Below are 72089 nucleotides of genomic sequence, written 5' to 3'. Positions count from 1 at the left end.
TCTTAATGGACAGGTAAAAATCATTGTCGACGATATCTATCACTAACATTTGTTGTGGGAAGTCTTAATGGACAGGTACAAGTCATTGTCGACGATATCGACCACAAGCATTTGTTGTTAGAGGTCTTATGGACAGATACAAGTCATTATCGATCATTTGTTTTTGGAAGTCTTAATACACAGGTACAAGTCATTGTCGACGATATCGACCACAAACATTTGTTGTGGGAAGTCTTAATGGACAGGTGCAAGTCATTGTCGACGATATCGATCACAAACATTTGTTGAGGGAGGTCTTAATGGACAGGTAAAACTCATTGTCGACGATATCGATCACTAACATTTGTTGTGGGAAGTCTTAATGGACAGGTACAAGTCATTGTCGACGATATCAATCACAAACATTTGTTGTGGGAGATCTTAATGGACAGGTACAAATCATTGTCGGAGATATCGATCACAAACATTTGTTGTAGGAAGACTTAATCGACAGGTACAAGTCATTGTCGTCGATATCGATCACAAACATTTGTTATGGGAGGTGTAAATGGACAGGTACATGTCATTGTCGATGATATCGATCACAAACATTTGTTTTGAGAGTTCTTAATGGACAGGTACAAGTCATTGTCGACGATATCGACCACAAACATTTGTTGTTGGAGGTCTTATGGACAGCTACAATTCATTATCGATAATATCGATCACACTCATTTGTTGTGAGAAGTCTTAATAGACAGGTTCAAGTCATTGTCGACGAATTCGAGCACAAACATTTGTTGTTGGAGTTCTTAATGGATAGGTACAAGTCATTGTCGACGATATCGACCACAAACATTTGTTGTTGGAGGTCTTAATGGATAGATACAAGTCATTGTCGACGATATCGGTTACAAACATTTGTTGTGGGAGGTCTTATGGACAGATACAAGTCATTATCGATGATATCGATCACATTCATTTGTTGTGGGAAGTCTTAATAGACAGGTACAAGTCATTGTCGACGAATTCGACCACAAACATTTGTTGTGGGAGGTCTTAATGGATAGGTACAAGTCATTGTCGACGATATCGACCACAAACATTTGTTGTTGGAGGTCTTAATGGATAGATACAAGTCATTGTCGACGATATCGGTTACAAACATTTGTTGTGGGAGGTCTTATGGACAGATACAAGTCATTATCGATGATATCGATCACACTCATTTGTTGTGGGAAGTCTTAATAGACAGGTACAAGTCATTGTCGACGAATTCGACCACAAACATTTGTTGTTGGAGTTCTTAATGGATAGGTACAAGTCATTGTCGACGATATCGACCACAAACATTTGTTGTGGGAGGTCTTAATGGACAGGTACAAGTCATTGTCGACGATATCAATCACATACATTTATTGTGGGAGGTCATATGGACAGATACAAGTCATTGTCGACGATATCAATCACAAGCATTTGGTGTGGGAGGTCTTAATAGACAGGTACAAGTCATTGTCGACGATATCGATAACATACATTTGTATTGGGAAGTCTTACGGACAGATACAAGTCATTGTCGACGATATCGATCACAAACATTGTTGTGGGAGGTCTTATGGACAAGTACAAGTCATTGTCGACGATATCAATCACAAACATTAATTGTGGGAGGTCTTATGGACAGATGCAAGTCATTGTCGACGATATCGATCACAAACATTGGTTAAGGGAGGTCTTATGGACAGGTACAAGTCATTGTCGTCGTGTCGATCACAAACATTTGTTGTGGGAGGTCTTATGGACAGGTACAAGTCATTGTCGACGATATCGATCACAAACAAATATTGTGGGAGGTCTTATGGACAGATACAAGTCATTGTCGACGATATCGATCACAAACATTGGTTTAGGGAGGTCTTATGGACATGTACAAGTCATTGTCGACGATATCGACCACAAACATTTGTTGTTGGAGGTCTTATGGACTGCTACAATTCATTATCGATAATATCGATCACACTCATTTGTTGTGAGAAGTCTTAATAGACAGGTACAAGTCATTGTCGACGAATTCGACCACAAACATTTATTTAGTGAGGTCTTATGGACAGATACAAGTCATTATCGATGATATCGATCCCATACAATTGTTGTGGGAGGTCTTGATTGACAAATACAAGTCATTGTCGACGATATCGATCACAAACATTTGTTGTGGGAGGTCTTTATGGACAGGTACAAGTCATTGTCGACGATATCAATCACAAACATTTGTTATGGGTGATCTTAATGGACAGGTCAAATCATTGTCGACGATATCGATCACAAACATTTGTTGTAGGAAGACTTAATCGACAGGTACAAGTCATTGTCGTCGATATCGATCACAAACATTTGTTATGGGAGGTGTAAATGGACAGGTACATGTCATTGTCGATGATATCGATCACAAACATTTGTTTTGAGAGTTCTTAATGGACAGGTACAAGTCATTGTCGACAATATCGACCACAAACATTTGTTGTGGGAAGTCTTAATGGACAGGTGCAAGTCATTGTCGACGATATCGATCACAAACATTTGTTGAGGGAGGTCTTAATGGACAGGTAAAAATCATTGTCGACGATATCTATCACTAACATTTGTTGTGGGAAGTCTTAATGGACAGGTACAAGTCATTGTCGACGATATCGACCACAAACATTTGTTGTTAGAGGTCTTATGGACAGATACAAGTCATTATCGATCATTTGTTTTGGGAAGTCTTAATACACAGGTACAAGTCATTGTCGACGATATCGACCACAAACATTTGTTGTGGGAAGTCTTAATGGACAGGTGCAAGTCATTGTCGACGATATCGATCACAAACATTTGTTGAGGGAGGTCTTAATGGACAGGTAAAAATCATTGTCGACGATATCGATCACTAACATTTGTTGTGGGAAGTCTTAATGGACAGGTACAAGTCATTGTCGACGATATCAATCACAAACATTTGTTGTGGGAGATCTTAATGGACAGGTACAAATCATTGTCGGAGATATCGATCACAAACATTTGTTTTAGGAAGTCTAAATAGACAGGTACAAGTCATTATCGACGATATTGATCACAAACATTTGTTGTGGGAGGTCTTAATGGACAAGTACAAGTCATTGTCGTCGATATCGATCCCAAACTTTTGTTTAGTGAGGTCTTATGGACAGATACAAGTCATTATCGATGATATCGATCCCATACAATTGTTGTGGGAGGTCTTGATTGACAAATATAAGTCGTTGTCGACGATATCGATCACAAACATTTGTTGTGGGAGGTCTTTATGGACAGGTACAAGTCATTGTCGACGATATCAATCACAAACATTTGTTATGGGTGATCTTAATGGACAGGTCAAATCATTGTCGACGATATCGATCACAAACATTTGTTGTAGGAAGACTTAATCGACAGGTACAAGTCATTGTCGTCGATATCGATCACAAACATTTGTTATGGGTGGTGTAAATGGACAGGTACATGTCATTGTCGATGATATCGATCACAAACATTTGTTTTGAGAGTTCTTAATGGACAGGTACAAGTCATTGTCGACGATATCGACCACAAACATTTCTTGTTGGAGGTCTTATGGACAGCTACAATTCATTATCGATAATATCGATCACACTCATTTGTTGTGAAAAGTCTTAATAGACAGGTTCAAGTCATTGTCGACGAATTCGAGCACAAACATTTGTTGTTGGAGTTCTTAATGGATAGGTACAAGTCATTGTCGACGATATCGACCACAAACATTTGTTGTTGGAGGTCTTAATGGATAGATACAAGTCATTGTCGACGATATCGGTTACAAACATTTGTTGTGGGAGGTCTTATGGACAGATACAAGTCATTATCGATGATATCGATCACACTCATTTGTTGTGGGAAGTCTTAATAGACAGGTACAAGTCATTGTCGTCGATATCGATCCCAAACTTTTGTTTATTGAGGTCTTATGGACAGATACAAGTCATTGTCGATGATATCGATCCCATACAATTGTTGTGGGAGGTCTTGATTGACAAATACAAGTCATTGTCGACGATATCGATCACAAACATTTGTTGTGGGAGGTCTTTATGGACAGGTACAAGTCATTGTCGACGATATCAATCACAAACATTTGTTATGGGTGATCTTAATGGACAGGTCAAATCATTGTCGACGATATCGATCACAAACATTTGTTGTAGGAAGACTTAATCGACAGGTACAAGTCATTGTCGTCGATATCGATCACAAACATTTGTTATGGGAGGTGTAAATGGACAGGTACATGTCATTGTCGATGATATCGATCACAAACATTTGTTTTGAGAGTTCTTAATGGACAGGTACAAGTCATTGTCGACGATATCGACCACAAACATTTGTTGTGGGAAGTCTTAATGGACAGGTGCAAGTCATTGTTGACGATATCGATCACAAACATTTGTTGAGGGAGGTCTTAATGGACAGGTAAAAATCATTGTCGACGATATCTATCACTAACATTTGTTGTGGGAAGTCTTAATGGACAGGTACAAGTCATTGTCGACGATATCGACCACAAACATTTGTTGTTAGAGGTCTTATGGACAGATACAAGTCATTATCGATCATTTGTTTTGGGAAGTCTTAATACACAGGTACAAGTCATTGTCGACGATATCGACCACAAACATTTGTTGTGGGAAGTCTTAATGGACAGGTGCAAGTCATTGTCGACGATATCGATCACAAACATTTGTTGAGGGAGGTCTTAATGGACAGGTAAAAATCATTGTCGACGATATCGATCACTAACATTTGTTGTGGGAAGTCTTAATGGACAGGTACAAGTCATTGTCGACGATATCAATCACAAACATTTGTTGTGGGAGATCTTAATGGACAGGTACAAATCATTGTCGATGATATCGATCACAAACATTTGTTTTAGGAAGTCTAAATAGACAGGTACAAGTCATTATCGACGATATTGATCACAAACATTTGTTGTGGGAGGTCTTAATGGACAAGTACAAGTCATTGTCGTCGATATCGATCCCAAACTTTTGTTTAGTGAGGTCTTATGGACAGATACAAGTCATTATCGATGATATCGATCCCATACAATTGTTGTGGGAGGTCTTGATTGACAAATACAAGTCATTGTCGACGATATCGATCACAAACATTTGTTGTGGGAGGTCTTTATGGACAGGTACAAGTCATTGTCGACGATATCAATCACAAACATTTGTTAAGGGTGATCTTAATGGACAGGTCAAATCATTGTCGACGATATCGATCACAAACATTTGTTGTAGGAAGACTTAATCGACAGGTACAAGTCATTGTCGTCGATATCGATCACAAACATTTGTTATGGGTGGTGTAAATGGACAGGTACATGTCATTGTCGATGATATCGATCACAAACATTTGTTTTGAGAGTTCTTAATGGACAGGTACAAGTCATTGTCGACGATATCGACCACAAACATTTCTTGTTGGAGGTCTTATGGACAGCTACAATTCATTATCGATAATATCGATCACACTCATTTGTTGTGAAAAGTCTTAATAGACAGGTTCAAGTCATTGTCGACGAATTCGAGCACAAACATTTGTTGTTGGAGTTCTTAATGGATAGGTACAAGTCATTGTCGACGATATCGACCACAAACATTTGTTGTTGGAGGTCTTAATGGATAGATACAAGTCATTGTCGACGATACCGGTTACAAACATTTGTTGTGGGAGGTCTTATGGACAGATACAAGTCATTATCGATGATATCGATCACACTCATTTGTTGTGGGAAGTCTTAATAGACAGGTACAAGTCATTGTCGTCGATATCGATCCCAAACTTTTGTTTAGTGAGGTCTTATGGACAGATACAAGTCATTATCGATGATATCGATCCCATACAATTGTTGTGGGAGGTCTTGATTGACAAATACAAGTCATTGTCGACGATATCGATCACAAACATTTGTTGTGGGAGGTCTTTATGGACAGGTACAAATCATTGTCGACGATATCAATCACAAACATTTGTTATGGGTGATCTTAATGGACAGGTCAAATCATTGTCGACGATATCGATCACAAACATTTGTTGTAGGAAGACTTAATCGACAGGTACAAGTCATTGTCGTCGATATCGATCACAAACATTTGTTATGGGAGGTGTAAATGGACAGGTACATGTCATTGTCGATGATATCGATCACAAACATTTGTTTTGAGAGTTCTTAATGGACAGGTACAAGTCATTGTCGACGATATCGACCACAAACATTTGTTGTTGGAGGTCTTAATAGACAGGTACAAGTCATTGTCGACGAATTCGACCACAAACATTTGTTTAGTGAGGTCTTATGGACAGATACAAGTCATTATCGATGATATCGATCCCATACAATTGTTGTGGGAGGTCTTGATTGACAAATACAAGTCATTGTCGACGATATCGATCACAAACATTTGTTGTTGGAGGTCTTAATGGATAGATACAAGTCATTGTCGACGATATCGGTTACAAACATTTGTTGTGAGAGGTCTTATGGACAGATACAAGTCATTATCGATGATATCGATCACACTCATTTGTTGTGGGAAGTCTTAATAGACAGGTACAAGTCATTGTCGACGAATTCGACCACAAACATTTGTTGTGGGAGGTCTTAATGGATAGGTACAAGTCATTGTCGACGATATCGATCACATACATTTGTTGTGGGAGGTCTTAATGGACAGGTACAAGTCATTGTCGACGATATCAATCACATACATTTATTGTGGGAGGTCATATGGACAGATACAAGTCATTGTCGACGAAATCAATCACAAGCATTTGGTGTGGGAGGTCTTAATAGACAGGTACAAGTCATTGTCGACGATATCGATAACATACATTTGTATTGGGAAGTCTTACGGACAGATACAAGTCATTGTAGACGATATCGATCACAAACATTTGTTGTGGGAGGTCTTAATGGACAGGTACAAGTCATTGTCGACGATATCAATCACATACATTTATTGTGGGAGGTCATATGGACAGATACAAGTCATTGTCGACGATATCAATCACAAGCATTTGGTGTGGGAGGTCTTAATAGACAGGTACAAGTCATTGTCGACGATATCGATAACATACATTTGTATTGGGAAGTCTTACGGACAGATACAAGTCATTATCGACGATATCGATCACAAACATTGTTGTGGGAGGTCTTATGGACAGGTACAAGTCATTGTCGACGATATCAATCACAAACATTAATTGTGGTAGGTCTTATGGACAGATACAAGTCATTGTCGACGATATCGATCACAAACATTGGTTAAGGGAGGTCTTATGGACAGGTACAAGTCATTGTCGTCGATATCGATCACAAACATTTGTTGTGGGAGGTCTTATGGACAGGTACAAGTCATTGTCGACGATATCGATCACAAACAAATATTGTGGGAGGTCTTATGGACAGATACAAGTCATTGTCGACGATATCGATCACAAACATTGATTTAGGGAGGTCTTATGGACATGTACAAGTCATTGTCGACGATATCGACCACAAACATTTGTTGTTGGAGGTCTTATGGACTGCTACAATTCATTATCGATAATATCGATCACACTCATTTGTTGTGAGAAGTCTTAATAGACAGGTACAAGTCATTGTCGACGAATTCGACCACAAACATTTGTTGTTGGAGTTCTTAATGGATAGGTACAAGTCATTGTCGACGATATCGACCACAAACATTTGTTGTTGGAGGTCTTAATGGATAGATACAAGTCATTGGCGACGATATCGGTTACAAACATTTGTTGTGGGAGTTTTTATGGACAGATACAAGTCATTATCGATGATATCGATCACACTCATTTGTTGTGGGAAGTCTTAATAGACAGGTACAAGTCATTGTCGACGAATTCGACCACAAACATTTGTTGTTGGAGGTCTTAATGGATAGGTACAAGTCATTTTCGACGATATCGATCACATACATTTGTTGTGGGAGGTCTTAATGGACAGGTACAAGTCATTGTCGACGATATCAATCACATACATTTATTGTGGGAGGTCATATGGACAGATACAAGTCATTGTCGACGATATCGATCACAAACATTTGTTGTGGGAGGTCTTATGGACAGGTACAAGTCATTGTCGACGATATCGATCACAAACAAATATTGTGGGAGGTCTTATGGACAGATACAAGTCATTGTCGACGATATCGATCACACACATTGGTTTAGGGAGGTCTTATGGACATGTACAAGTCATTGTCGTCGATATCGATCACAAACGATTCAACATAAGTTGCACTGAAACATCTTCACCTTTTCTGCATGTGTATACAATCTCCTTTTATAGGTTTTTTGCGAAAATGAAGCAAGCAAAACAGGTGGTCATCCTTCGGGTGACATGCTTTGAGATTATCATCCCTCAAGACGAGTTCGATTCGGTGCAATTCGTTTCTGGTTACTTTGAGGTAAATTGGTTTTTCATATACGATATCCGCGATATCGTTAAAAACCCCTGCCGATTGATGTATCGGCAGAGACATTTCCCGAGCGTACGTGTCGATCACAAAGGCTGAGCAAAAGAAGACCCGTATCGTTGGTATTGGAAAGTTCGGTACGAACGATAACTCTAGCAGTGCACATTCCCATTCTCCGTCCAATATGTAGCTTTTGTGAAGTTGAATCCTAAATGCGCCACTGTTATTATTTTAAAAAAAGCGAAAGAGAATCCTCGCTCGATACGTAAGGGTAAAATTCATCAATCGTTTAGTAACAAGTTTTGCTTCAGGCATTTTTTTAGACGTTTGATAGGTTGATCAATGTTATGCAGTGATTTTTTTTTTCAATTTTCAAAAAAAAAAAAAATATTTTATTTTAATTTTTTTTTTTATTATTTATTTTTCAATTTTGGAATTTATCATGTCTATGGATTTTTGAATTTTTTGAATTTTCTATAATATGAATTTTCCAATTAGGGAGCCATGCGCTTGTATAATGAACGTACCAGCAATGTCGACTTTGTGACTCATGTGATACTAAGACGTGACGTCAAATAAGGGCTTGACGCTATTCAATCAGGTATGGCTCATACTGTTATATTCATATCCAAATATGGTCAACATGCATTCGTCGTGAATCATCTTCCTTACTTCCGGTGACGTAATTAGGGCGGGGAAAAGGGGCCGGTATATGCCCATATATAATATAGGGGCGGAGCCATGTCCATATTTGACATAATGGGGACGGGGCATGTCCATATATAGCATTAAGGGTGCGGGGCATGTCCGATGTCATGGCATTATGGAGGCGGACATGTCCATATATGTCATGAAGGGGGCGGGGCATGCCCATATATGATTGTGCCTTAGCGCCTTCGGATTTGATGGGGGGGATAAAAAAAACATCCGCTCCTACAACTCGTACCCTACAGGATAATGACCATGTGACAAACTGGCAAGATAGGAAAATGTTTTCATACACGTTTCAATAAGGAAATAGGTATATGCTTTATTGTTAATAAATAATGTAGCACAGACATAGAACAGATCTATCCAAGGTACAAGGGCACAAGGGCAATAACTACAAAAAGCACTTTTATTTTTCTTTAAATTTGTTTATTAATATCTTAAGAGAAATGAAGGCTTCAGAGCAAATGCAATATGATTTCCATTATTATAAATATTTCCAAGGGGCATAACTCGTTAAAATATTTGATCAGATTTATTTTCGAAAGTGTCAAAAGGTTTTGCTGATATTAACATATAATATAAATATCATAAAAAAATCCGGCAAGAATTGAACAAATCAGAGCGGTCATAAGGCAATTTTTCATAAAATTAATATTTCTAAGAATTTCAAAAATTATTGATCGGCACTAATTTTCGATCTCGTCCAAGACATTGCTGATAAAAACCTATGATTTTAGTTTCATAAATTTCTGGCAAGAATTGAGCATATGACATGAGCGCTAACGATGCATGTCAATATAATTAATGCTTCCAAGGGGCATAACTCTTTTTTTTTTTTAAATTGATCGGCACTGATTTTCGAACTCGTTCAAGACATTGCTAGTATAAACTTATTGAAGGCCTCACTGTGACTTTGAGATGAAGAACAGCAATAAAAGGGCTGTTCCTTTGCTTTTTGTGTGTGTGTGTTTTTTTTTTTTTTTTTGCTGCGCATGTACTGATTTTGCACCATAGATGGATACCTATATCCTTTGTTTTTCTATTATGATATAAGTTTCATAAAAATCTGGCAAGAATTGTACAAATGAGAGCGCTAACGGTGCAATTTTCCTTATAATTAATGTTTCCGAGGGGCATAACTCTTTAAAAAAAAATTGATCGGCACTAATTTTCGAAATCGTCCAAGACATTGATGATATAAACTATCATATAAGTTTCATACAAATCTGGCAATATTTGTACACGTGAGAGCGCTAACAAGACCGGACGGAAGGACGCACAGACGGACGGACGGACGCCCATTATTTCTATGTCCCCCGCAACGCGTTGCGCGGGGGACAATAAGATAATATAGCACAAACATAGTTCTTAAACTCCTATCAATCTCTAACTCTACCAATCTAACTAAGATGATGCAGCACAGATATAGTTCTTAAAACTGCTACCAATCTAACTAAGATGACGTAGCACAGACATAGTTCTTAAAACTCATACCAATCTACTAGTAGCTAAGATAATGTATCACAGACATAGTTCTTAAAACTCATACCAATCTACTGGTAGCTAAGATAATGTATCACAGACATAGTTCTTAAAACTCATACCAATTCACCTAAGATGATGTATCACAGACATAGTTCTTAAAAAATCCTACAAATCCATCTAAGATGATATAGCACAGACATAGTTCTTAAAACTCCTACCAATCTCTAACTCTACCAATCTAACTAAGATGATGTAGCACACACATAGGTCTTAAAACTCCTACCAATCTCTAACTTTACCAATCTAACTAAGATGAGGTAGCACAGATATAGTTCTTAAAACTGCTACCAATCTAACTAAGATGACGTAGCACAGACATAGTTCTTAAAACTCATACCAATCTACTAGTCACTAAGATAATGTATCACTGACATAGTTCTTAAAACTCATACCAATTCACCTAAGATGATGTAGCACAGACATAGTTTTTAAAACTCCTACAAATCCAACTAAGATGATATAGCACAGACATAGTTCTTAAAACTCTTACCAATCTCTAACACAACCAATCTAACTAATAAGATGATGTAGCACACACATAGTTTCTAAAACCCCTACCAATCTTACTAAGATAATGTAGCACAAACAAAGTTCTTAAAACTCCTACCTAATCTAACTAAGATGATGTAGCACAGACATAGTTCTTAAAACTCCTACCAATCTCTAACTCAACCAATCTAACTACGACAATGTAGCACAGACATAGTTGTTAAAATTCATACCAATCTACTAGATACTAAGATAATGTATCACATATATAGTTCTTAAAACTCATACCAATTCAGCTAAGATGATGTAGCACAGACATAGTTCTTAAATCTCCTACCAATCTAACTAAGAGGATGTAGCACAGACATAGTTGTTAAAACTCCTACCAATCTCTAACTTTACCATTCTAACTAAGATGATGTAGCACAGACATAGTACTTAAAACTGCTACCAATCTAACTAAGATGATGTAGCACTAACATAGTTCTTAAAACTCCTACCAATCTAACTTAGATGATGTAGCACAGACATAGTTCTTAAAATTGCTACCAATCTAACTAAGATGATGTAGCACAGACATAGGTCTTAAAACTCCTACCAATCTCTAACTTTACCAATCTAACTAAGATGAGGTAGCACAGATATAGTTCTTAAAACTGCTACCAATCTAACTAAGATGACGTAGCACAGACATAGTTCTTAAAACTCATACCAATCTACTAGTCACTAAGATAAGGTATCACTGACATAGTTCTTAAAACTCATACCAATTCACCTAAGATGATGTAGCACAGACATAGTTTTTAAAACTCCTACAAATCCAACTAAGATGATATAGCACAGACATAGTTCTTAAAACTCTTACCAATCTCTAACTTAACCAATCTAACAAAGATGATGTAGCACACACATAGTTTCTAAAACCCCTACCAATCTTACTAAGATAATGTAGCACAAACAAAGTTCTTAAAACTCCTACCTAATCTAACTAAGATGATGTAGCACAGACATAGTTCTTAAAACTCCTACCAATCTCTAACTCAACCAATCTAACTACGACAATGTAGCACAGACATAGTTGTTAAAATTCATACCAATCTACTAGATACTAAGATAATGTATCACATATATAGTTCTTAAAACTCATACCAATTCAGCTAAGATGATGTAGCACAGACATAGTTCTTAAATCTCCTACCAATCTAACTAAGAGGATGTAGCACAGACATAGTTGTTAAAACTCCTACCAATCTCTAACTTTACCATTCTAACTAAGATGATGTAGCACAGACATAGTACTTAAAACTGCTACCAATCTAACTAAGATGATGTAGCACTAACATAGTTCTTAAAACTCCTACCAATCTAACTTAGATGATGTAGCACAGACATAGTTCTTAAAATTGCTACCAATCTAACTAAGATGATGTAGCACAGACATAGGTCTTAAAACTCCTACCAATCTCTAACTTTACCAATCTAACTAAGATGAGGTAGCACAGATATAGTTCTTAAAACTGCTACCAATCTAACTAAGATGACGTAGCACAGACATAGTTCTTAAAACTCATACCAATCTACTAGTCACTAAGATAAGGTATCACTGACATAGTTCTTAAAACTCATACCAATTCACCTAAGATGATGTAGCACAGACATAGTTTTTAAAACTCCTACAAATCCAACTAAGATGATATAGCACAGACATAGTTCTTAAAACTCTTACCAATCTCTAACTTAACCAATCTAACAAAGATGATGTAGCACACACATAGTTTCTAAAACCCCTACCAATCTTACTAAGATAATGTAGCACAAACAAAGTTCTTAAAACTCCTACCTAATCTAACTAAGATGATGTAGCACAGACATAGTTCTTAAAACTCCTACCAATCTCTAACTCAACCAATCTAACTACGACAATGTAGCACAGACATAGTTGTTAAAATTCATACCAATCTACTAGATACTAAGATAATGTATCACATATATAGTTCTTAAAACTCATACCAATTCAGCTAAGATGATGTAGCACAGACATAGTTCTTAAATCTCCTACCAATCTAACTAAGATGATGTAGCACAGACATAGTTGTTAAAACTCCTACCAATCTCTAACTTTACCATTCTAACTAAGATGATGTAGCACAGACATAGTACTTAAAACTGCTACCAATCTAACTAAGATGATGTAGCACTAACATAGTTCTTAAAACTCCTACCAATCTAACTTAGATGATGTAGCACAGACATAGTTCTTAAAATTGCTACCAATCTAACTAAGATGATGTAGCACAGACATAGTTCTTAAATCTCCTACCAATCTAACTAAGATGATGTAGCACAGACATAGTTGTTTAAACTCCTACCAATCTCTAACTTTACCAATCTAACTAAGATGATGTAGCACAGACATAGTACTTAAAACTGCTACCAATCTAACTAAGATGATGTAGCACTAACATAGTTCTTAAAACTCCTACCAATCTAACTTAGATGATGTAGCACAGACATAGTTCTTAAAACTCCTACCAATCTAACTAAGATGATGTAGCACAGACATAGTTCTTAAATCTCCTACCAATCTAACTAAGATGATGTAGCACAGACATAGTTCTTAAAACTCTTACCAATCTCTAACTATACCAATCTAAATAAAATAATGTAGCACAAACAAAGTTCTTTAAACTCCTACCAATCTAACTAAGATGATGTGGCACTAACATAGTTCTTAGAACTCCTACCAATCTAACTTAGATGATGTAGCATAGACATAGTTCTTAAAACTCCTACCAATCTAACTAAGATGATGTAGCACAGGCATAGTTCTTAAATCTCCTACCAATCTAACTAAGATGATATAGCACAGACATAGTTCTTAAAACTCCTACCAATCTCTATCTCTACCTATCTAACAAAGATGATATAGCACACACATAGTTCTTAAATCTCCTACCAATCTAACTAAGATGATGTAGCACAGACATAGTTCTTAAAACTCCTACCAATCTCTAACTCTACCAATCTAACTAAGATGATGTAGCATAGACATAGTTCTTAAACCCCTTACCAATCTTAATAAGATGATGTAGCACAGACAGAGTTCTTAAAACTCCTACCAATCTCTAACTCTACCAATCTAACTAAGATGATGTAGCATAGACATAGTTCTTAAAACTCCTACCAATCTAACTAAGATGATGTAGCACAGACAGAGTTCTTAAAACTCCTACCAATCTCTAACTTTACCAATCTAACTTAGATGATGTAGCACAAATATGGTTCTAAAAACTGCTACCAATCTAAAAAAGATAATGTAACACAGTCAGAATTCTTTAAACTCATACCAATCTAACTAAGATGATGTAGCACAGACAGAGATCTTAAAATTCCTACTAATCTCTAACTCTACCAATCTAACAAAGATAATGTAGCACTAACATAGTTCTTAAAACTGCTACCAATCTAACTAAGATGATGTAGCACAGACATAGTTCTTTAAACTGCTACCAATCTAACTAATATGATGTAGCACACACATAGGTCTTAAAAGTTCTACCAATCTAACTAAGATGATGTAGCACAGACAGAGTTCTGATAACTCATACCAATCTAACTATGATGATATAGCACAGACATAGTTCTTCAAACTCCTACCAATCTGTAACTCTACCAATCTAACTAAGATGCAAAATCAGGAAATGATGTTGACATAATTTATCATTGCTCCCCAAATTATAAGAATTAATCTTATGGAATGTTAAACCAAAGCTGCATTAATATCTGTGTTCGAAACATGGCTAGACGATTCTGTGACCGAAGCTGTAATTTAGATTGGCAATTATAGCATTGTGAGGAGCGATATATTCAGAAATGGTAGAGGAGTCTGTACCGTTATAACGGAGATGACATTTCATTCACTTTGCCTGAAAAACGATATTTCAGTTTATGAGTTAGAATCTATTTGGATAGAACTTTTATTACCACAATCCAAACTTATAATCATAGGTTCTTGATTTAAGCCACCGACTCAAAACAATTATTGGTAACTTTAATATTTTCATAAAAAACGAAATTCTGCATTGTATAAGAGTTACTCAAATATCTTTAACATGTTTCCCTAAAATGAATATAAACCAACCAACGAGAATAACATAGTCTTCTTGTTCAAAAATAGACCATACATTTACAGAAAGTAATATTCGTGATACAGCTAGCAAAGTCGGTGATATTGAAGTTGGAATCAGTGGTCATTCTATACCATATAGTACGAGAAAACAACGAAAGAACATACAGGTAAGATTATTGAAGCCCTGGTCATAAGAACATACAGGTAAGATTATTGAAGCCCTGGTCATATGAACATACCGATAGATTATTGAAGCCCTGGTCATATGAACATACAGGTAAGATTATTGAAGCCCTGGTCATATGATCATACAGGTAAGATTATTGAAGCCCTGGTCATATGAACATACAGGTAAGATTATTGAAGCCCTGGTCATATAAACATACAGATAGATTATTGAAGCCCTGGTCATATGAACATACAGATAGATTATTGAAGCCCTGGTCATATGAACATACAGGTAAGATTATTGAAGCCCTGGTCATATGAACATACAGGTAAGATTATTGAAGCCCTGGTCATATGATCATACAGGTAAGATTATTAAAGCCCTGGTCATATGAACATACAGGTAAGATTATTGAAGCCCTGGTCATATGAACATACAGATAGATTATTGAAGCCCTGGTCATATGAACATACAGATAGATTATTGAAGCCCTAGTCATATGAACATACAGGTAAGATTATTGAAGCCCTGGTCATAAGAACATACAGGTAAGATAAGCCCTGGTCATATGAACATACAGGTAAGATTATTGAAGCCCTTGTCATATGAACATACAGATAGATTATTGAAGCCCTGGTCATATGAACATACAGATAGATTATTGAAGCCCTAGTCATATGAACATACAGGTAAGATTATTGAAGCCCTGGTCATAAGAACATACAGGTAAGATAAGCCCTGGTCATATGAACATACAGGTAAGATTATTGAAGCCCTGGTCATATGAACATACAGGTAAGATTATTGAAGCCCTGGTCATAAGAACATACCGGTAAGATTATTGAAGCCCTGATCATAAGAACATACAGGTAAGATAAGCCCTGGTCATATGAACATACAGGTAAGATTATAGAAGCCCTGGTCAAATAAACATACATGTGGGATTACTGAAGCCCTGGTCATAAGAACATACAGGTAAGATTATTGAAGCCCTGGTCATAAGAACATACAGGTAAGATAAGCCCTGGTCATATGAACATACAGGTAAGATTATTGAAGCCCTGGTCATATGAACATACAGGTAAGATTATTGTTGCCCTGGTCATATGAACATACAGGTAAGATTATTGAAGCCCTGTTTATATGCAGAAATGCAGAAACAAGCACTGGGAACTTTTAGAAAAACTATTTAATTTGACTGTAATTTTTTAAAGCCCGTATAGAGAGATGTAAATAAAACACAATTTAAACCCGTGGATGAAATCATACATTGTAGATGATTTAAGAAAATGAGACACTAGCTATTATACACAAAAAAATCTAGAAATATTTTTGGACTACTGCAAAATTAGAAATTTGGTACATAGAACTGTAAAAAAGGCAAAAGAATGATATATATCTAACAAAATTGAAGAAAACAAAAATGCCTCGAGAAAATAATGAAACAACTTAGACACTGGTCTTTTTCTTTTATTGGGGGGATCTGGGATAAATTTTCGCAAATTTTCTTATAATTTAAAGTACCTCTTCTAAAGGCATAAAAATTCGCCTGCCTCATTTCTAAATACCTATATTATTATGTGTTGACAGAACATACATCGATGCAATATCTCATTATTGCTTCGCACCACGAATAGGATGAATAATCAATTATGTAAAATATTTGACAGATCTGAGGCCTGCGGTCACAGAACTGTTCAATGTTTTACAGGACGAACTGAAGGAGGCTTATAACTTACTTAAAACTTTGTTTAACTTGTCAAAGAAGATGAACAAAGCAAATCCCCCTCCCCACCGAGTTGAAGGCCATACTGTGACTTTGAGATGAGAAACAGCAATAAAAGCACTGTTCCTTTGCTTTTTGTGTTGTTTTTGTTTTGCTGTGCTTGTACTGATTTTGTGTTACGGATGAATACCCAATATCCTTTGTTTTTCTACTAAACTAAACAAATACAAGTGTTTTTTAAGATTTATTTTCATCAGGTGTGGAAATTGTTTTTGATAAACTTTATTAATAGTATCCTACATGTCGGCCCCTTTAAACAGTAGCTCAATCTAAAAATAGAATGAAATTAAGAAGTCTAGTTGAAGGTAAACTACATGTATAGCTACATGCAGACACAGTGCATGTATATAGTGCTTTCTTGCGTGCACTAAGACTACAGGTATTTTTTGTGAATACCTTCACATCTATATGGTTTCTCAAAATGGATAAAGACAACGATGAAAGTTTATTCTTAACGCAAAATTCTTTCCGACAAGAAGATATCATTGGAAAGAAACAAGTTAGTCGTATTTTGACGTTATATAGTAAAAATTCATTTAAAATTACCCCCCCCCCCTTTTTTTTAATCAATTCAATGTAGGAGCGGGTATTATGTTCGAATTTAAATACTAGTAACACATTTACAAACTGTCAAAAAACTTATTTAACATACTTATGCTTAAATATATCACTTACGTTTATTTATATTTCAAGAGACTTTGTCTGTTTATAAAAAACGATCACTACGAACAAAGTACGAATCGGACACACGATTGATTCCTTTAACCTGCGGTAATGGGTTCCTCCTTTCTATTTCTTACTTTCATCGTCGTTGACAAGCAAAGTTTTTCATTATAGTCCTAAAAACCATAACAGTAGTTTGGGAGGATGGGGACGGTGACGTCATGAAACTTCTCAGGGTATGCCTGCTAGGGTCTAACTAACATTTACCTAACATCACCTTCATTTATTATTTGTATATTTTACAAGTATGTATTATGTTTACTTATATGACAATAAAGACTAAATTATTTATTAACGAAAGAATGCTATGAAAAAGATTTTTTTTGCTTAACGTCCAGTGGCAAATAGTTTATGCATGTTCAGGACGAGAACAAATTAACAATACAAACAGTAGATTGAGCCTTTAGTAGGAGTCGATCGGAATGAAGTGCGGTAAATTTTGGGTTGCCACTGAAAAATTATAGTATATTAGATAGTGCCAAAAAACTTAGCCTTGAAACAGACTAACTTTTGGCCTAAGAAAAGAGTTGCTGCATATTTTTTAACATGCAGAGAGCTTGGTACGCTTTGTACACGAAGCATCAGATTAAACATCCACTTTCTGCCCTGACATGGTAGCCAAACGAACGCCCCATTTCGGCAAGAGTTTAACTGCCGGTCGGAAAAAAATAATGTATCTCTAATAAATTTGTATAAATAATTACTTTTAATAATATTTTGTGGATTTAAAAGTTAAGAAACTGAAAAATAATTATTGTGTGAATCTTTTAAATCTAAACTATAAGATAGGAAAAAAGTTTGCCTTATATCTTTATATTGATCACAAGATATAAAAAAAATGTTCTTCTGTAAAATTGAGAATGGAAATGAAGAATGTGTCAAAGAGACAACAACCTGACCAAAGAGCAGTCGAAGGCCACCAAATGTGTCTTCAACACAGCAAAAAAATCCCGCACCCGGAGGCGGGCTTCAGCTGGCTTCTAAACAAAATGTGTACTAGTTCAATGAAAATTGACGTCACACTGAACTCCATAACATATAAATGAACTAAAATTGAAAAACATACAAGACTAACAATGGTCAGAGGCTCCTGACTTGGGACAGGCGCAAAACTGCGGCGGGGTTAAACATGTATTGTGAGATCTCAACCCTCCCCCTATACCTCTAGCAAATGTAGAATAAACAAACACACAGAAATACGCAAAGTAAAACTCAGTTTAAAAGAAGTCAGAGTCCGTGTCAGAATAGGTAACTAAAGAAACTAAGCAAAATGACAATAATACATGAATCAACGAGGGACTATTAGCAATTACTCCCGTGCCAGCTCCAGACCTCAATTAAACTGATTGAAAGATTATGTCTTCATCATATGAAAGTCAAGCACAACCTCAGTGTAGCCTAAGCATCCTGGATATTGTTTCTCTGACAAATTTGTACAATACTGTAGATACTTTTCTTTTTATTCAACCAAATGAATCTCAGCCTTGTTTCTGAGCCTAAGAATCATGTGTCCTCAGCAGCTAAAATCAGATTTCTTTGTAACAATTTAGCGTTTACTAAAAGGATGACAATAATATTGCGGGGTTTTTTTTTGGAATAAGGAAGAGGGAGGTCACGGTGAAAGTTGTTAAGCTTGGAATAGTTTTGAAGTTCTACAATTGTTGATAAAAATAATTTGATTCAGATGATCAAGAACGATTTTATTACTGCAAATGATAATTTTACCATAAAAACAAGAGGGGAAGGGGGTTTCCCGTAAGATTTACAAGTTGTACTTTAAAGAAAAATGTAACTATTAGCTATTAAGCATCATTTGATGTACCTTTAACCTTTTGTCAACATAAAATTATTGTCTGATCGGTTGTCAGGGGGAATTTTCGAAAGTTCAATAAAACACTAAAAAAATATAAAATATTTCACGAAAGGGCAGACTAGAATTGTTCAGAGAATGAAGACTAGATAACCTAGATAACACACACACAAATAAGTTTTTTTAAGTAATAAAATTGAGAATGGAAATGGGGAATATGTCAAAGAGACAACAGCCCGACCAAAGAGCAGAAAACAGCCGAAGGCCACCAATGGGTCTTTAATGCAGCGAGAAAATCCTGCACCCGGAGGTGGTCCTCAGCTGGCCCCTAAATAAAATTGTGTGCTAGTTCAATGAAAATGGACGTCACAACAAACTCCAAAACATATAAATGAACTAAAATTAAAAAACATACTAGACTAACAAAGGCCAGAGGCTCCTGACTTGGGACAGGCGCAAAAATGCGGCGGGGTTAAACATGTTTTGTGAGATCTCAACCCTCCCCCTATACCTCTAGCCAATGTAGAATACAGAAACACATAGCAATACGCACAGTAAAACTCAGTTTAAAAGAATTCCAAGTCCGATGTCAGAATAGGTAACAAAAGAAACTAAGCAAAATGACAATGATACATAAATGAACAAAGGACTACTAGCAGTTACTGACATGCCAGCTCCAGACCTCAATTAAACTGATTAAAAAATTATGTCTTCATCATATGAAAATCAAATACAATCCCTCCCGTTAGGCGTTTCGTATCATACCATCATAAAATATACGAGAAGAACATAACCCGTATCATGCCAACAACTGGTTTTAGAATAAATGTGTTTATTTCCCCGATGCAAAGACCCTATGAGTGAATCAATATCAATACCAAAATATGCAATCCTTAATGACTTGACAACAGTATCGTAACTATATCCTTTCCGAATAAGTCTGTTTAAAGGTTTGGTTAGCTTTTGAGGTGAATGCCGACATTTTTGTGCCTTGTAAAGAATATTTCCATAAAATATGTATGTGAAATACCTGAACAACGTATAAGATGTCTGCATGTTGATTTATATTTACGAATGATGTCCTTGTACCGATGATAAAATTTAGTAAATGTTTTGACTAGTTTCTGATATCGAAAACCCTGGTGTAATAATTTTTCAGTAATACAGAGATTTCTTTCGTTGAAATCAAATACGTTGTTACATACACGAGCGAATCGATTTTAATTTTAACGATCCAAAAGTACGGTGGCAGAATAAGGCCATGCAAGAAATATTTTTTAACTTGTTCCCACAACATAATATTTGTTCCCACAAGATAATATCTTGTGCCCACAAGAAACTTTTCTTGTTCCCACAAGATAATATATTGTTCCCACAAGATAATATCTTGTACCCACAACATGATATATTGTTCCCACAAGTTAATATCTTGTACCCACAAGAAACTTTTCTTGTTCCTACAAGATAATATCTTGTACCCACAACATGATATATTGTTCCCACAACATAATATCTTGTGTCAACAAGATAATATATTGTTCCCACAAATTTTTATCTTGTATCCACAACATAATATATTGTTCCCACAATATAAAATCTTGTACCCACAAGAAAGTTTTATTGTTCCCACAAAATAATTTATTGTTCCCACAACATAATATCTTGTACCCACAACATAATATATTGTTCCAACAAGATAATATCTTGTATCCACAACATAATATATTGTTCCCACAAGATAATATATTGTTCCCACAAGAAGTGTTTCGTTCATATTATTGTGTAACAGATTATATATAGACACGCCAAGAGCTTAACTGGCACGGATACGAATGGAATAAAGTAGGCATGCATATTTTGTTATACTAAGGCGTTACAAATATATAAAGCAGTGATTATATAGCAACTTACACAAAGGTGTGCATAATTAACTCGAACAGATATGCAAGATTTATAAAAAAAAGCTACATGTAACGAGAAGTAAAGCCGCTAAATTTGACAATTTTTCAAGTTTGTATGCATCCTCAATTTGTAGTATATACGTCCTCATTATGATGATGACCTATGTAGTGAGTTTGCATTGATACAGTTTTGTTATTCAACATTCTTAATACTTCTTGAACAGAAAATTGAAACACACCTCCTTTTTACATAATTGCTTTGATTGATAGATTGTTTGACAGCAACTAAGGACAACCACAGAATTGCAGTCTCCCTACTTGGGACCGGAACATAGAGAGAGAGGTGCAGTTTTAAACATGCTTTCGATAGCTCTATTCTCCCTTAAACTGGGTATGTGGGGTAACAACACAACTTTTAAAAGAACAAACTGTTAAAACCAGTTGAAAAGTGCTTGACTTAGCATATCGACATGGAGCACAACAAAACTTATAAAAAGACAGTTTCAATGATTCAAAGAATTTCCGACAATACATTCTAAAAATTTGTTAACCACAAGACAGTATTCGCATCATTACACAGTTGTATCGTGCTCGACATCAATAGCAGTTTTCAGCTTAAATTGTTCTAGGGGTTTTCTTTAACTTGCAGTGAGAGGAGTGTTTATACTCCCTTTTGAAAGATTAAATGCAACTTTGAGATGGTTAGTTTTTTTCAACTTTTAATCGATTTGGCCATTCAATTATAGAAGATCGCATTTGATTCGTCTTGAATACAAAATTGTAAGTATTTTTTCATTGAGTATATTTTAGTAGCCTATTTTCTTGCCCTGGCCTTTTATTACAATTACGCACTATCTTTTTTATAGCATCTACACTAAGATGCAAATTCGAAGTCCCATTTCATTTCTATATACAAGTTTCTCGTCGACATTATCTTCATCTCTCTTTCAGGAACCTCTAATGAATGCCTATGTGTATATCATCTCCATTTCATAGAACATAAACCATAATTGTACTCTGGCATTTATTGTTTGAGTTTGGTATATAATTACTCGGTTTTTATTCGCAGGAATAATAAAGTGGAAAAATGGGTGATCAGTGTGCACAATTCTTACATAGGCTTTTCAGAAAAGGATACTCGTACAAAGAAATGAAACTTTTATTTGAGGACAATCTTAATATCTATATCAGTGTTCGCCATTTACGGCGTCTTGCCAATTCAATGGGACTTTATAAGCGTAAGCAGTCCAACTTGGAAATGTGCTATACTTTCATCTAAGGGATCCTGTCAAAGTCTAGTGGTTCGCATGGGTATCGTCTGGTTCATCAGATGTGCATAAAAACAACTTGGTAATAAGTATAGAGACAGTTCGGTTGATATCACAAATATTAGACCCAGAAGGGGTTTCAGGCAGAAGAAGACGAAGACTTAAACGCAGACAATATATATCTCGTGGCCCAAATTACATGTGGCATAGGGGTGGTTATGATAAATTAAAACCTTACGGAATAGCAATACATGGCTGTATAGATGGATACTCTAGGAATATTATATGATTGAAAGCAGGCGTGACGAATAATGATCCGAAAATCGTAGCTGGGTATTATATCCAAGCTGTCACAAAGAAGAACGGGTGCCCGAGATCAATGAGAAGTGACTTTAGAACAGAAAAAAGTACGTTGAACAAATGCAGCGTTTCTTCCAACGTAATGGGATAGATTCTGCTCAATGTTACATTTATGGATCGAGTAACCAAAACCAAAGGATAGAATGCCTGTGGGCCATTTAGCGAAAACAGTGTGCTCAGTTTTGGAGAGATTTGTTTACTTTTTTAAAACAACATAATAAATTTGATGGCTCATATCTGGACCAAAGTCTGGTCCGGTTCTGCTTCATGGGGTTGATTCAGTTACGTCTGACCTCAAATATATTTGAAACATGTGTTCTATGACATCATGCTTTAGTTTATTATTGCTGATCCTTACGACAAAGTAAGATTTAAGGGGAAATGCTTTATTTACATACTATAATAGTTACTTACATGTATATTGAGAATGTTATATTATAAGTAACCTGTCCAATGGTCCGTGTATTGACCAGTTGTTTTCTATTGTTCGAGCCGAAGGGAGTGGTTCACATTCTATCGGCTAGAGCTCGAAATGTTAATAATGTTCGAGCCGAAGGGAGTGGTTCACATTCTATCGGCTAGAGCTCGAAATGTTAATAATGTTCGAGCCGAAGGGAGTGGTTCATATTCTATCGGCTAGAGCTCGAAATGTTAATAATATTTACATTTTATTAACATTGAAATTGTTATAAATATGAAGACACGGAGATGTGGTATGATTGCTAATGAGACAACTGTCCATCCAAGTTCAAATGAAATGGATGTAAGCAATTTAATACATTTACTTCCATATGATTGGTTCGTGAGTTTTCTATAGTCGTAACGTTAGTTTCATCTTTTTATATCTTTTTACTTATCTACCATAATTTTCATTCATTTTCAAATGTTGTTGATTGGTGTTCCTGTACATTGCATTTCTTCATTTGTAACGAATCTAAAAAACAATCAGATCTACTTTGACTTGGTAACTCCTTTGTATGGCAAATACTATGTTCTGATTTGTAATAGCAAACTTCTAAGAGAACAAAAGATACTAACATTCATTTTGCCTTTGAATCAAATAAAGCATATAAAGATATTTTATATAATAAGGTATGCAAGCAAAAACAACACTAGCATCCATGGTACGAACGTAATTATGATTATCATTGTTATTCGTATCTTATCTCTAATTTATGTATTATTTCAGGAGGATATTCGAGTGTTTGCTGCTAATTGGAATCAACATAAAATAAGACCAATAAAAACATCACATACACCACCAGGAAGGCCGCATATTATGTACAATATGCCTGAATTGTATGACTGTGATGATTTTCTTTGTGATATTGATGCTGATCAGGTCGATGTTTGCCTAGATGAATGCTCTTTTGACCATCTTCCATGTGATGAGGATGTATACAATCTCGCTAACATTTTGATGTCGGAAGTTAATTGGATTAGAGATGTAGATCCGTTCAATAATGTAAACTTGTACATATTCCTACGAAATGCCATTTCCTAAGAATTGTAGACCTAAACGCTGCATTTAATTCAAGGGTGACTTTCCTTTATAAATTATCTTAAATGTTTCCCTTGAAACTTGTTAATTCATTCCTTTTGCATTTTGGTAAAATGAAATAAGACTTGAACGGAAATTTGCAATTTTTCATGGACCTAGTCCGGCTTCTGTCTAAACCTTCTAACCTGTTAACCGAATTATTCAATTACGTTTGTATATTTGTTATTGGTATCATTGGCACTCATACCACATCTTCTTATATCTATTGTGACTTGGATGGAGAGTTGTCTCATTGGCACTCATACCACATCTTCTTATAACTATTGTGACTTGGATGGAGAGTTGTCTCATTGGCACTCATACCACATCTTCCTATAACTGTTGTGACTTGGATGGAGAGTTGTCTCATTGGCACTCATACCACATCTTCTTATATCCATTGTGACTTGGATGGAGAGTTGTCTCACTCATACCACATCTTCTTATATCTATTGTGACTTGGATGGAGAGTTGTCTCATTGGCACTCATACCACATCTTCTTATATCTATTGTGACTTGGATGGAGAGTTGTCTCATTGGCACTCATACAACATCTTCTTATAACTATTGTGACTCATTGGCACTCATACCACATCTTCTTATATCTATTGTGACTTGGATGGAGAGTTGTCTCATTGGCACTCATACCACATCTTCTTATATCTATTGTGACTTGGATGGAAAGTTGTCTCATTGGCACTCATACCACATCTTCTTATATCTATTGTGACTGGGAAGGAGAGTTGTCTCATTGCCACTCATACCACATCTTCTAATAACTATTGTGACTTGGATGGAGAGTTGTCTCATTGGCACTCATACCACATCTTCTTATATCTATTGTGACTTGGAAGGAGAGTTGTCTCATTGGCACTCATACCACATCTTCTTATATCTATTGTGACTTGGATGGAGAGTTGTCTCATTGGCACTCATATCACATCTTCTTATATCTATTGTGACTTGGATGGAGAGTTGTCTCATTGGCACTCATACCACATCTTCTTATATCTATTGTGACTTGGATGGAGAGTTGTCTCATTGGCACTCATACCACATCTTCTTATATCTATTGTGACTTGGAAGGAGAGTTGTCTCATTGGCACTCATACCACATCTTCTTATAACTATTGTGACTTGGATGGAGAGTTGTCTCATTGGCACTCATACCACATCTTCTTATATATATTGTGACTTGGAAGGAGAGTTGTCTCATTGGCACTCATACCACATCTTCTTATATCTATTGTGACTTGGATGGAGAGTTGTCTCATTGGCACTCATACCACATCTTCTTATATCTATTGTGACTTGGATGGAGAGTTGTCTCATTGGCACTCATACCACATCCTCTTATAACTATTGCGACTTGGATGGAGAGTTGTCTCATTGGCACTCATATAACATCTTCTTATATGTATTGTGACTTGGATGGAGAGTTGTCTCATTGGCACTCATATCACATCTTCTTATATCTATTGTGACTTGGATGGAGAGTTGTCTCATTGGCACTCATACCACATCTTCTTATATCTATTGTGACTTGGATGGAGAGTTGTCTCATTGGCACTCATACCACATCTTCTTATATCTATTGTGACTTGGAAGGAGAGTTGTCTCATTGGCACTCATACCACATCTTCTTATAACTATTGTGACTTGGATGGAGAGTTGTCTCATTGGCACTCATACCACATCTTCTTATATATATTGTGACTTGGAAGGAGAGTTGTCTCATTGGCACTCATACCACATCTTCTTATATCTATTGTGACTTGGATGGAGAGTTGTCTCATTGGCACTCATACCACATCTTCTTATATCTATTGTGACTTGGATGGAGAGTTGTCTCATTGGCACTCATACCACATCCTCTTATAACTATTGTGACTTGGATGGAGAGTTGTCTCATTGGCACTCATACCACATCTTCTTATATCTATTGTGACTTGGATGGAGAGTTGTCTCATTGGCACTCATACCACATCTTCTTATATCTATTGTGACCTGGATGGAGAGTTGTCTCATTGGCACTCATACCACATCTTCTTATATCTATTGTGACTTGGATGGAGAGTTGTCTCATTGGCACTCATACCACATCTTCTTATAACTCTTTTGACTTGGATGGAGAGTTGTCTCATTGGCACTCATACCACATCTTCTTATATCTATTGTGACTTGGATGGAGAGTTGTCTCATTGGCACTCATTCCACATCCTCTTATAACTATTGTGACTTGGATGGAGAGTTGTCTCATTGGCACTCATACCACATCTTCTTATATCTATTGTGACTTGGATGGAGAGTTGTCTCATTGGCACTCATACCACATCTTCTTATATCTATTGTGACTTGGATGGAGAGTTGTCTCATTGGCACTCATATCACATCTTCTTTTATCTATTGTGACTTGGAAGGAGAGTTGTCTCATTGGCACTCATACCACATCTTCTTATAACTATTGTGACTTGGATGGAGAGTTGTCTCATTGGCACTCATACCACATCTTCTTATATCTATTGTGACTTGGATGGAGAGTTGTCTCATTGGCACTCATACCACATCTTCTTATATCTATTGTGACTTGGATGGAGAGTTGTCTCATTGGCACTCATACCACATCCTCTTATAACTATTGTGACTTGGATGGAGAGTTGTCTCATTGGCACTCATACCACATCCTCTTATAACTATTGTGACTTGGATGGAGAGTTGTCTCATTGGCACTCATATCACATCTTCTTATATCTATTGTGACTTGGATGGAGAGTTGTCTCATTGGCATTCATACCACATCTTCTTATAACTATTTTGACTTGGATGGAGAGTTGTTTCATTGGCACTCATACCACATCTTCTTATAACTATTGTGACTTGGATTGAGAGTTGTCTCATTGGCACTCATACCACATCTTCTTATATCTATTGTGACTTGGATGGAGAGTTGTCTCATTGGCACTCATACCACATCTTCTTATATCTATTGTGACCTGGATGGAGAGTTGTCTCATTGGCACTCATACCACATCTTCTTATATCTATTGTGACTTGGATGGAGAGTTGTCTCATTGGCACTCATACCACATCTTCTTATAACTATTGTGACTTGGATGGAGAGTTGTATCATTGGCACTCATACCACATCTTCTTATAGTTGTCTCATTGGCACTCATACCTCATCTTCTTATATCTATTGTGACTTGGATGGAGAGTTGTGTCATTGGCACTCATACCACATCTTCTTATATCTATTGTGACTTGGAAGGAGAGTTGTCTCATTGGCACTCATACCACATCTTCTTATAACAATTGTGACTTGGATGGAGAGTTGTCTCATTGGCACTCATACCACATCTTCTTATATCTATTGTGACTTGGATGGAGAGTTGTCTCATTGGCACTCATACAATATCTTCTTATAACTATTGTGACTTGGATGAAGAGTTGTCTCATTGGCACTCATACCACATCTTCTTATAACTATATATTTGCTTATAGTTGTGTTAGCATAATCAGATCTTAATTTGTTTAATTGTTAAAGGCTGTAACTACAGAAGATTTCCTGTCCATGTCCTTCTACGGGGATTTAAAATTTGTTTTTTTAAATCTATTCAAAACGTGAAAAAAGACAAATATGTATCCATCAGTTCATAATTAAATATGCACGAAATAAGAACAACACCGACACATAGCAGTTCAAAGTATAATATACATTTAAAACAAAACCTAACGTGAGTGACGCAGCCTTTGTACAAACCGGAGCAAACTTCTGACAAAAATATACGGAAAACAAATATGTTTTGTCGGAAATCTCAATTTTTCATTTTATATCAAAACTGTAAAAAAGACCAAATGTCGTTGATGAAGGCTACTATGGGTTACCGTACGGCCTTCAACACGGAGCAAGTCCACACCGCATAGCAATGTATAAAAGGCCCACAAAATAACCAGCGTAAAACAATTCAAACGAGTAAAACCACTGGCTTGTAATATGTATTATATACATGAAAATGAAGAGAAGACACGTCTGCGTTTTTCTATACTAGGCAACTCTCATTCTTCTTCTGGGAAGAGGGCATAGTTTTTTTAAGCAGTTGGAATTCAAAAAATATGACCAGAAAAACCTTAAATGATCGTCGAACCACCCAAAAGTTTTGAAGTTGCACATAGGAAGTAGTGCTCAATAGAAATCCTTATGTAGTTTATTATCCCCTGTGCTTTTGGCCAAGATGTCAAAGAACAATTGCATGAATTATTTCATCGCCGAAAATCTCTAATTACAAGTCGTTTACAGTTGCCAAATGGCACAAAGCGCAGGAATATTGTATAACGGCTGTGACTAATATGACACGGAGTTGAAGTCTCAGTTGGCGGTAATTTTAACTTCGTCGACAAAACGTAAATCAAGGACGTTTTAAATTTGGTGATTTCTGATAATAATCATTTTGTTCAACCGCTGGCTTTATACCGAAAATCGCCAACATGTTATTTGTAAATCCGAGTAAAACGTATCTGACTGACAAAAACAACATTGAAAAACAATGGATGCCATAAACCGGAAATGAAGACAATTATAATACCGGATCTTATTCCGGGGGCGGATAAGGGTAATTCCGGGTTTGCCGATCAAATACAATAAAAATATAATAATTCCAGGCATGAGACAAAATACATCTATCATGATGAAGTATAAACTCTAGAATTGAAAACCAAAGATATATTGAAAAGAAAGAAAAAGCAGGAAATATTTTATACAGAAACTCAAAATTACTTTTAGTTCACAAATTTTCATGTCAAAAACCAATAAAATGTGACAGTATTTTCCTTATCATTAATATATATTGATATTACATGTAGATGTTTTTATTGTTTAAACATATTACTACAATTCCATGAGGTAATTTCTTCTGAATTTTGAAGGGCCTATAAAATCTGGAAGTTTCTTACTTTATTTTCACAGAGGAACTAGCTAATATAATATATAGTGCAACTAGATATGATACACTTAAACAGTTTTGAATTTGAACTGTTTAATATAATGGTATAATTAGTAATAAATAATCAATTGTTGAGACAACACACCACCCACAGTGATACCCTCAGCCTCCCTCAGCCTTCCTAATACAAAAAAAAAAGATTATTTGAATTCATAAATTAATATACAAGACAATTACATTTATTATTAAACATGTTAAACGACAGTGACACTGACAATGAAACAAGCTAACTTAACACCAAAAGCACATTAAAGTATCTTACTATGTTATGAACTATTTCAAGTAAAAGCAGGACCTGGAATTTAGGTTGTGGACCTTTCAGTTTGGAGTGTCAAAGGTCCTGGACTGTCCAGTACCAAATGTTAATTTTAACCCCTGCATTCACAGTAAAGCGATTTTGACGTGTATTGCAATTCCAAGTAGAATTTACTTTTGGACATTAAACGTTTCGAATGCGTATTAAACTAATTCAAATCAGTTAATAATGTGAATCGAATTCGAATTATGTGTAAACGCAGCATTGATATATCTAAGAAATGAAGAATATTAAAAAAAGATGGACAAAATATTTGTATTAAATTTGTAGCAATTTTTGTCTTGCCTTGACAGAGTCAAAAAGTGAGACATATATATATATATATAGGCATGCTGTTTTGGCGGAATCAACAATGTATTAGTTTGTGATTTTGTGATAAGGTCTGGTTTCTGGTAGGTCAATGACATTTTGTAAGTAGTTGTGTTAGCATAGGCACATCTCATTACCATAGAGAATATTTGGCCCCACCCCCTTAGTCATGGTCTATTGACTTTGAAACTTTGCATAGTTTACATGTATATGTTTGTGATTAGGTCAGTTTAGGGGGAACCACTAGTGGTAGGTCAATGATATTTGGTGTGCAGTTGTATAAACTTTTTCATTTCTAATTTCCATTGAGATTATTTGGCCCCGCCCCCTCAATCATGCTCTTTTTACTTGGAAACTTATGTTACTTTGAAATTTCATTTATTAGTTTTTGATTAGGTTAGTATTAGGGAAACCAATAGTGGTAGGTCAATGATAATTGGCATGTAGGTGTAGAAGCATTAGTACGTCTCATTTCCATAGAGGATATTTGGTCCTCACCCCTCAGTCATATGCATGATCTATTGACTTTGAAACTTTTACTTAGTTTACATGAATGAGTTTGTGATTATTATGATTATGTCAGTTTAAAATTACCAGTATTCTTAAGTCAAAATTGGTATGCGAACGTATTGGTATTCAAAAGTTTCATTTCCATGGATATTATATAACCCCACCCCCTCATTATGGTTCATTGACTTAGAAATTGAATTTGTGTTAAGGTTTGTTTAAAGGGAACGACTTATGAAAAGTCAATGGTATTTGGTTTGCAGTTGTACAAGCATTGGCACCTTTCATTTCCATAGAGATTGTTTAGCCCTGTACCTTCAGTCATGGTTCATTTACTTTGAATATCACTTACATGTTAAAGTATTACTATTTTAAGTGTAACATTTGCATTATCAAAATAACAAATAGGCAAAACATATCGTTGTGTTAATAGCTTATTATAGATTAGACATGTGTAATTATTATAAAAATAAGGAGATGTGGTATGATTGCAAATGAGACAACTATCCACCAAAATTCAAATGAAGTGGATGTAAGCAATTACAGGCAACCGTACAGCCTTCAAAAATATATGTTGCATCATTGCTAGGCCATTATAACAACATCAGCATTTCTTGTAATACTAGTATACAAGAAAATTGCACCATTTCAGATAGTTTCAGGTATGATTTGATAATTGTGCATAGTGGCACCAGCTGATCCAACTAAAAGCGCTAATATGGCATATTCAAAATCTAGTACATAGTGGAATTAAACCATACACCACTGTTGGACACCATAATTGAAATTATTATTCTGAAAAGAATATTCCTCCATGCAGTCTGCAACAATTAGCAAAACCTATACTGCATAGTAAGATATAAACGACCACGAAATGACAAATGTAAAACAATAAAACTAAAGCAGCCTGATTTATGTACAAAACAATTATGAAAAATAAATATGATATACAGCAACAATCAACAATCACCAAATTACTGGGTCCTCACTATGGACAGGTACATACAGAATGTGGCGGGTTAAACACGTTAGCTGGCACAAAACTCTCCCCTAACATGGGACAGTGTATGTGCATAATCTCAGACATTAAATCTTTAAAAAATAAATTGGAAATAACTTTTGAAAGTGGTAGGATTGGATAGCAGAAACATTACGGTACAAACATTATTTGATACTTGAGAAATAGCTGAGATATATAGATTCTACCACTGCATCGAGTGTGATACGATATTTATCCACTCGAGACAGTTAAATTTTCAAATTTAAAATGCGAGGCTTGCCGAGCGTTTTAAATATTTAAAATTTAACTGTCGAGAGTGGATAAATATCGTATTACACGAGATTTGGTGGTGGAATCTGTTTCTCTATTTTTTCAAACAATATGCGGGCAAACTTATTCCGTCTTTTCGAATGATCTGTAAAAAGATGTGTTCTTTCTATGAGACGTCATCAGGCATGGTCGCCTTTTTTCATGCCGTCACAATAGGAAATTCAGAGGAAAGCAAGAAAATTCGACGTCATAATCGGATTTTAACCAATGAAGAACTGAGATCAAACGAACCACACGTTGATTAAATTTTTTTTATACAATGGGTGCAGAAAGGGATAAATTGACGAAGAATTAGAGAAAAATATTTTCATCCATTCTTCCATAATATTAATCTTAACTTCTGCCAAGTTTACCTTTGATTTTTTTAATTAACTGCCTATAGCGCCTTTGGTGCTTTGATTTCTTCTTGGGACAAACCATTCCTTTCAACAATTTTCAACACGAAAATATCTTCTCAATTACAAACAGGCACAACACATTTTCAAAAACACACCTGTATCAATACACCCGTAGTATTATTGGTATAATGGTGTAATTGATACAATCATGTAAAAGAAAAATGAATCCGGGTCTGTTCGCCCAATATCACGTTCGCTCCCATTCTCGTTTAACATGTTTTACAGCCACATTCTGTATGTACCTGTCCATAGTCAGGACCCTGTAATTCTGTGGTTGCTGATTGTTGCTGTATATCATATTTGTTTTTAATTATTGTTTAATACATAAATCAGGCTGCTGGTTTATTGTTAGACTTGTTTTACATTTGTCATTTCGGGGCCTTTTATAGCTTACTATGCGGTATGGGTTTTGTTCATTGTTGCAGGCTGTATGGTGATCTATAGTAGTTAACTTCTGTCAACTTCTCCATACACTGATAAATGAATTTAACTTATGGAGGAACATTCTTATCAGAATTATGGTGTCCCACAGTGGTGTATGATTTAATTCCACTATGTACTAGAGTTTTAATATGCCACATTAGCGGTAGATGGATCAGCTGGTGCCACCCTGCACACAAACTGATTTAATCAAACTTGAAACAATCTGAAGTGGTGTAATTTTCTTGTATATTAAATTACACAAAATGCTGATGTTGTTGGCCTAGCAATGATGCAATATATACATTATTGTTTTTCTAAGTGTCTAATCTTTTTTTTTTAAATTTACAACATATTTATTATACAAATATTATGTCAGTCTTTTTTAAATATTTTAATATTCTTCATTTCTTTGATATTAAAAACAAGTGACAAAAATGTATTCAGTAAATAAAAAAAATTAAAAATCCATAATCGAAATACTGCTGCTTAATTGATAATTCTCCTGGGTACAATTTAACTTTGCTCTTAGATTGTTAAGTATACAAACTAACATATTTCATGTTTCTGCAAAATGCATCAATATTATGAATTCAACTATCTTTATATAACTTGTTGCAAAAAGTTTCTGATAACTGGGTATACTTCTTAGTGTGCAATAATATCTCTCTCTTTGTAGTAACAGTTACACATGTACAGTCTTTAGTTTTCTATGTTGTGTTTTGTGTACTATTGTTTGTCAGTTGGTCTTTTTTTTTTTTAGCCATGGCGTTGTCAGTTTATTTTCGACATATGAGTTTGAATGTCCCTTTGGTATTTTTCGCCTCTCTTTTACACAGATTCTGACATATCATAGTTCTTAAAGTATCGTTATACAGTCTCTAAAAATAGCTGGACCGATAAGCAAACTAGATAACAAATAATATACATGTGTAACTGTTGCAACCATTGGCAATTTTGTAATAATTCCTGTCGGTCACCAGAACCAAAATTTGTCTGACTAGTCGACATATGATGAGACCTGGTAAAAATCTTCAAAATTGATCATATCTGTAGAAACACATGTAAATATCTTCAAAACATCATAATGGTCTAGTTTCATTGCTGTTATGGAATTATTGTGGTGACTAGTTAATCCAGCTACTAGAGAGAATCGTGTATTGTACATGTATGTCTTGCCTCTTCTAGGATAAGCTAAAACTTAGAATCTAGCTGACATAAAATCAAATACAAATAGTTATATTATAAAAATAAGGAGATGTGGCATGATTGCCAATGAGACAACTATCCCCCAAAGTTCAAATGAAGTGGATGCAATTTCCAAAAACAAATATGACAGACATGAACCAACGACAACCATTGAACTACAGGCTCCTGACTTGGGACAGGCACATACAGAATGTGGCACATACATAACCAATTTGTGGGCGCCCAATCTAGGACTTTGGTGTTAAAGCGGGAAATACATAAATAAAAGCGCTGTTTCTGTTCTTTTTGTGTTTTTGCTGTGCATGAAATGACTTGGTGTCATGGATGGGTACCCCTTATCCTTTCTTTTCTATTATGTGAGAACTTATTGTAAAAATCAGTTGAAAAGGGGCTGACTCATCAGATTGATACAAAGCTAAACGAAAAACTAACAAGAAGACCTATATTACCGACTTTAAACCGATTTACTAGATAGAAACATTTTTCGCAGGAACTATGTACCCTTACAAACTAATGGAACCTGCTCAAGTTGGATATACGGACAATTAGTTCCGGTATAATAAAGATTCAGTGGACTCTAAAACGTTTTTTGTTGATTTATCTCACGGGATAATTAATGAAAGATATTTATCACACTTTTTTTTCAAACTCAAACAAGTAAATAGAGAGTAAATAAATGACATGTCTTTTGAAAAATTTATTCATAAAAAAGTTTACCGAAATTAGTACAGGCAAAAACGCAAGGATTTAGAAATTAAGCTCTTTCCAAGGGTAAAAATTGCCACTCACAAAAAGAGAATTGTAACCCTTTTAAAAATACAATATTGGCCTTTCCAATGTTCCACTTTGTTTTACCCCAAAACAATTTATATAAAGAGTAATATTTTGAATGGATGACACTACAAATAAAAAAATCTATTTTTAAAATAATAAGCTATAAAACGGCAAGCTTTTTAGAAAAGCTATTACTTGTTTGTTTTGTATATTCGATAAAATGCTCATTATAGCTTATGTTAGTATGTTTAATGCTTTGTCGATTCAAAATAAAATTCTATTCTATTCTCTTAGGTTATGTTCTGTTCTCGGGGAGCATGCTAATGGGTCATAAATATAAATCAAAGTACTGAAGTACTGAACATCGGATGACCGCAAGATCTTGTGGATGGTCAAAAGCACATGTCACAGAAATAGATCACATCTCTATACCTGAAACTGAGGTTAAGTTACAGAGAGATACAAGTTCGTGCATGGATGATGAATAAATGACAGGAAATTCAACCGCACCGTAATAACTATTATATTGTAGTGATACAAATCAGTATACATTTGTGTACCTGGGACTATTATAATAATATGATAATAGTGTCAGAGTATACACGTCTGGTTTGTTGTTATATATTATATTAATATTACGGTTGCATGTATATATAATTTTCATCTATTTATATATCATTCTATTCTACTATTCTAATTATAGTGCAGTACAAGTGCATGGTGGACACTCTTCTGTAAAAAAATCGATTTTTCTAAAAGATTGGATATGAGAAGCCATTCATATTTTCCCGCAAAACAATAACAGAGTTATCGGTCCTTGCCGGGAGTGTCGCAAAACGTTCTTGAGATATTCTTCCGTAAGCTTTAACACAATTTTTCGGTACGTGTGCATTTATATCATCAATGATTTTTTACTTTTATATGATATATAACTAACGACAACACATTTTCATATTATTAATTTGTGTTTTAATAAAAATATTTATAGGAGTATCCATTGAAAAAATGAATTTGAAACAAGCGATAAGTAATGTTATTTTGCACTAGATAAGTGACCGCGGATCTATAATTTTTATAGATCGGTTGAAAACCCAAAACTAATTTGCATAATGGATATTTAGGCGATAGCAATACATCGATATGACCTCACGGTCATCGCGATGTAAAAAAGAAGATGTGGTATGATTGTCAATGAAACAACTCTCCACAAGAGACCAAAATTACACAGAAATTAACAACTATAGGTCACCGTATGGCCTTCAACAATGAGCAAAGCTCATACCGCATAGTCAACTATAAAAGGCCCCGAAATGACAAAAATTGTCAAACAATTCAAACGAGAAAACCAACGGCCTTATTTATGAACAAAATAATAAACGAAAAACAAATATGTATCACAATGTTCATTTTCTGTTATTTAAGATGTCTGTAAAAACTGTATACTGATTATTTGATCATATAATATGAATGATCCCATGAGATTAACATATAAATAAGATAGATAGTAAATATATAAATGAGTTACAATTTTCCAATGAAATAAATGTACAGTATGGGTAATGATTTTCGCAAAAATCACCATATTAATGGGGGTTGTTTTTCAAAACCCAGCCGGAACTCGGACGTCTGTACCGAACTTTGTATGTGAAGATACCCTCGTGGCTAATTACAAGTACTAATTATACAATAGATATCCCTCACACCAATTGTGTACCAAAGGTCACACATAACTTTTAAAATACTTCATTTATACGTAAAACTTGCATATTTTGTTCAAGTTAAGCGTGCACTTCTTTTTGTAGGGTTCAATAGTATAACAAAGTATGCATGCCTACCTTATTAAGCTCTTGGCGTGTCTATATATAATCTGTTACACAATAATATGAATAAAACGAACAATATATTATCTTGTGGGAACAATATATTATCTTGTAGGTACAAGATATTAACTTTTGGAACAATATATCATGTTGTAGGTACAAGATATTATTTTGTGGGAACAATATATTATCTTGTGGGAACAATATATTATCTTGTAGGTACAAGATATCAACTTGTGGAAACAATATATCATGTTGTGGGTACAAGATATTATCTTGTGGGAACAATATATTATCTTGTGGTGACAATATATTATCTTGTGGGAACAATATGTTATCATGTAGGTACGAGATATTAACTTGTGGGAACAATATATCATGTTGTGGGTACAATATATTATTTTGTGGGAACAATATATTATCTTGTGGGAACAATATATTACCTTGTAGGTACAAGATATTATCTTGTGGGAACAATATATTATATTGTGGATACAAGATATCATCTTGTGGGAACAATATATTATGTTGTGGGAACAAGTTAAAACATATTTCTTGCATGGCCTTATTCTGCCACCGTACAAAAGTAAAGTCTGTTGTCAGGGATTTTTGATAAAGAATTAAGGTGGAGTTAGTGAACGATGTGTCGTACTTTTCTATTTTTAAATATATTTCATGAATAAAAATAAAATATGCCTAAATTTTAATTGAAAATGAGTGATAAATGAATTCGAGTTTTTAGTTTATATCGCAAAAGTTCAAGCAGTTAGAAAATTCAGATTATATACCGAAACTTGGTCCAGCAACATTTATCAGCAATACAAGATTTTGACCCACACAGTTTCGATTCAACACAAATATTCTTGATGCAATGAATCATTTTAAATGCAAAAATACCAGTTGCAGCCTTAAGTTTGTTTATTTATAGATGTATATGTATATATGAAGGGTAGCAGGGTCAGCAGGGTGTGAAATCCATGTCATCTGAAATAAATACTATGCATAGATCTAGAAATCGACAGATAATAATGACATTTAAAAAAAAGTACTTTCTTGTATTCGAAGTTTTTGCAGTTTTGTTTTTTCTAAACAAATTGACACACAAAATGAATATAGTATTGTGGAATTTTTTAACTTAAAATGTTCAATACATTGGTAACACCGGTTACTAGGATAATAATCATGTCACGTATCAATTGGGTAAAAATATTTCAGAAAAGAAGATGGAAATGTGAAAGTTTACGGGCAGTAGGTTCAACAGGATACCGACAGCTCACATGGTTCGTTAGGGTGGGAGCCAAAAAGTGGTTCAAAGTCCATGAAAATTTGATTCGAAACCTGTATTCATTCCAACAAAGTTATTGAAATTTTGTAGAGGATTTTACCATTTACGGCAACAAGAAAACTTTTAGAATTTAATGCAAAGAAGGTTTAAAGTCTTTCGCCAAAAAATACTATCAATTTCTTCTTATCCTATGTTAACCTCCATGCAATCTCCATCCCTTTATGATCAATAAATTGAACTGTAGAATACTGCTTAATAATTTCCTCATGCCTTTATAATGTCTGGTGTATACATATTTATGACAATAACTGCATGTTGTGAGCACAAGATTCACTGCACAGTTTTAAAGTTCTGCTAAACCAAAATTTAACATGTTAACTTAAGTTTTGCGAAATTTGTTTGATGTGTACCGATTGAGATTTTAATCTAAGAGAACGTGGTTTATCTGTTAGTTAAAAATGCGGCTTTGAACTAGCTTTCAGTAGCTGCATGCGAGTACTCGTGGTTCAATAATTTGTCTCTTTATGTTATTATTGTGTGTGCTAAGCGTTGTGTTGTTACACCACTGTACCAGTGAAGGAGGAAAGGAGTAGGGGTTGGGTGGTGGAGGTGGGGAGGGGTGTGTGGAGCGCAAAACAAACATGCCAATCCCTGTCACGAGTGCTCAGAACCAGTGGTTGTCGATGGTTGCTATCCGTCATATTTGATTTTTGTTCAAAGTTGTATTTAAATCAGGCCGAAGGTCTTCATTTTTTAATCGTTTACATTTTTATAGCTAGTGTTCGTTATGGTTTTTGCTCGTTGTTGAAGTTCATACTTTGACTTTGGTATAGTATAGCGGTTTTATGTATTGGAGCGGATAATAGTATAGTGGTTTTGTGTATTGAATTGGGGTATAGTATAGTGGTTTTGTGTATTTGAGTAGGGTATAGTATAGCGGTTTTGTGTGTATTGCAGCAGGGTATAGTATAGCAGTTTTGTGTATCGGAGCGTGATATGTTTTTGCGGGAGAATGTCAAATTCAGGAAATTTAGTTGTAATGACATTAATCATGGCGAGGTTATATTAAAAAAAATACTGTATCAATTAAATTGTATATATAAAGATTCAATAAATAATTAATTTTGTACAAGCACCACAAAACATAAACAATGTTTGAACTTTTGTTAAGTTCAAAGGTAACAACAAGTTAACAATAGTCAGTCTTTGCAGACGACACATGACTTATATTGAAAATAGTCCAGAAAATGAAAAGTTCACAACGGATTGTTTTCGAAGTCTCATGATCACTTTGTTCTGTATTTTGAATTCCTCATTTATAGAACATCAGAAATAAATAATCATTCTCCATATTTACATACAATCATACATAGCACTAATTATTCATCCGCGATGGTACTACTTTTCTCAACTAAAGTTTGTGTTTGGGACAATGAAAAACGGATTATGTATCTGAGCAAATCTTCTTTACATTGATAATACTGTTGAATAACTTTTCTGTAATCATTGGCTTTGATTTTCAAGTCTTTCCTTCAGACTGGTCAATGTTTTCAACAACATTTGTTTCTTGTAACCAGGTAGATTTTCGCAATCGCTGAGTTTCTTTTAGACGAATTATGTTGTCTTCTTGTGCTTCGCGGATTTTTTACTGAACGATCATTTTTTCAGCTTTAAGTTGACTCACTTTGTCTTGTAGACTGTTTTTTTATGTCTAGAATCGTTCTAGCGGAATTACATTCTGCACATGCGCTATCAACAAGAGTCATATTTGATTCTTCTTCGCAGTCACTATCGGGATGTTCAGCATTATCGGAATGGGATGTTGACGGGAACCGTGAGTCGCGACTAAGACTTGAATAACCAGCATCAATAGATTCTTCCATTCGGTCATGTCGTTCTGAAAACTTTGTCGAGAAAACCGGAAGTTGGTTTTCTATGGACCCTTCAGTGCTGTATGAGCCAGAGCAGCTGGTACTGTCTGAGATTTCCATGCTACTGTTTGATGTATCGGATGATGCCTCACTGTAGTCCTCCAATAAATCATTGACCGAAAGTCTTTTAGCAAGTTTTACTGCCATTTCGTCGTCTAGGATATTGTCAATATTTTCCTCGTATTTGAAATCAATGGCGTAATATATGTTTGCAAATCGTTCATTCAGTTCTTCAATTGTTGGAGAATTGAGTTCTATATCCACATCACCTTCAGATATAATGGACCATCGATTAATGGTCAGACCAGTTAAACTTAGTTGTCTTTTAACACGCTTTGGTATTCTTGGATTGTCGGCTGCTGTTAGGGTAGATTCTGTAGAATTATAAGATTTTCCCGCCTCTTCAGCTAGGATACAAACGTTCAAATAATCCGGAGCGTTGACACCTTCCGGTACAAAATCAATCAAGTCTTCTTCATGCACAGATTTGCGCGGAGGGATCCGAGGATTTGTTTTGATGTGTGTGCGCTCTTTACGGACTGAATTCAAAACCTTGTCTATATCGTCGAGTTCATATTGCACACCATTGTCGGTTTCGTCTTCGTCTTTGGAAATTGTTGTTCGCCGGTTTGTGATAATGTATTTATTACGTGGAGTAACAGATGTTTTGTAACTACGAAGTGAGCAGCGAAGAGATACGTCCTGGGCAATGTTGAAATATTTGCAGCTGTCGGCGGCTGTTACGAGGTTGTCATTGGCGTCGACAGGTGTAGTTTGTTGCTCAAATGGAGCTTCCTTTGTCTTTTTCTTTTTACTTTTAGACTTCTGGAACGACTTGAAACTTATTCGTCGAAACTTCATCCTGATAAGTGAAAAGCTGCCTCACGTTTAGAAGAATCTATCAATTTGAAATCCTGCCATTATAAAATGATATTTATATGGATATATAGTAAACATGGAATGAATACAGAAAAGTCATTTTTTTATATATAGGCGAAACATATAATCCTGCAAATGTGTCATATTAAGACAATACGGATTTGATTTATTGCTGTCAGTGATGTCAACACAGGCAGGTGTCGCTGTGACAGTGGAGTATGATTTTGTCACAGGCAGGTGTCGCTGTGACTAGTAGTGTATGATTTGTCCCTAATTTGCTTCAATTGCAGTTATATAAAATACTGCATACTGTGTGAAATCATGTTTCCTTTTATTTTCAAAATAAATGAATAAATAAATAAATAAATAGCTATCACTTTCCCTATCATTGTGCAACCCCCCCCCCCCCCCTTTTTCACTTGAAGCGAACACCCTAATCAACGAAACTGCATCAGTTAACCAAGTGGGAACAATAATCAATCAAAGTGATGCACAAAAACATTATTTTTAAAGTTGGGTTATTTTAAGCCATAGGGTTAAACTACAAACCAATATCTTTGTGATTGATGTCGACAAATACATAATTGCATTACCTAACTACACATGTGTTTGTAGGTAAACACTAACAAATCATAAGATGTTACAGAAGATCCCAGTAAATATGAATATGACACAAAAGCGCATAAAATTATCTTACAGCTCTTAGTTATAACTGATTTTGATAAAGGAACGCACACAGATTTCTCGTATGCTTAGCCTTAATGTCGAAGTGAAATTTACGCATGATAGTAGTCGTAATAGAAAAATAAGAAGATATGGTATATGATTGCCAATGAGACAACTCTTCACAAGAGATCAAATGACGTAGAAGTTAGCAACTATAGGAAATCGAACGACCTTCAACAATGAGCAAAAGCCATACCGCTTGGTAAGCTTTAACAGGCACCGAAATAGAAAACTTAAAACCATTCAAGCGTGAAAACTGACGGCCTGATTTTAGTTTATATTTTAGCTCAAAAGACACATTATACATGTTCGTGTTTTATTAATGTCACACCATTTAGCACTTCTGTGCAGGTTGTTATCTTACTTAATAGATATAGGAAGGTGTGGTATGAGTGCCAATGAGACAACTCTCCATCCAAGTAACAATTTATAAACGTGAAACCATTATAGGTCAAGGTACGGCCTTCAACACGGAGCATTGGCTCACACCGAACAGCAAGCTATAAAGGGCCCAAAAAGTTACTAGTGTAAAACCATTCAAACGGGAAAAACATCGGTCTAATCTATATAAAAACGAGAAACGAGAAACACGTATGAACTACATAAACAGACGACAACTGCTGTACATCAGATTCCTGACTTAGGACAGGTGCAAACATTTGCAGCGGGATTAAACGTTTTAATGGTACCAAACCTTCTCCCTTTTCTGAAACAATAGTATAACATCACAACATAGAAAGACACACTATAAAATATCAACTGGAAGGCTTACCTCAATCAAAAAACATAAATTAACACACAATGAACGAATAAATTTGATCTGTGATACCTGAATGCAAATACCTAGTTAATAAAAATTATAAGGGATAAATAATTAAGGTCAAAAGTAAATAAACAGGTTTAAACAAAGTTAAAGAATGATACCACTGTGAAATGTTAAACAATTTTTAGAAAATCATCACTTTTGAAAAAACCTGCGTCATATTATACACAGGTAAATGAAAATAATTTTGTTGTTAAGTATACCTCATCTTCTGTGTGTATAAAATCTTCCATAATAGGCGTAATAATATATCTCTCTGTGTTATTGCAGTAACAATGTATCTTACTTAATAGGCGTACTAGTATATCTCTCTGTGTTATTTCAGTAACAATATAAGTGTCGTTGACTTCTAAGAGGATTACTTTAGGTTATTACTCGTTACACACTTACACAAAAGAGGGGGCTTCTTCGTGAATAATGTAGAATTACTGAGGGTAATCTATTATCATTATCATTTTTTAGGAGGGGTGTATTCAAAAGAAAAATGGAATTCTTAAATGAAATAAAATTAATCGAGACAAAAAGAAATAGTCGCTCCACAATGATAAAATGACAAGTCATTATAAAAATCCAGAAGTTAACTAGAAGTGACCAAGCCAGGATTTCTGTAATTGAAGACCAAACGAAGCCATAATTCAGACTAACATATAAAGCAATGATTAATAGGCCAAGCTAAACATATGAAATGGTTGATACTGGAGATATATTTGATAAAGATAGTTATACCTACTGTTATATTAAAATATATGGTTGATACTGGACGATATATTTGATAAAGATAGTTATACCTACTGTTATGTTCAAATATATGGTTGATACTGGAGATATATTTGATAAAGATAGTTATACCTACTGTTATGTTCAAATATATTGTTGATACTGGAAGATATATTTGATAAAGATAGTTATACCTACTGTTATATTGAAATATATGGTTGATACTGGAAGATATATTTGATGAAGATAGTTATACCTACTGTTATGTTGAAATATATGGTTGATACTGGAAGATATATTTGATAAAGATAGTTATACCTACTCTTACATTAAAATATAAGGTTGATACTGGAGATATATTTGATAAAGATAGTTATACCTACTGTTACATTACAATATATGGTTGATACTGGAAGATATATTTGATAAAGATAGTTATACCTACTGTTACATTACAATATATGGTTGATACTGGAGATATATTTGATAAAGATAGTTATACCTACTGTTACATTACAATATATGGTTGATACTGGAGATATATTTGATAAAGATAGTTATACCTACTGTTACATTACAATATATGGTTGATACTGGAGATATATTTGATAAAGATAGTTATACCTACTGTTACATTACAATATATGGTTGATACTGGAGATATATTTGATAAAGATAGTTATACCTACTGTTATGTTCAAATATATGGTTGATACTGGAGATATATTTGATAAAGATAGTTATACCTACTGTTATGTTCAAATATATTGTTGATACTGGAAGATATATTTGATAAAGATAGTTATACCTACTGTTATGTTCAAATATATTGTTGATACTGGAAGATATATTTGATAAAGATAGTTATACCTACTGTTATGTTCAAATATATTGTTGATACTGGAGATATATTTGATAAAGATAGTTATACCTACTGTTATGTTCAAATATATTGTTGATACTGGAAGATATATTTGATAAAGATAGTTATACCTACTGTTATGTTCAAATATATTGTTGATACTGGAGATATATTTGATAAAGATAGTTATACCTACTGTTATATACAAATATATGGTTGATATTGGAGATATATTTGATAAAGATAGTCATACCTACTGTCCCTTTTTACGGATAATCATAATATTTAAAAAATCACTTATTATAATTAAAATGTATAATTCTATTTATTATTAAAAACAATTAAAGTTTAAGTGTAAGAAGCCCCGTCATACCGATGGCCATTTACAATTTAAAATATTCGTTCTGAGACTTTTCACGTTAGAAAACTAAAACAAAGTAGTCGTTTAATTTTCAAAAGATAATTTTATAGTTTTACAGTAAAAGAGTTAAAACAAAGTTGTTATTCCTACTTTTTAAAAATTGTAACGAACATGACATAGTTTGTCCTATTGTAACGAACATGACATAGTTTGTCCTATTGTAACGAACATTACATAGTTTGTCCTATTGTAACGAACATTACATAGTTTGTCCTATTGTAACGAACATTACATAGTTTGTCCTATTGTAACGAACATTACATAGTTTGTCCTATTGTAACGAACATTACATAGTTTGTCCTATTGTAACGAACATTACATAGTTTGTCCTATTGTAACGAACATTACATAGTTTGTCCTATTGTAACGAACATTACATAGTTTGTCCTATTGTAACGAACATTACATAGTTTGTCCTATTGTAACGAACATTTACATAGTTTGTCCTATTGTAACGAACATTACATAGTTTGTCCTATTGTAACGAACATTACATAGTTTGTCCTATTGTAGAGAATGCTACCGACAATGTGTTCACCGTTCATCTCTTTTCATTCACATGTATATATAGTTAGTCCAAGATATGCACGAACTATTTGCCACTGGACGATAATTAGACTTTAATCATCCATTTATAAAGATCTGGGCCCGTATGCAAAAAGCTGGCTTAAGTTAAGATTTGTTCCGAACGGACGGATTTTTCTACATGTCCGACGATAATTTAGTACTACGATTGGATATCTTAACTTACGTGAATTTATGCATATCATAGATATAAGAAGATGTGGTATGAGTGCCAATGAGACAACTCTCCATCCAATTAGTATTACACTTTTCTATACAATCAGATACTGATAAGTACTAGACCGAAATACAGACCTTTAACGTGCTAGTTCACAAGGTAACAGTCTGCTAATAGACATGTCATCATATCTGCACACATGATACTGATTAGTACTAGATCGACCCGCAGACCTTTAACGTGCTAGTTCACTAGGTAACAATCTGCTGATAGACATGTCATCCTATCTAGACACATTATACTGATTAATACTAGACCGACACGCAGACATTAAACGTGCTAGTTCACTAGGTAACAGTCTGCTGATAGACATGTCATCATATCTGGACACATGATACTGATTAGTACTAGATCGACACGCAGACCTTTAACGTGCTAGTTCACTAGGTAACAGTCTACTGATAGACATGTCATCCTATCTAGACACATTAAACTGACTAGTACTAGACCGACACGCAGACTATTAACGTGCTTGTTCACTTGGTAACAGTCTGCTGATAGACATGTCATCATATCTAGACACATGATACTGATTAGTACTAGACCGACACGCAGACCTTTAACGTGCTAGTTCACAAGGTAGCAGTCTGCTGATAGACATGACATCCTATCTGGACACATGCTACTGATTAGTACTAGACCGAAATACAGACCTTTTATGTGCAAGTTCACAAGGTAACAGTCTGCTGGTAGACATGTCATCCTATCTAGACACATGATACTGATTAGTACTAGACCGACACGCAGACGTTTAACGTGCTAGTTCACAAGGTAACAGTCTGTTGATAGACATGACATCCTATCTGGACACATGCTACTGATTAATACTAGACCGAAATACTGACCTTTTATGTGCAAGTTCACAAGGTAACAGTCTGCTGGTAGACATTTCATCCTATCTAGACACATGATACTGATTAGTACTAGACCGACACGCAGACCTTTAACGTGCTAGTTCACAAGGTAACAGTCTGCTGATAGACATGACATCCTATCTGGACACATGCTACTGATTAGTACTAGACCGAAATACAGACCTTTAATGTGCAAGTTCACAAGGTAATAGTCTGCTGGTAGACATGTATTCCTATCTAGACATACTATACTGATTATTACTAGACCGACATGCATACTTTTAACGTAATAGTTCACAAGGTAACAGTCTCATTGTAGACATGTCATCCTAACTGGACACATGATACTGATTAGTACTAGACCGACACGCAGACTTTTAACGTGCTAGTTTACAAGGTAACAGTCTGCTGGTAGACATGTTATCCTATCTGGACACATGATACTGATAAGTAATAGACCGACAAGCATACATTTAACGTGGTAGTTCACAAGGAAACAGACTACTGGTAGACATGTCAACCTATCTGGACACATTTTTCACATTTTTCTGATTAGTACTAGACCTACATATATAAAAAAATATTTATATGATATTTTATATAAAAAATATTTATAAGATATCTCATATAAAAACTATTTATGAGATATTTTATATAAAAAATATTTATGCGATCATGAAGATATCTTATATAAAAAATATTTATAAGATATCTTATATCAAAAATATATTATAAGATATCTTATATAAAAGATATTTATAAGATAATTAAAATACTTTATAAGATAACTTTAATACTTTAGAAGATGTCTTATGATATCTTATCAAAGCTAGACTATATAAGATATCTTATATATTATATGAGATATCTTATTTATTATATGAGATATCCTATTTATTATATGAGATATCTTATATATTATATCATATAAGATATCTTGAAGTAAGAATAAAAGGAAAAACGGCTTGCCATATATGTTCCTGTACAAAGTCAGACTATGTTAACAATGTGTTTTTCGTTGTTGTTTATCTTTGTTCATATAACTGGTTTAACCAAACTACATGTTGTACCTGTACCGAGTCAGACTATGTTAACCATGTGTTGTTCGTTGTTGTTTATCTTTGTTTGTATAACTGGTTTATCTTCACTACATGTTGTACCTGTACCGAGTCAGGCTAGGTTAACCATGTGTTGTTCGTTGTTGTTTTTTGTTTGTTTGTTTATATAACTTGTTTAACCCCACTACATGTTGTTCCTGTACCAAGTCAGGCTATGGTAAATGTAACCATGTGACTGTTGTTCGTTGTTGTTTATCTTTGAATGTTTAACTGCTTTAATCACACAACATGTTGTTTCTGTACAAAGTCAGAATATGTTAGCCATGTGTTGTTCGTTGTTGCTAATCTTTGTTTGTATAACAAGTTTAACTACACAACATGGTGTTTCTGTACAAAGTCAGACTATGTTAACCAAGTGTTGTTTGTTGTTGTTAATCTTTGTTTGTATGAAAGGTTTCACCTCACAACCTGTTGTTACTGTACCAAGTCAGACTATGTTAATCATGCGTTGTTCGTTGTTGTTAATCTTTTTAGTATAACAGGTTTAACTACACTACATGTTGTTCCTGTACCAAGTCAGACTATGTTATCCATGTGTTGTTCGTTGTTGTTTATATTTGTTTATATAACTGGGTTAACCTCATTACATTTATTTCCTGTTCAAAGTCAGATTATGTTAACAATGTATTGTTAGTTGTCTTTTTACTTTGTTTATATACTAAGTAACTGGTTTAACCCCACTACATGTTGTTCATAAACCAAGTCAGACTATGTTAACCATGTGTTGTTCGTTGTTGTTTATTTTTGTTTGTATAACTGGTTTAACCCCACTACACGTTGTTCCTTATTGTAAATCCTGTTATCTATTGTCCAAAGAGTTTGGTGTTGGAAGTTGGGTGTTTATGGTAAATCCTGTTATCTATTGTCCAAAGAGTTTTTGGTGTTGGAAGTTGGGTGTTTATTGTAAATCCTGTTATCTATTGTACAAAGAGTTTGGTGTTGGAAGTTGGGTGTTTATGGTAAATCATGTTATATATTGTCAAAAGAGTTTGGTGTTGGAAGTTGGGTGTTTATGGTAAATCCTGTTATCTATTGTCAAAAGAGTTTGGTGTTAGAAGTTAGGTGTTTATGATTTATCCTGTTATCTATTGTCCAACGAGTTTGGTGTTGGAAGTTGGGTGTTTATGGTAAATCCTGTCATCTATTGTCCAAAGAGTTTGGTGTTGGAAGTTGGGTGTTTATGGTAAATCCTGTTATCTATTGTCCAAAGAGTTTTTGGTGTTGGAAGTTGGGTGTTTATTGTAAATCCTGTTATCTATTGTCCAAGAGTTTTTGGTGTTGGAAGTTGGGTGTTTATGACGAATTCTGTTATCTATTGTCCAAAGAGTTTGGTGTTGGAAGTTGGGTGTTTATGGTAAATCATGTTATCTATTGTCCAACGAGTTTGGTGTTGGAAGTTGGGTGTTAATGGTAAATCCAGTTATCTATTGTCCAAAGAGTTTTTGGTGTTGGAAGTTGGGTGTTTATTGTAAATCCTGTTATCTATTGTCCGAAGAGTTTGGTGTTGGAAGTTGGGTGTTTATTGTAAATCCTGTTATCTATTGTCCGAAGAGTTTGGTGTTGGAAGTTGGGTGTTAATGGTAAATCCTGTTATCTATTGTCTAAAGAGTTTTTGGTGTTGGAAGTTGGGTTTTTATTGTAAATCCTGTTATCTTTTGTCAAAAGAGTTTGTTGTTGGAAGTTGGGTGTTTATTGTAAATCCTGTTATCTATTGTCCGAAGAGTTTGGTGTTGGAAGTTGGGTGTTCATGGTAAATCATGTTATCTATTGTCAAAAGAGTTTGGTGTTGGAAGTTGGGTGTTTATGACAAATTCTGTTATCTATTGTCCAAAAAGTTTGGCGTTGGAAGTTGGGTGTTTATTGTAAATCCTGTTATCTATTGTCCAAAGAGTTTTTGGTGTTGGAAGTTGGGTGTTTATGACAAATTCTGTTATCTATTGTCCGAAGAGTTTAGTGTTGGAAGTTAGTTGTTTATTGTAAATCCTGGTGTCTATTGTCCGTAGAGTTTGGTGTTGGAAGTTGGGTGTTTATTGTAAATCCTGTTATCTATTGTCAAAAAAGTTTCTTGTTGGAAGTTGGGTGTTTATTGTAAATCCTGTTATCTATTGTCCGAAGAGTTTGGTGTTGGAAGTTGGGTGTTCATGGTAAATCATGTTATCTATTGTTCAACGAGTTTGTTGTTGGAAGTTGGGTGTTTATGGTAAATCCTGTTATCTATTGTCCGAAGAGTTTGGTGTTGGAAGTTGGGTGTTTATTGTAAATCCTGTTATCTATTGTCCGAAGAGTTTGGTGTTGGAAGTTGGGTGTTTATTGTAAATCCTGTTATCTATTGTCCGAAGAGTTTGGTGTTGGAAGTTGGGTGTTTATTGTAAATCCTGGTGTCTATTGTCCGTAGAGTCGTCGGGTGTTGGCAGTTAATAATGAATACGCGTTTGAGTCCTTAAAAAAATAGTTATAAAGATATGAAACGATAAACAGACACACTGAGTGCTATTCTACGCGGTATGTGGACCCAACCCCCTCTTTCCCCAAACGCACAGACACACAAAATCAGACTAAAAGTTGAAGTAGCAGGTGCACAACTTCATGTCCACCCTAAAGAAGAATCAGTGTTAGTTTATGGGCATTACGTCACTTTTGTTTTCGAGGAGTTTATCAGCGAATTCAGAAGGTCTAGTTGACAGCGGTGCTTTGCTTTTGGGCCAATTGGCATTTAATTTGCACCAAATAAAATCTTTCATTTGTGCCACAAACCATATTTAATTTGCACCACAATGATACATTTCATACGTGCAAATGATGCAGATAAAAATATATTGCACTTTTCAAAAATTGGCGCAAATGCAATGCTGCCGTTGACAGAGGCCTAGAGCGTTTTTGATGACAAAGTAGGACGATATCTTTACAAAGTAGGCGATAAAAACGTTTGCTAATCATAAGGAAATAATAGCACAACTTAGTAACACATTATTTTTCTTAAAATCAACATAAATAAGAAGATGTGGTATGAGTGCCAATGAGACAACTCTTCATCCAAGTCACAATGTATAAAAAGTAAAACAATTATAGGTCAAAGTACGGCCTTCAACATGGAGCGTTGGCTCACACCGAGCAGCAAGCTATAAAGGGCCCCAAAATGACTAGTGTAAAACAATTCAAACAGGAAACACCCGTATTCAACGGACATGCGATTGCAAAAACCAGGACATGAACTGTACTGAATTGTCACAGTCATTCCTGCTCATCCTGTCACACAATCGTAGAAAACAGCAAATCAACACGTCATTATATTTTGGCTAATTAACAAAAGGATAAGTTATGGAACAAAAAAATGAGATTTGTTTACACAAATTGATTTAAGTATATGTAAGAGAATGATAATCCCTTTCTTCATGAATAAGTACGAGCGTTAGCGTTAGCGTTTCGGAATACATGTATTGGAGATAACTATTCTCCCCAACCGCTGATCAAGTAATCAAAATTTTGGAAAGCTAAAGATTTATGTTATTTTTTATCTGAAAGATTTTTTTTCTTTCTATTTTTGCATTGCTTTGGTATTGTTTAATTTTATAGTAATTTGAAGTTATTAATATTTTCATAATAAAATTCACGGTACCAATTTTACTGCACCAGTAAACTTCAAATTGTTTTGAGATTTTTGTTTGTTTCACAATTCAACTTTTAGTCAGTTTCAATCACTGTGTGATAAATCCTTTCAATCTGATAAATGTGCTTCGGGGCAGTTGTAACTCATTTATAGAAACTCTTTGTTTTGAACTGAAAATAGACCCAAATAATAGGATAATCCTTTACTAAGAACATGATTTACATTCATTCTTCACAATTAAGAGGCATCCAATTCTACAATTTCATTGGTCGAGAGTACTTTGCTATATTCTAAGTTTAGGTTTCAAACTGTTTCTACTCATAGTATATGTAAGAGAATGATAATCCCTTTCTTCATGAATAAGTACGAGCGTTAGCGAGTACTTATCATGAAGTAAGGGATTATCATTCTCTTACAAACTTAGAATATTGTAAAGTGCTCAAGGCTCAAATGATCTATTCAAGAATTAGTTTCATCGTCAGTGCAATGTTTATAATTGATGCATGACTTCCTTTTTCGGCATGTCATTTATGGATAAGTTTGAGTGATGTGAGGACTTTCTTATCATTTGGGAAATATTTTTAAAAAAAATGCGTTATAGATATTAGGTGACACAACAGTAGAAAGAAAAGGTAGGGATTGTATGTTTCCTGATTGTGAGTATGAATGTAAATTATGTAATATTTTAGTGAGGAATTATTCTGTTTTATTTACAGTTTAAATCAATTAAAACAGTAGAGTTACAACTAAATTTTATCTCACAGCCAATAATTTGGTCCGGCTTTTTACATCAAATACTGTTTCATTATGTCAGGGAAATGCTCAAAAATAATACCCTTAAAAGTTTTTAATATGTTTAAAATTTAATTCCTGTTTTTTTATCGGAATAATTGTATTGGAAATAACTATTCTCCCCAACCGCTGATCAAGTAATCAAAGTTTTAGAAAGCTAAAGATTTAGGTTATTTTTTATCTGAAAGATTTTATTCCTTTTTTTTGCATTGCTTTGTTATTGTTTAATTTTATAGTAATTTGAAGTTATTAATATTTTCATAATAAAATTCACGGTACCAATTTTACTGCACCAGTAAACTACGACTTATTTTGAGATTTTTGTTTGTTTCACAATTCAACTTTTAGTCAGTTTCAATCACTGTGTGATAAATCCTTTCAATCTGATAAATGTGCTTCGGGGCAGTTGTAACTCATTTATAGAAACTCCTTGTTTTGAACTGTAAATAGACCAAAATAATAGGATAATCCTTTACTAAGAACATGATTTACATTCATTCTTCACAATTAAGAGGCATCCAATTCTACAATTTCATTGGTCGAGAGTACTTTGCTATATTCTAAAACATGTTAAAGCCTGATTGGAGTTTGTTGCCTTGGGTATAAATAAATTGAGATCAAACATATTTTGGATAGGATAGTCAATAACCAAACCATGTAAACCAGTGTATTTGGTTTTCCAAAACGGTTTTAGTTCAGGTTTATATAAACAAATAAGAATATAGCTTAGGGTTTTGAACTATTTTTAAAACGGCCACAAAAACAAATAATCATGATTCATTTCATTTATCTTCTTCAAAACAAAGACTGTTTTCAGTACGTGGTTGCCTCCTATTTAGCATGTAGTAATGTTATTTATCGGAAGAGAGAGAGCTGGGAGAGAGATAAATGATTTCTTTAACAAGAAAATTATGCCCAACAATGGACAGCAGTTTCATTAAGAATCCGTCAGTTGTTATACATCTTATATAAAAAAAATCAGGTGAAATCATGGATCCTTATATAACAATTATCTGATCTTTAAATTTCATAAAAACAGGCATTAATATTCACGATTGCATTTCTTTTTTTAAAAGAAAGCAACTTGTTTACATTTCAATGAATACACAACACGGAAGCTAACAACGCGGACCTCGACGAAAGCACCAATCATTATTTACATGTGGAATACACATCTCCACCAAAGGCGCTTGGGTACATAATACAGATTTCATATTAGTAATTTCTTCTATGTTATATAGGCTGGGTATTGATCTTTGTTTCAATTGTTTTTGTTTTTGTTGGTCAGCTGCCTTTGTAAGACAGATGTCTAAAAGATTAGTTACTTGTAAGATCAATATGAAACTAATATATACATAAATAACTATCTTATCAATAATCCTGAAGGTCCGTCCCACAAAAAGTACATGTATATGGTTTGTCCGGCTAACTCCTCCTACGGTTTACAAGTTTTTGTTGGTCCGCTGTCTTTGTAAGACAGATATCTTTGTTGGTAATATATCTTTGTTGGTCATCTGTCTTTGTAAGACAGATATCTTTGTTGGTCAGATATCTTTGTTGGTCAGCTGCCTTTCTAAGACAGATATCTTTGTTGGTCAGATATCTTTGTTGATCAGATGTCTTTGTTGGTCAGATGTCTTTGTAAGATAGATATCTTTGTTGGTCAGATATCTTTGTTGAAGAGATGTCATTGTTGGACAGACTAGATATTTTTGTAAGACAGACGTCTTTGGTAGAATTTTGTTGAACAGATGTCGTCTTTGTTGGACCTACCAAATTGAACAGATGTCTCTGTTGGTCATATTAGATATGTGTGTTGGACAGATGTTTTTGTTGGAAAGATGTCTTTGTTGGACAGATATCTTTGTTGGTCAGCTGATTTTGTAAGACAGATATCTGTGTTGGTAAGCTGCCTTTGTAAGACAGATGTCTTTGTTGGACAGATATCTTTGTTGGACAGATATCTTTGTTGGTCAGCTGCCTTTGTAAGACAGATATCTTTGTTTGTCAGATATCTTTGTTGGTCAGACGTCTTTGTTGGTCAGCTGCCTTTGTAAGACAGATATCTTTGTAGGTCAGCTGCCTTTGTAAGACAGATATCTTTGTTGGTCAGATGTCTTTATTGGTCAGATGTCTTTATTGGTCAGATGTCTTTGTTGGTCAGATGTCTTTGTTGGTCAGTTGTCTTTGTAAGACAGATATCTTTGTTAGTCAGCTGCCTTTGTAAGACAGATATCTTTGTTGGTCAGATATCTTTGTTGGACAGATATCTTTGTTGGTCAGATAACTTTGTTGGACAGATATCTTTGTTGGTTAGATATCTTTGTTGGTCAGATATCTTTGTTGGTCAGATGTCTTAGTTGGTCAGATATCTTTGTTGGTCAGCTGCCTTTGTAAGACAGATATCTTTGTTGGTCAGATGTCTTTGTTGGTCAGATATCTTTGTTGAAGAGATGTCATTGTTGGACAGGCTAGATATTTTTGTAAGACAGATGTCTTTGGTAGAAATAGAATTTTGTTGAACAGATGTCTCTGTTGGTCATATTAGATATTTGTGTTGCACAGATGTCTTTGTTGGAAAGATTTCATTGTTGGAAAGATGTCTTTGTTGGACAGATGTCTTTGTTGGTCAGTTGCCTTTGTAAGACAGATATCTTTGTTAGTCAGATAGCTTGAAGAGATGTCATTGTTGGACAGACTAGATATTTTTGTAAGACAGAAGTCTTTGGTAGAAATAGAATTTTGTTGAACAGATGTCGTCTTTGTTGGACCTACCAAATTGAACAGATGTCTCTTTTGGTCATATTAGATATTTGTGTTGCACAGATGTCTTTGTTGGAAAGATTTCATTGTTGGAAAGAAGTCTTTGTTGGACAGATGTCTTTGTTGGACAGATGTCTTTGTTGGACAGATTCTTTTGTTGATCAGATGTCTTTGTTGGACAGATGTCTCTGGTCGACAGATGTCTTTATTAGTCAGATGTCTTTGTTGGAAAGATTCTTTTGTTGGTCAGATGTATTTGTTGGACAGATGTTTTTGTTGAAAAGATTCTTTTGTTGGTCAGATGTCACCGGTGAAAAAATGTCTTTGTTGGACAGATGTCTTTGTTGGTCAGATGTCTTTGTTGGACACATCTTTGTTGCATGGACAGACTATATTATTTTGTTATACGTGTCTTTGTTGGACATGTCTTTGTTAGACAGACTATATTATTTTGTTGTACGTGTCTTTGTTGTACATGTCTTTGTTGGACAGCTATCTTTGTTGAACATATGTCTTTACTAAGCAGAAGTCTTTTTTGGACAGAAGTCATTTTTTGACAGATATTTTTGTTTGACTTATGTTTTTGTTTGACAGATGTCTTTGTTGGACACATCTTTGTTGCATGGACAGACTATATTATTTTGTTGTACGTGTCTTTGTTAGACATATCTTTGTTGGACAGACTATATTATTTTGTTTTACGTGTCTTTCTTGGACAGCTATCTTTGTTGAACATATGTCTTTACTAAGCAGAAGTTTTTTTTTGGACAGAAGTCATTTTTTGACAGATATTTTTGTTTGACAGATGTTTTTGGTTGACTTATGTTTTTGTTTGACAGATATCTTTCTTGGACAGATTAAATGCCTTTTCATTGAACGTTGTTTGGGTGCTTCTCGTTGGCGTAATCTCCTCGTGTATAAAAGTAAAGTTATTTTTGCAACAAAGCTCATTAAAAAAAGGCTAAGCATCTGATGAGTTAAGCCTTTTTCAACTGATTTTTATAGTTCGTTCTTATGTTGTACTGTAACACCACTGTCCCAGGTTAGGGGAAGGGTTGGGATCCCGCTAACATGTTTAAACCCGCCACGTTCTGTATTATGTACCTGTTCCAAGTCAGGAGCCTGTAATTCAGTGGTCGTCGTTTTTGCTGTCTTACATATTTGTTTTTCGTTCATTTTTTTGTACATTAATTAGGCCGTAAGTTTTCTCGTTTGAATTGTTTTACATTTGTTAATTCGGGGCCATTTATAGCTGACTATGTGATATGGGCTTTGCTCACTGTTGAAGGCCGTACGGTGACCTATAGCTGTTAATATCTGTGTCATTTGGTCTCTTATGAAGAGTTTCATTGGCAATCATACCACATCTTCTTTTTTATAAGCTATTGACATAATCTTCTAATTTCCGTGATACTAACAAATATCGTCTAAAGAGCTGTTAGTTTTAAAATAATTTAATTGAATCCGATTTTGAGACTGTACGGCATAGAGCTTGAAATATTGTTAAGTTTCCCGTCTTCTGTTCATTGATTGATTTCTTATAACGTCCAGTGACAAACATTTCATGCAGATTTAGGACGAGAACACTGTGTCTGTGACGAGGGATGAGGCTTAACACTGTGTCTGTGGCCAATGATGATTGCTAAACACTGTACGTTGCTCGCTAACAACATGAATGCTAGACACTGTACGTTGCCCAGTAACAGGAGGAATGCTAAACACTGTACGTTGCCCACTAACAGGATGAATGCTAAACATTGTACTATGCCCACTAAGAGGAGGATTGCTAAACACTGTACTATGCCCACTAACAGAAGGATTGCTAAACACTGTACGTTGCCCATTAACAGGACGAAGACTAAACACTGTACTATGCCCACTAACAGGAGGATTGCTAAACACTGTACTATGCCCACTAACAGGAGGATTGCTAGACACCGTATGTTGCCCACTTACAGTAGGAATGCTAAACACTGTACATTGCTAACTAACAGGATGAATGCTAGATACTGTATGTTGCCCACTAACAGGAGGATTGCTAGACACTGTACGTTGCCCACTAATAGGATGATTGCTAGACACCGTATGTTGCCCATTAACAGGAGGATTTCTAGACACCGTGTGTTGCCCACTTACAGGAGGATTGCTAGATACTGTATGTGGCCCACTAATAGGAGTATTGCTAGACACTGTATGTTGCCCACTTACAGGATGATTACTAGACACCGTATGTTGCCCACTAACAGGAGGATTGCTAAACACTGTACGTTTCCCACTAACAGGAGGATTGCTAAACACTGGCCGTTACCCTCTCGATGTCTTTTGGTTATTTGTGTTGTTGGATTGTTGTCTCATTGACGTTTATCCCACATCTCCTTTTACCCGTACGTTGTGTGTTGTCCACTAGATGTCTATTGGTTATTTGTGTTGTTGGGTTGGTGTCTCTTTGACGTTTATCCCACATCTCCTTTTACTCGTACGTTGTGTGTTGTCACATAGATGTCTTTTGGTTATTTGTGTTGTTGGATTGTTGTCTCATCGACGTATATTCCACGTCTTCTTTTACTCATACGTTGTGTGTTGTCCACTAGATTATATTGGTTATTTGTGTTGTTGGATTGTTGTCTCATTGACGTATATTCCACACCTCCTTTTACCCGTACGTTGAGTGTCTGAGATGTCTCTGTTGGTCATATTAGATATTTGTGTTGCACAGATGTCTTTGTTGGAAAAATTTCACTGTTGGAAAGATGTCTTTGTTGGACAGATGTCTTTGTTGGGTTGGACAGATGTCTTTGTTGGACAGATGTCTTTGTTGGACAGATGTTTTTGTTGGACAGATGTCTTTGTTGGAAAGATGTCTTTGTTGGACAGATGTCTTTGTTGGACAGATGTCGTTGTTGGACAGATTTCTTTGTCGGACAGATGTCTTTGTTGGACAGATTCTTTTGTTGAAAAGATTCTTTTGTTGGTCAGATGTCACTGGTGAAAAATGTCTTTGTTGGACGGATGTCTTTGTTGGACACATCTTTGTTGCATGGACAGACTATATTATTTTGTTGTACGTGTCTTTGTTAGACATGTGTTTGTTGGACAGCTATCTTTGTTGAACATATGTCTTTACTAAGCAGAAGTTTTTTTTTGACAGAAGTCATTTTTTGACAGATATTTTTGTTTGGCAGATGTTTTTGGTTGACTTATGTTTTTGTTTGACAGATATCTTTCTTGGACAGATTAAATGCCTTTTCATTGAACGTTGTTTGGGTGCTTCTCGTTGGCGTAATCACCTCGTGTATATAAGTATAGTTATTTTTGCAACAAAGCTCTTTAAAAAAAAGGCTAAGTATCTGATGAGTTAAGCCTTTTTCAACTGATTTTTATAGTTCGTTCTTATGTTGTACTGTGACCCCACTGTCCCAGGTTAGGGGAAGGGTTGGGATCCCGCTAATATGTTTAACCCCGCCACATTCTGTAAGTATGTACCTGTTCCAAGTCAGGAGCCTGTTATTCAGTGGTCGTCGTTTGTTGCTGTCTTACATATTTGTTTTTCGTTCATTTTTTTGTACATTAATTAGGCCGTTAGTTTTCTCGTTTGAATTGTTTAACATTTGTAATTTCGGGGCCTTTTATAGCTGACTATGTGGTATGGGCTTTGCTCATTGTTGAAAGCCGTACGGTGACCTATAGCTGTTAATATCTGTAATTTGGTCTCTTGTGAAGAGTTTCATTGGTAATCATACCACGTCTTCTTTTTTATACGCTATTGACATAATCTTCTAATTTCCGTGATACTAACAAATATCGTCTAAAGAGCTGTTAGTTTTAAAATAATTTAATTGAATCCGATTTTGAGACTGTACGACATAGGGCTTGAAATATTGTTAAGTTTCCCGTCTTCTGTTCATTGATTGATTTCTTATAACGTCCAGTGACAAACATTTCATGCAGATTTAGGACGAGAACACTGTGTCTGTGACGAGGGACGAAGGCTTAACACTGTGTCTGTGGCCAGGGATGATTGCTAAACACTATACGTTGCTCGCTAACAAGACTAATGCTGGACACTGTACGTTGCCCATTAACTGGAGGAATGCTAAACACTGTACGTTGCCCACTTATAGGATGAATGCTAAACACTGTACTATGCCCACTAACAGAAGGATAGCTAAACACTGTACTATGCCCACTAACAGGATGAATGCTAAACACTGTACTATGCCCACTAACAGGAGGATTGCTAGACACCGTATGTTGCCCACTAACAGGAGGACTGCTAAACACTGTACATTGCCAACTAACAGGATGAATGCTAGATACTGTATGTTGCCCACTAACAGGAGGATTGATAGACACTGTACGTTGCCCTCTAACAGGATGATTGCTAGACACCGTATGTTGCCCACTAACAGGAGGATTGTTTAGCAACGTGTGTTGCCCACTAAAGGGAGGGTTGCTAGATACTGTATGTGACCCACTCACAGGAGTATTGCTAGACACTGTATGTTGCCCACTAACAGGATAATTACTAGACACCGTATGTTGCCCACTAACAGGAGGATTGCTAAACACTGTATGTTGCCTACTAACAGGAGGATTGCTAAACACTGTACGTTGCCCACTAAAAGAGGATTGCTAAACACTGTACTATGCCCACTAACAGGAGGATTGCTAGATACTGTATGAGGCCCACTAACAGGATGAATACTAGACACAGTATGTTGCCCACTAACAGGAGGATTGCTAAACACTGTACGTTGCCCACTAATAGGAGGATTGCTAAACACTGTACATTGCCCACTAGATGTCTTTTGGTTATTTTTGTTGTTGTATTGTTGTCTCGTTCGCGTTTATCCCACATCTCCTTTTACTCGTACATTGTGTGATGCCCACTAGACGTTCCTTGGTTATTTGTGTTGTTTGATTGTTGTCTCATTGACGTATATCCCACACCTCCTTTTACTCGTACTTTGTGTGTTGTCCACTAGATATCTATTGGTTACTTGTGTTGTTGGATCGTTGTCTCATTGACGTTTATTTCACATCTCCTTTTACTCGCACGTTGTGTGTTGTCCACTAGATGTCATTTGGTTATTTGTGTTGTTGGATTGTTGCCTCATTGACGTATATCCCACACCTCCTTTTACTCGTACGTTGTGTGTTGTCCACTAGACGTCCATTGGTTATTTGTGTTGTTGGATTGTTGTCTCATTGACGTATATCCCACACCTACTTTTACTCGTGCGTTGTGTGTTGTCCACTAGACGTCCCTTGGTTATTTGTGTTGTTGGATTGTTGTCTCATTGACGTTTATCCCACACCTCCTTTTACTCGTACTTTGTGTGTTGTCCACTAGACGTCCCTTGGATATTTGTGTTGTTGGATCGTTGTCTCATTGTCGTTTATCCCACATCTCTTTTTACTCGCACGTTGTGTGTTGTCCACTAGATGTCCTTTGGTTATTTGTGTTGTTGGATTGTTGTCTCATTGACGTATATCCCACACCTCATTTTACTCGTACGTTGTGTGTTGTCCACTGGATGTCTATTGGTTATTTGTGTTGTTGGATTGTTGTCTCATTGACGTTTATCCCACATCTCCTTTTACTCGTACTTTGTGTGTTGTTCACTAGACGTCCCTTGATTATTTGTGTTGTTGGATTGTTGTCTCATTGACGTATATCCCACACCTCATTTCACTCGTACGTTGTGTGTTGTCCACTAGATGTCTATTGGTTATTTGTGTTGTTGGATTGCTGTCTCATTGACGTATATCCCACATCTCCTTTTACTCGTACGTTGTGTTTTGTCAACTAGATGTCTATTGGTTATTTGTGTTGTTGTATTGTTGTCTAAATAAAGAGGTCAACATACAAAATGTCAAACTCTAAATCGTCCCGAGTCTAAATAAAGAGGTCAACATACAGTCTTAAACAATAGACAAGTGTCTATACAAAATGTCAATCTCTTAATTGTCCCGAGTCTAAATAAAGAGGTCAACATACAGTCTCAAACAATAGACAAACGTTTATACAAAATGTCATTCTCTAAATTGTCTCGAGTCTGAGTAAAGAGGTCAACATACGGTCTTAAACAATAGACAGTCATCTACACAAAATATCAAGCTCTTAATCAGCCCAATCTGAATAAAGAGGTCAACATGCAATACTTTTAATTGGTATTTAAATATCAAATTGTATATTTTCTCAATAAGATTCAACATTCATGACTACACGTGACTTCCGTGAACCCGTCACAACAATGCATAGGAAAAACAAACGAAAAGCTTGATATATCTCGTAATTATTTAGTCGTAGCAAATTAATGTCATAAAAAAAACGAATGCTTCCTTTTTTAAATTTTATAGGGTTGTAAAAGCGTTGATCTGCGCACATTTTTAGTATGAAGCGCTTCCTCATACAAAAAGTGCTTCAGTAAAGAACAAAATATTTCCCATGAAATCAATTTTGAGCACGGGCCCCATTAAATTGATCGATTCTTTAACTAACAGGATGAATGCTAAACACTGTATGTTGTCCACTAACATGATGAATGCTAAACACTGTATGTTGTCCACTAACAGAATGAATGCTAAACACTGTATGTTGCCCACTAACAGAATGAATGCTAAACACTGTATGTTGCCCACGAACAGAATGAATGCTTAACACTGTATGTTGCCCACTAACAGAATGAATGCTAAACACTGTATGTTGCCCACTAACAGAATTAATGCTAAACACTGTATGTTGCCCAGTAACAGAATGAATGCTAAACACTGTACGTTGCCCACTAACAGAATGAATGCTAAACACTGTATGTTGCCCAGTAACAGAATTAATGCTAAACACTGTATGTTGCCCAGTAACAGGATGAATGTTAAACACTGTACGTTGCTCACTGGATGTCTATTGGTTATTTGTGTTGTTGGACTGTTGTCTCATGGACGTATATACCACATCGCCTTTTATTCTTACATAACCTTGCAATACTGAATGAAATTAACACATAGACTTAAGATTTATTAGTGACAGCAATAATTATCATTTGCATATTTTTGTTTTATGTATCATTAGGAAATGTTGGACTATAGATAAATTATCAGAAAGTTTCTCAATTTTTAATTGCACCAAATAAAATATTCTCAAACCTATCGTTTACAGAACTAATGGTTGTAACTATGCTACAAAAGATTTATTTGCTTCTTTTAGATAAAATCATCCGTCTTCTATTTTAGGTAAACAAAACATTACAAAAGTTAAATCATTTTACTTAGGTTTTTAAATTTTAAGCAATTTCTCAAGTAAAGGTATAACTTATAAATTCTGAGAAGGATAGCCGACCATATGCATCCTCTTACGGGTAGATTTTTTATGTCTGAGGTAACTGAACTAAACACCAAACATATTTTGGAAATTCTTTTGGAAATATAAAAATTTACAAAAAAGTAATTTTTAAGAGGACATTTGATTTTTATTCATACGAATGTCCTGACATTATTATTCAATAACAAACAAAACATAGCTTGCAGATGTTTAGTTTTCTAAATAAAAATGTTTAAATGGAAAAATTTTGAAGTCAAAAATTGGTGTCCATATAAATAAACTCATCATAGATACCAGGATGGAAATTTTGTAATTACGCCAGACGCGCGTTTCGTCTACAAAAGACTCATCAGTGACGCTCGAATCAAAACAGTTTAAAAAAAAAAGGCCAAATAAAGTACGAAGTTGAAGAGCATTGGGAACCAAATATTCCTAAAAGTTTTGCCAAATACAGCTAAGGTAATTTATTCCTGAGGCAGAAAAGACTTAGTATTTCAAAAATTCAAAGTTTTGTAAACAGTTAATATATAATTATGACCATATCAATGATAATTTATGTCAACACAGAAGTGCTGACTACTAGGCTGGTGATACCCTCGGGGAATAAAAACTCCACCAGCAGTGGCATCGACCCAGTGGTTGTAAATAAACTCATCATAGATACCAGGATTGAAATTTTGTAATTGCGCCAGACGCGCGTTATGTCTACAAAAGACTCATCAGTGACGCTCGAATCAAACAAAGTTAAAGGCCAAATAAAGTACGAAGTTGAAGAGCATTGGGGACCAAATATTCCTAAACGTTTTGCCAAATACAGCTAAGGTAGACTATTCCTGAGGCAGAAAAGCCTTAGTATTTCAAAAATTCAAAGTTTTGTAAACAGTTACTAGTAATATATAATTATGACCATATCAATGATAATCCATGTCAACACAGAAGTGCTGACTACTGGGCTGGTGATACCCTCGGGGAATATTGATGCATTGTATAGTTTGTTTTTGAAGTGTTTTATGTGTGTTTTTCTTTCTGGTTACCTGGTTAACTGAAAGGTTTGAAAATTATACCGATCTGGCGTCAGCGTTAGTGACGGCGTAAACTGTTTATATAAAACTCTATATTTCAGAAGGTAGACTACCCAGATACATCATACCATGTATACAGATGCCTTATGTTACGAAGTTTCCGTCTGTCCATTGTCCTTGACCTCTTTTTTCATGGTTCAGCCACTGTTTAAGCAGGAGCGCTCACACCGAAATGTTTTTTTTTTGTTATCAATATTGAATTATGTAGAAAGTCTGTAACATGAAAGCTGTACTGCTAGCACACGTATCACTTGAACTTAACATTATCAGTGATCGATGCGAATGAGGTCAAGGTCAGATGAACCCTACCAGGCAGACATGCATACTTTACTATCATACTATACACCATACATTTATATAAATAGCCTATTGCTTATAGTATCGGAGAAAAGATCTAATTACGAAAATTTTACATAGAGCAATGAACCATACAAATTGTGTATGGAATGATTGCAAGGTGTATATGTCAGTTTGGCAGGGTTAATCTGACCTTAATATAAAAATAAGTAGATGTGGTATGATTGCCAATGAGGCATCTCTCCACCAGAGACAAAATGACGTAGACGTCAAATCAACCAGAGCTATAAGTCACTGTACGGCTTTCAACAATGAGCAGAACCCATACCATATAGCAAGCTATAAAAGGCCGCGAAATGACAAATGTAAAACAATGCAAACGAGAAAACTTACTGCCTGATTTATGTACAAAACAATGAACGAAAAACAAATATGATGTGCAGCAAAAAAGGACAACACTTAATTACAGGCTCCTGACTTGGGACAGGCACATATGTGGCGGGGTTAAACATTGTGCACCCCCATCCCCCCATTACCTGGAACAGTGGTGCAACAGTACAACACAAGAACACAACTGAACAAAACAATAATTGTGACAGGCACATATAGACTTGGCGGGGTTAAACATGTTTGCTGGCGCCAAACCCTCTCCTAACCTGGGACAATGGTTAAATAGCACAGCATAAGAACAAACTCTAAAAATAAGTTCAAAAAGGCTTAACTCATCAAATCGGAACAAGCGCAAAAACAAGTAACAAAAACACTAAAGACACAAAGTACAGATCGGACTAATAAAAAAAGAATGTATCGAAGTCAAAAATATCAATCAGTACACATCCAACATCTAATAGATTTAGTGTAAATAAAAGACGAGAAAAACATGTATCGAAGGCAAAAATATCAATCAGTACACATCCAACATCTAATAGATTTAGTGTAAATAAAATACGAGTAAAACATGTATCGAAGGCAAAAATATCAATCAGTACACATCCAACATCTAATAGATTTAGTGTAAATAAAAAACGAGAAAAACATGTATCGAAGGCAAAAATATCAATCAGTACACATCCAACATCTAATAGATTATTAGATTAAGCAATAGATAGTCAGATTATGTTAACCATGTTTTGTTCGTTGTTGTTTTTTTGTTTGTTTGTTTATATAACTTGTTTAACCCCACTACATGTTGTTCCTGTACAAAGTCAGGCTATGGTAACCATGTGTTTTTTGTTGTTGTTTATCTTTGTTTGTATAACTGGTTTAACCCCCCTACATGGTGTATCTGTACCAAGTTAGACCATTTTAACCATGTGTTGTTCGTTGTTGTTTATCTTTGTTTTTATAACTGGTTTAATTCCACTACACGTTGTTCCTGTACCGAGTCAGACTATGTTAACCATGTGTTGTTCGTTATTGTTTATCTTTGTTTGTATAACATGTATAACTGGTTCAACCCCACTACATGTTGATCCTGTACAAAGACAGGCTATGTTAACCATGCGTTGTTCGTTGTTGTTTATCTTTGTTTATATAACTGGTTTAACCCCACTACACGTTGTTCCTGTACCGAGTCAGACTTAGTTTACCATGTGTTGTTCGTTATTGTTTATCTTTGTTTGTATAACATGTATAACTGGTTAAACCCCACTTCATGTTGATCCTGTACAAAGACAGGCTATTTTAACCATGCGTTGTTCGTTGTTGTTTATCTTTGTTTTTATAACTGGTTTAACCCCACTACACGTTGTTCCTGTACCGAGTCAGACTATGTTAACCATGTGTTGTTTATTATTGTTTATCTTTGTTTGTATAACATGTATAACTAGATTCAACCCCACTACATGTTTCACCTGTACAAAGACATGCTATGTTAACCATGTGTTGTTCGTTGTTGTTTATCTTTGTTTGTATAACATGTATAACTGGTTCAACCCCACTACATGTTGATCCTGTACAAAGACAGGCTATGTTAACCATGCGTTGTTCGTTGTTGTTTATCTTTGTTTATATAACTGGTTTTACCCACTACATGTTGTTCCTGTACCGAGTCAGACTATCTAACCATGCGTTGTTCGTTGTTGTTTATCTTTGTTTATATAACTGGTTTAACCCCACTGCATGTTGTTCCTTTACCAAGTCAGACCATGTTAAATATATTGTTGTTTATCTTTGTTTATATAACTGGTTTAACCCCACTGCATGTTGTTCCTTTACCAAGTCAGACTATGTTAACAATGTGTTTTTCGTTGTTGTTTATCTTTGTTTGTATAACTGGTTTAACCCCACTGCATGTTGTTCCTGTACAAAGTCAGACTATGTTAACCATGTGTTTTTTGTTGTTGTTTATCTTTGTTCATATAACTGGTTTAACCCAACTACATGTTTCACCTGTACCGAGTCAGACTATGTTAACCATGCGTTGTTCGTTGTTGTTTATCTTTGTTTGTATAAATGGGTTAACCCCACTACACGTTGATTCTGTACCAAGTCAGACTATGTTAACCATGTTTTGTTCGTTGTTGTTTTTTGTTTGTTTATATAACTTGTTTAACCCCACTACATGTTGTTCCTGTACAAAGTTAGGCTATGGTAACCATGTGTTTTTTGTTGTTGTTTATCTTTGATTGTATAACAGGTTTAACCCACTACATGTTGTTCCTGTACCAAGTCAGACTATGTTAACCATGTGTTTTTTGTTGTTGTTTATCTTTGATTGTATAACTGGTTTAACAACACTACATGTTGTTCCTGTACAAAGTCAGACTATGTAACCATGCGTTGTTCGTTGTTGTTTATCTTTGTTTCTATAACTGGTTTAACCCAACTACATGTTTCACCTGTACCGAGTCAGACTATGTTAACCCTGTGTTTTTTGTTGTTGTTTATCTTTGATTGTATAACTGGTTTAACAACACTACATGTTGTTCCTGTACCAAGTCAGACTTTGTTAACCATGTGTTGTTCGTTGTTGTTTTTTGTTTGTTTCTATAACTGGTTTAACCCCACTACATGTTGTTCCTGTACCAAGTCAGACTATGTTAACCATGTTTTGTTCGTTGTTGTTTATCTTTGTTTGTATAACTGGTTTTACCCCACTACATGTTGCTCCTGTACCATATCAGGTTATGTTAACCATGTGTTGTTCGTTGTTGGTTATCTTTGTGTGTATATCTATCGTTGGAAGTTGGGTGTTTATTGTAAATCCTGTTACCTATTGTTCGAAGGGTCGGGTGTTGGAAGTTGGGTGTTTATAGTAAATCCTGTTATCTATTGTCCAAAGTGTTTGGTGTTGGAAGTTGGGTGTTTATGGTAAATCCTGTTATCTATTGTCCAAAGTGTTTGGTGTTGGAAGTTGGGTGTTTATGGTAAATCCTGTTATCTATTGTCCAAAGTGTTTGGTGTTGGAAGTTGGGTGTTTATGGTAAATCCTGTTATCTATTGTCCAAAGTGTTTGGTGCTGGAAGTTGGGTGTTTATGGTAAATCCTGTTATCTATTGTCCAAAGAGTTTGGTGTTGGAAGTTGGGTGTTTATTGTAAATCCTGTTATCTATTGTCCGAAGAGTTTGGTGTTGGAAGTTGGGTGTTTATTGTAAATTCTGGTGTCTATTGTCCGAAGAGTCGTCGGGTGTTGGCAGTTCATAATGAATACGCGTTTGAGTCCTTAAAATAGTTATAAAGATATGAAACGATAAACAGACAAACTAAGTGCTATTCTACGCGGTATGTGGACCCAACCCCCTCTTTCCCCAATCGCGCAGACACACAAAATCCGACTTAAAGTTAAAGTAGCAGGTGCACAACTTCATGTCCACCCTATAGAAGAATCAGTGTTAGTTTATGAGCATTACTTCACTTTTGTTTTCGAGGAGTTAATCAGCGAATTCAGAAGGTCTAGTTGACAGTGGTGCTTTGCTTTTGGGCCAATTGGCATTTAATTTGCACCAAATAAAATCTTTTATTTGTGCCACAAACCATATTTAATTTGCACCACAATGATACATTTCATACTTGCAAATGATGCAGATTAAAATATATTGCACTTGGCGCAAATGCAATACACCCGTTGACAGAGGCCTAGAGCGTTTTTGATGACAAAATAGGACGATATCTTTACAAAGTAGGCGATAAAAACGTTTGTAATTCATAAGCAAATAATAGCACAACTTAGTAACACATTATTTTTCTTAAAATCAACATAAATAAGAAGATGTGGTATGAGTGCCAATGAGACAACTCTTCATCCAAGTCACAATGTATAAAAAGTAAAACAATTATCGGTCAAAGTACGGCCTTCAACACGGAGCATTGGCTCACACCGAGCAGCAAGCTATAAAGGGCCCCAAAATGACTAGTGTAAAACAATTCAAACAGGAAACACCCGTATTCAACGGACATGCGATTGCAAAAACAGGACATGAGCTGTACTGAATTGTCACTGTCATTCCTGCTCATCCTGTCACACAATCGTAGAAATCAACAAATCAACACGTCATTATATTTTGGCTAATTAACAAAAGGATAAGTTATGGAATAAAAAAATGAGATTTGTTAAACAAATTGATTTAAGTTTAGCAGTGTTTAGGTTTCAAACTGTTTCTACTCATAAACATGTTAAAGTCTGATTGGAGTTTGTTGCCTTGGGTATAAATAAATTGAGATCAAACATATTTTGGATAGGATAGTCAATTACCAAACCATGTAAACCAGTGTATTAGGTTTTCCAAAACGGTTTTAGTTCAGGTTTATATAAACAAATAAGAATATAGCTTAGGGTTTTGAACTATTTTTAAACTGGCCACAAAAACAAATAATCATGATTCATTTTGTAGTAGCACTTTCTAGGGCTAATAAAACAATACTTTCTTCTGAGGTGGATTCGTTTTATTTCTTGACAAAATCAGGATAATAACAATAACTAAATAAATACCCTACAAAATAAATACAATAGTAAGATTCTGACCGTTTATCGAATAAATAATCTGGTACATAGGTTTCTATCCATGTAATGTGATAAACAAATGTTTTACTAATAGAAGTAGAAATAAATCTGTTCTGCATGTATTTACAACAATATGCTTATATTGTTGAGCGTATCTGACAAAGTTTAGTCCATATGCACTTAACGACTCATATTATATAAACAAGTCTAATATACGAAAAAATGACAAAAGCGGTTAACTCAAACTTTAACATAAGCAAATTAACAAAACTAAAAGCAAAAGCTGCATGCTGTATAAATGCCGTAAGCATAAAATAGCAACAAACAAAAATACGAACATTACAAAAATAACACTTAGCTTACCTCGCATGAGGTGCAAAGGCCTCCTGAATTATCTAATTGGAATTTAATCACATCTTCCCAGGATTACTTAAAATATACCTGTATAACAAATAAACAAATTGTAATCCATGTTTTACTGTAATAATCCACCTGTTTACGATATGTACTCTTAGTTAAAATAATCAATCAATACCACATAACTTTTATTACGTTTATATCTTTACCTTTAAAAGTATTTAAAGCATTCGTACCGGAACACTCGAATTCTCATACAGTGTGTATTAAATTAATTCTTTACCAAATTAGTTAAAAGTACTTTATTTATGAAAATATGAAAATAACGTCTCTTAAACCATTTAATCAAACAGATAATACTTTACTGTACTTTATCTATTTTATATCATTTTAAAGCATTCATCTCGCATTCAACATTTACGCATCGGTCTTTCATTCTAAACATTCATTCTAGGTAAAATAATAAATATCTGGACTATTAACATATAATTAGTAATAGAGAAAGATAACTGACCTGTATATAGAATATAGAACACTAAGAAAGAATGTTACTCAAACTTAGAATTATATCAGACACAAATGTCTATGTCCACCATTATATCAAAAGTGATAACCAGTATAAAGAACAAAAGAAATATAGCGCCAAAACATAAGACCAATAGAAATAAAGAAAGTGTGCGGTCCAATGAACCATGAAAAGAAAGCCTTTGAAGTAAAATACAGTGAAACCAAAGTTACCCAAACCAGTAGAAAATGTCGTCTGTCAATAAGTCCAACTGTCAAATAAGCAAATAAAATGAACTATGAAAATAAATATATTAATCAATTAATTACAATCTGTAATTAATATACTCATACCTTTAATTAATCAATATAAGTCATATCCTATACAAAATACAACACTATAAACTAAATATAAAAATATACACAATTACTGTAAAACCTATAAAATACAGTCTACCACATACTCCCCCCAGCTGTTAAATGACGTCTCGTCATTTCTTGGCTGACGGTGTCTTGACAATGTCGAGTATGGTCTTCGCTGCTTCTGCCTGTAAATCCCGGAATAGATGTGTTCCAGCTAACGATGTTATAAACTGGACCTTCTTGTACCACTCACTGTCACTAACTGGTGTACCAACTGACTTGGATAAGTCGAATGTTCCAGATCTCATCCAGGCTGGTTGTTGTCTATCTCTAGTAGACCGCCTAACTGGTGCAGGTGAAGATGCTGTAGAAGCTTCATCAGGACTATCCTCCTGCTGACTATCCTCACTACTGACTGTCGAAGCGCTTCTAATAACCGACTCCGATTCTGTCCCTTCTGCTTCGCTGTCTGTCGCTTCCCGGGAATGGGCGTCCCCTACAGAATCAGAATCCTCAGGTGTATCGGTCAGAGTAGAGTTGTCGTGCTGTTCCTCAGTGATGGTAATGTCACTGCTAGCATCAGGCTCCACTATCACAAGCTCAAATGGTTCCTCATCAGACGATTCATCCGAACTTTCCACTTGGCTCTCCGGTCTAATAGGTGTGACAGGTGTGGGTTGTTTCTTCCTCAATCTTGGTTTTGGTACGGGTCTTTCTCTCTGTACTGGTGGCTCAGTGTCTGTCAGATATCCGATGGGTAGTAAGAGATTCCTATGTAGGTTTCTTTTCCTCCCCTCGCCATTTTCCTTCTGTACAGTAAACACTGGTATATCCCCATTAGGCTGAGCAAGTACGGTGTAAGGGTCATGCTCCCACTTGTCTGCTAGCTTGTGTTTTCCTTCTCCAAATGCCACTATCTTGACCAGAACACGGTCGCCTTTCTGTATTGTAGCTCCACGGACTCTGGTGTCATAACCTTCTTTCTGTCTAAGTTGAGACTTCTTGGAGGCTTCTGAAGCAACTGTGTAGGCGTGGTCTAGTCTCTGTTTCAGGTCCTTGATGTAGTTGGATCCTGTGGCATCTTTCCTCAAGCCAAATGCAATGTCCACTGGTAGTCTTGGGTTGCGGCCGAACATCAAATAGAATGGTGAGTAGCCGGTGGAATCATGTCTGATGCAGTTGTATGCATGAACGAGTGGTCCAACGTAGGCTTTCCAGTTCCTCTTTTGCTGTGGCTCTAGTGTTCCTAGCATTCCAAGTAGTGTGCGGTTAAACCTCTCGCACATACCATTACCCTGCGGATGGTAGCTAGTAGTGCGAGTCTTCTTCATTCCTGTCAGGTTACAGAGTTCCTTGATGACTTTGGACTCGAAATTCGCTCCCTGGTCTGAGTGTATCCTTTCAGGTATCCCGTAATGAACAATGTAGTGGTTCAGGAATGCCTCGGCTGTTGTTCTTGCCGTCTGGTTTCTGGTAGGAATAGCTTGAGCGAATCTGGTGAAGTGGTCAGTGATCACAAGGATGTGTTGCAGTCCTCCTTTAGATGGTTCCAGTGTCAGGTAATCCATACATACCAGTTGCAGAGGTGAAGTAGTCTCGATACTAACTAGTGGTGCTCTATGGTTGGGTAATACCTTCCTCCTGGTGCATCGGCCACAGTGCGCAATGTACTCTTCAACATCATTGGCCATACCAGGCCAGTAAAACCGGTCTCTCAGTAGTGACAAAGTCCTGTCCTTTCCTGGGTGACCCATGTCTGTGTGTAAAGCCTGTAGTACGGTGCTGACGTGTTGTGCAGGCAAAACCAGTTGTTGTTTCATACCATCATCGGCCTTTACTTCACGATACAGTATTCCCTCGATGATCTTGAGGTGGTGGTACTGTCGTTTCAGTATGCTATTCCCTTTTTCTGGTTTCTGTTCTTTCTTCACCATATCTATCCAGTTTTTCACCATAACATCTTGAGTCTGTACTTGCTTCCAATCAATGATATCCGATGTTGATGTTCCAGTTGATATGTCCTCTCCTGCAATGACATCGGATGTCATTGGTAGACATTCAGCATAAGGTGATGAGCTGACGGACTGGCATATAGTTTTCACAGACTCCATGGTGATGGGTAGTCGACTCAACGCATCAGCGTCCCCGTTGTTCTTCCCTGGACGATACTGTATGGTGAAATCAAATGCTGCTAAACCAGCTAACCATCGATGTCCCGTGGCATCTAACTTGGCTGTAGTTAGTACATACGTCATCGGGTTGTTATCAGTAAGGACGGAAAATCTGGTTCCATACAAGTAGTCCCTGAACTTGTCCACTACGGCCCACTTCAAGGCAAGAAACTCTAGCTTGTGTGGCGGGTAGCTCTTCTCTGACTTGGTGAGTCCCCTGCTGGCATAGCTGATAACTCTTTTCTGTCCATGTTGTTCCTGGTAAAGGACAGCTCCTAAACCGGTTCCGGAAGCATCAGTATGTAGCTCATACGGAAGGGTGCTGTCTGCATATCCAAGAATAGGAGCTGAAGTAAGGTGTTGTTTCAAGATGGTAAATACTCTATCTTGATCATCTCCCCAATGCCAATCTTTCTGTGGTTTCGGTTTTCCTTTGCCTTT

This window comes from Mytilus californianus, unplaced genomic scaffold, assembly GCF_021869535.1.
Source record: "Mytilus californianus isolate M0D057914Y unplaced genomic scaffold, xbMytCali1.0.p SCAF_67, whole genome shotgun sequence".
Lineage (NCBI taxonomy): Eukaryota > Metazoa > Mollusca > Bivalvia > Mytilida > Mytilidae > Mytilus > Mytilus californianus.
The sequence above is the reverse complement of the archived record's forward strand: the minus strand, read 5'-3'. Positions refer to the sequence as shown.